The sequence below is a fragment of the Lemur catta genome, chromosome 19 (genome assembly GCF_020740605.2).
Source record: "Lemur catta isolate mLemCat1 chromosome 19, mLemCat1.pri, whole genome shotgun sequence".
Classification (NCBI taxonomy): Eukaryota; Metazoa; Chordata; class Mammalia; order Primates; family Lemuridae; genus Lemur; species Lemur catta.
Window position 1 is genome coordinate 13,510,859 of NC_059146.1, and position 72,089 is coordinate 13,582,947.

Below are 72,089 nucleotides of genomic sequence, written 5' to 3' on the forward strand. Positions count from 1 at the left end.
CTTTGAAAATCAATTGAGGCTATGCCTGTGGACTTACAAGAATCACAGCTAGATAGGGACATCATAACCTGTTTCCTTAATCTGTAGCTCCTCCTTCAACATGATTATTTTAGTACAGAAAATGCACTGGTGTTAGGCTACATGAACATCATAGAGGACAATTTTCAGGAATATTCAGTAGGTCACAAACTGGAAAGCATGCGGAAAAATAAATGAGCTATTCACCTCAATGAAAGGGGACAAGGGATTAGGACTTCCTGGATTATAAAAACAGGAGAATTTCAAGATGAAGTTTCTTCACATACAAAGCATTGATTTTATTGTGCCAGATTCAACTTTGAAACCCTGAGGCGGAAATCTTAGCTATCTTATATCGTATAAAGATCAATTAGTGCCAGCCAGGGATTCTGCATCTGAAGCTGGCGGCTTACTTGAAACAGAACGACCTATAAATATTATCTCTAATCAAATGAGCATTCTATCCTTACGCATGTATTATTGCACTGGCTTTTCAACAACTACTTCAATTCCCTTGAAGAGCAGTATTTATTGTCATGGGAACGGCATTTCCAAACTACTGATGTGATAACATTATAATTGTTCAACTCATGACACATTGCTTTTGATCTGAAGGTAACTACTATGTACATCGATGCTTTGTACATCAATACTTTGTCTGACCAAAAGAATAATCCAGTGGTGGACATAACTTTGGAGATTTAATACTTGTTCCATTGTGTAATAAAAGAATGCCAGCTATAGAAAAGTATCAAGATAAACCAAAGGGTAGGGAAAATTGAGGCAGCCTGAAAAAATAAATAACAGAAAGTTTGACGTCATTTGTCTTTCTATCTAGTAAGACTCATATGTTACAATTATTATTGAATTTTAGGCTTATACTTTGTGAAAGAAGTATATGGGCTTATTAAAAAAAAGAGTTATAATTACCACTAAGTAAATTTTTAGGCATCTTGAAGTGGGAAGAGGTAGCAAACCAATTAAGTTCACACTGAATCTCTATATTATCTAATACAAGTACTGTTGTACCACGCCTTCCAGAAAGAACTGAGAGTCTATAATAATTTAAGTTCATATTTTTATGCAGGTTTCAGAGGATGTAGCGATGAATCACCTCAGCACAATAGGTGTGATGTATTTTGGTTGAGTCCATGTAGACAATTAGCTTCAGAAACTGAAGATAACAGCTATATCAGCCAGTGTTAAATTTACTGTGAAGGAAGTGGATACCTGAGAGATCAGCATGGTATCTATATAAATCGTGTAGAAAAGGAAAAAAAAAGCTTGTAATAGGCCATCTTATTTTTTAAAATTTTTCTTCTCCTATATTATAAACATATTTTTCAGACACAACCAAACATAGTTCTGTCCTTAAGAAAACCATAGCCTAGTATGGTGAATTCCCATGCAAATGAACAAATGGCAATACATGCAAAATGCTGTTAGAATGAGTCAAAATTTTGCTGTGGAAGCAGAAGAAGAAAAAATTTTTGAAAAAGGAAAATAGGAGGAAATTGGCACTAGACGCTGAAGAGTTAATTTTTAGAAGGCTTCATAATATTTAAAGTCTGAGCCTTGCTCCATTGAATTTGAAGATAAGCTAATATGTTCATTCTGCCTGAGAGCTGTGTGCACAAAAGCCAACAGACTCCTCCGCTTCTTTCTTTTGTATTGGGATTAACTCTGAAGCAGTCCCTTATAAGTGAAGCTTTTTCTCTCCCTCATTTGCAATCAAGAAGGAAGAACGAGGAGCCTTTCTTAGATTTAGGCTTTCTCAGCCTGGATTTCATCTTCACATATTGCTTGAACAAGACTGCTAGAAGGCGACTGAAAGGAAAAACCCCTTTGCAAGGTAAATACTTGAATAAACCAGAATGTTTGGAGCCTTTCTTTTTTCAAACAACTACTCTGTGTTATAACTCTTTTGTATAATAGAGCTACTCCGGTAGACTTTATATTCTGACTAAATATAGATTCATTAAGTTAACTTGTGTCAACATGGTCTCTAAAAAATGCAACAAGTAGATAATAATTAACATGAAAATAAGGGTGAATTTGTACGGTGCAGTCCTCACAGAAGTACTCAGTCTAAAATGTATTTGCTAGTTATATTGTTTACACCTTGATACTCTATAGGCTGTAGAAAACAGCCAAAATTCTTCCTATTTTCACTGATTGGTTAAAATGATATTGGCCTTAGCAAATAGAGTACTCCACCCATGTATTATAATTTCTAACAATCCACAATGTATTATAATTTCTAACAATGCACCCAGGTATAAATACCTAGGTATTGTTTTTATCTTATTAATTAAGCTGATATTTTAGTTGATGTCAATAATTAACATAATATAAATTATTTCCAGTATTTAAAGAATTGTCATTTATAGTAATTCAATGGGTTAATGTAAGAGAACAATCATGTACTTTACTTGCAGAGAATAAATATCAAGACAAGATGAAGATCCGAGTTCTGACTATGACCATCTTAAATTTTGTGGTTTACTTCCCGGTAAGTTTTGGATAACAGTATCTTCACAGAACTAAAAATTAGATAGAAGGGAAAACAGGTTTAGATCATCAGCTTACATTTAATGCAAGAAAGAACATTTTACTAAATAAAACATCATTGTGCTTTTAATAATCTATATTCTATTCATAAACTTCCTTCTTCTAAAATTAATGATATATATAATGAAGTAAAAACAACAAGTTATAATGTATAAAAGAATATAAGATTTGAAATGTACGACTTAAAGAGACTTCTCTATACTTTTTTATACTTTAAGAGATTTCTTACTGAAAGTTTGCCTTGGGAAACCTGAATTTATACTCACAGAGGGTACCTAACCCTAACATCAGCTATTCTTTTTTTGTATGGATATTGTGTATTTCTAACTTAATTAATTTAACAACCATTGGGTAAAGAAGAAAGCAGAGACCTTTAGAATGTTGTTTTATTTGATCAGTTTAATGCTGTGTACTGATTTCAGATTTTTAGTAAAATATATGCAAGGGTAACCTTACAAAAATGTTATACTTCTTTCTCTTTAGTATAATGCAAGTCAGAAAATACACAGTCAAACAAATCAACATTTGTCTGCCAACCCATCTCTATCCTCATCAGACAGCCACACAGCAAATCTACTCTCACCTATCTTAAGAATAGAAGAAAATTCTTCATCTACAGAAGATTCAGATAGCTACTCTGGGTCTACTGATAGACTAAGCAGGCTCTCTAGATCTCTTTCAGAGAGAAACCACTCAGAGACCCTTCAAGCTAGCTTATATAATTTTCTCCCATTTGGGCATGATGCACTAAATAACACTACAGCTAACCAGGCTTCAGCTAGTTTTGCTAAAGTCAAGCGTACAGTAGGCAACTCTGCACAGGCAGAGGTTTCAAAGAGCAATGCTTCATCCTCCTCTGATGCTACGCATGATACTTCTGCATCTGCTACTACAATTTCCAGCTTTGTACCAAAATCCCAAATAACACCAAGCAGGATGACTGTTTCTGGGAAAAATAGCATTTCAGCACCTGTACCCATGACCACCTACCAACACAAGTCTGACTCCACTGCTATTCCTAACTTTCAGATAGTCTCCAAAGCAACTCAGCGTCTTAAGCCCTTCTTCCCATCCACTGGCAGATCTAAACCATTCTTTGCCCCTAATCCTACCGCATACATCCAGAATGCTAAGAATGAATTTCCTGCCACAGCAATTAAAAATACCATTGCCATATCAAATGCAAACAACTTCCTTGGAACTGGTACCACTACTCATGAGGAAGAGACAGGACCAGACAGTGTGTTCTCTATTTATACCACAGCCCTTGCAGCAGAAGACAATACAGCAAAATCTGATACCACAGACATTTTAGAAAAAGATTATACAACTATGCTTGATGAATCTGATCTGAAAGACAACAATATAATTATCATTGATACAACTTACCTGGGAAGATATAGCAAAATTGTGAGCAATGAGCCTGATCTTCCAAAGAAAGACATCTCTATTGTAATTGAGGCCGCAGACATAAAGAATGATGGCAAAACTACAGTTAATGCTCAAACACCTAGCATTCTCTCCACAAAAAATAGCAATAACTTTAAATCTACTCCTATTCTGAATACTTATGACAAGGCTGATAACAAATCTACCATGATTGGCATTGATACTGATGACGCTATTTCCAGTATCAATCCCATGCATACTACAAATTATCTTCTTAATGATAGGATGTATGAGAAAAGCAATAGTATTGTTAGTAATTCTACTGAGAGCAAAACAATGATAGATGTAGCTAAAAATATGATGCATGTGGGGAACTTAATTATTTCCAAAACAAATAACAACACTTCTACAAAGCATTATAGTAACCCTAATCCTATAGAGCTAATTGCTAACACTAATAATAATTTTAAAATAACTTGGCCTTCAAAGGAAGGTACAATAATAGAAGGCAGACACACTGTTCAGATGGAAAATATTATGACACCTAACAATATCAATATCGCTGAAGCAACTGGATCTAAAGTAAATAACTCAACAATTAAATATCATTCTAATATTCCCGACAACGTACATCTCAAAATTGGTAGGGACAATTTTAAGTCTGTGAGCACCGATGAAATTGAGAATGTCACTTCTGTCGTTAAAGAAATTGCAAATATGAACCAAGATAACAGAGTTGTAGAAGTCATCTTCATTTATCCAGACACTTCCACAGCAGAAAGTAAAAGAAAACTTTACCCTCTTAATCCTGATACAGCTTATGCCAAAACAGCAGGAAGCAAAATTACCATCCCTCCTGACAACTCTGATACGTTCAATCTCCTATTCAAATATAAAAGAAAGCCCTTTACCACAGACAGCAAAAACCTCATTAACAGTAAAGGTGACCAAAGAACCCCCACCACTATTACTGCAAATGATGTCAGAGCCAAAATGTACTTTGAAAGAACTATTAATGCTATGCTTAAATCAGCCAATTTCCAGAGCAACATCACCCCTGTGGTTCCCATCACTCAGCTGGCAACTGTTGAGCCTGTTTATTTTAGTAAAGACAGTGAAGCTGGCATGACCTCAGCTTCAAAGGTCAGTATTTCCCCTTCAAATAAATCCACTGAATCTGTAGATGAAACCACTAGTCTCTCTGCTCACAACAACAATGCTGATGGTGTTGCAGGTCCTAATCCTGAAATAGACCTTCCTGTGAATAAATGGTACACTTTTCCATCAGTAGCTGAATCATCTAAACTAATGCCAAATGCCCGAAATAATGAAGCTCTAATTTCTATGCTAATTAATGATGACTCCTTGACTGGTGCTTGGATGAAAATAGCAGATCCTGCAGCTCAAAATTCTCATCTCACTAATGATGCCATTATATATAATAAAGTAGCAGGAGATTCTCTGCACATTCCGCTGGAGTCTACTTTTTTTACAGCTGATTTCACCTCTCCCAGTGATAAACACAACACCATTTCCAGTGCAGGTGAGGGGAACACAGATATAACTGAAAGCTCTGAATTAATGATTAATAAGGCCACCATAGCAGAAGATAGGTCCCTTGTATCCCCACCTGCAAAGATAGCTGGTATTCTTACTCCAAGAAAACGATTTAGCAGTTTGATAGGCAAAGAAATGGCTAATGAAGAATCAACTCCCCATATGAAAATAGAGTCTGTAGTAGGGGAACATGCTGTTTTTAAAATAAAAGACAACCTTCCACCTGCATATTATTTCAAGGACATTGAATCAGAAGACATTGGCTTTGAAAGGAATGACTTTAGGGCTGTTGATATCACAAAGTCTCCTTCCCAATTTAGTGTTACACCTACTACTGAAGTAACAATAAGTGAAAGAGAACTTAGTATCCCTGGGGAAGAAAATGTTGATGTTCTATATGATGTCACTAATGCTACAAAGGACAAAATGCGCTTCAAGCTGAAGGCCACCAAAGCAATAGCTCATGGTTCGGGCGAAAGTGCAGCTGTGAGGCAGAATGTGGGAGCAGCAGATGGCACTACACTCCTCCCACCTAGCACTTCTTCCCCCCAAACTGGAAGAATGGATTACCCTACACTTCCTAATGTGTACTATAATGTCATCACTGATAATTCACTTCCTGTCACCAAAGAGAACCCAAATGTTGCCTGGAACATCATCAAACACGAACTATCACTTTCTACAATGGATAATGCAGAACTTCTTGATTACAGAGATGGCTATCAAGCCCCTATTGCCGTCACTTCAAGCAACGCTAACAGACAGGCCAACAAAGGCAAAATGGCTGGGACTGAAGTAATAAATATCCCTCTTGGCATTTCTGTTGTGGCTGATGATATTTCCTACATGGATAAAAACACTAAAGTTGTAACAGACTTGGCTTCGATAGCTGCTACTTCACCAATAAAGAAAAGTGCTCTGACCGTGTCTGAAGATAATACTCTTAACAATAAACCAAATAAACTAGGAGATGGCCTTACTATTTCCAGAGAAGATCCTGATGTGTCTAGAGATGATGGTATTCTATTAATTGCTGATCCCTCTGCCTTTATGAAGTCTGTTGCCCATTTCAATCAGCCTCAATCAACAAATCCTGTGAAAAAGACATCTTTGGCTGATATTATAATACCCAAAACTTATTTTCATAATAAGGCTACCCCAACAGCTTTGACAGTGGCTGTCACCACTGCCTCTCAAGGAGAAGTTGACACTATGTTTTATATCCCAAGAAATGAATTGGAAAACTCTTTCAAGGAAAATATAACACTGAACTATGAAGCAGATCCCCCAAAAGAGGTAAGCATTATGGCAGAGGAAGAAGATACACTTCAAGAAGAAAATGTCAGAGATTATATTTATCTTAGACCTATAGCAGATGACAATGTCCCTAAAGGCAACAACTTGGCAGCTAAACAATATTCTATTAACTCTGATGCATATGACTCCATCAGATTCAGAGGAACAACCAAAGGCAGAGGTGACCAACTTGAATTTGAGAATCCTGTACCATCCTATATGGCTGAAGTTTCAAAACCTCTACTTGGAAAATTTACTCCCAAGGTTCAAAGAAAAGTGATTGTTAGAAACAGTGATATCGGTTCTCACCATGATGCATTCTCTGGTGGTGATATTTTTTATCCAATTATAAAAGAAAATGTCCCCAAAGGATATATCTCTTCCCCTGAAAGAGAATCTACCTTTCCAACGTCAGATTTTCGTATTTCAATGAAAGATAATATAAACCCTGCTCTGGAAGGCACTGTGTTACTGACTAAAGGAACTTTCAGCAATAATTATTCATCCTATACTGATGAGCAAAGTGATCCAGCAACAGGAAAACACAAAATTGCCCCAGGTAACATAACAAATTCTCATATAGACTTTATACCTTTGACTTCCTTTGCTACTATTTCCTCAAAAGACATAAATAAGGAAAACTATTACCATACATCTGAAATAAGCACTACTCTGTCACTGGGATATGAAAATACATTGAGAGATGATTCCTTTATTCTTAGGCCTGGAAGTACTGTGGCAAAGAAAAATCACCTAGATGATATAGATTTGATCATCATTGAACCTGATAAAAGTCGTTCTGAATATACTTCAAATAAGCATGTCTTTGAAGTAGGGAATGAAGAAAATATCCCTATTAAAAAACCTATTCCATCTGCACAAGGACCCAATGGATTTGTATCTCATATACCCTCCTTTAAAGATGAGGCCTCAAGGAGGCTTCTGTATCAAATAATTCACCCTGAGTTAGAAACTGAAGAAAAATACCAAACTATTATTCTCAAAGAAGAAAATTCTGACTCTGATATTGTCTCTTCTTTCAAAGGTTATACCAAAAACTCTAACACTCAGCATCTCAAAACCATGGCTCCTTCCCTAGTTGATGCAGATGAGAATTCTTTTCCTGGGTTTCTACAAAGTGTATCTGCAGGAAAGGGCACTCTAAGCACAGATGATGCTGCCATCATTCTCCCTGAAGTTTCTGATTTGGGAAATAAAAAAACCAAGCATTTCTTTGTACCACACACAGAAACAATTTTTACCATGGGAGAGGACAGGACATTGGGTGCTTTCCCTACTGATCATATTATGATCACTACCCCTATAAAAAGTCAAGATCATTTCTACAGGAAAGGTATTTCATCCAATGTTCCTAACACAGCTTCTCCAGAGTTGGGAGATAGCATCGCATCAGAAAAATCGGGCGTCAATGAAGATAAAATGGACTTAGCTGAACTGACCCCTTCAGAGAATGACATTAACCCTTCAGCTCAGGACATTGCTTCCCAAGCTAAGAATATCTCCTATGTCAGTAAAGTTACCAAGGATGTAATCAAAGCAAATTCAACGGCTTCTCTTAATATGATTAATGCCACCAAAATGCCACCAAATGCCAGAATCATTTCATTTAATGCCCCTGCCTTTGGGTCTAAGGACAGCAATGAAAATAGTGACACTACCATACCTAAGGTAGATGGTGTCCTGTCCATAAAATTAAAATCTCTGCTAATTCCCAATCAAAAAATACATACAATAGAACTTCGTCTTAGTGAAAATGATGATTCTTTATTTAATAATACATCAGTGACAATGTTAGAAGTATCAGAGCCATTGGGTGAACACTCTACTATCATCGACCCAAACTGGGAAATCATCAAGGTACAAAGTGTTCCTCAGCCTCTCTTCATGCTCTCCCCTGTTCCTCTGGAAGATCCTACTACCTTTTTAAAGAAACCCATAAATGTAGCCACTGACACACCTGCCACTGAAAATGAGGACATTAATGCTAAAACTGATTCCATGGCCTTTTCACCTAATATAGCCCTTCAACCTGTAATCCACAAAAATGGAGAGATAAATACAACTTCTAACTATGATGTAAGTCACCATGTAAATCAAGAGGTTAACAACCCATCTGCAAAAGAAATTGCTACCTCTGGAACTGAGCCTAATATATTCCTCAGTAGAGATAAGGCTGTGGTAGAAGACAAACTCTATGTTTCTGAAGCCAATTTTCCAGTGAACGTAAGAGAGATAAACACAGTAAGAGTTGATACTTTCATTCTTAAGCCTGATGCTGCTTCTGCTGAACATAAAGTACCTGGAAATTCCAAAGAAATGTTTTACCCTGATTCCACAGTGAGCACAACAAAAGTGAAAACGTTCAGGGCTCAGGGCTCACTTTATCCTGATAATGATAACTCAGAAAGGTCTATCACAAAGTCTTATGGTAAATTATATAATCTAACCCTGAAATCACCTCTTTCTCTTACTGATTTTATTAAAATCAGTAACTCTGAACTTGATCCAGCACTCATAGGAGAGAGCAACAAAAAAATGACTGGTGACTCTATTATACCTCATGATATAATTGTTCTACCTGACAAAGAAATCATCTCACCAGAAAATGTCATCTTTATTGAAGACATGAGGAACACTATGAATGGAAAAAGATATGCAGCTTCTGTGGAAAAGGACAATCTAATTCAATATGAAGTAATTCCTTTCACAAAGGACTTTTCAGCAGAGTCAGATGTGACTTTTCTGGCAGGGGAAAACAATCCAATTAATATGGATCTAATGAACATTGGGCTTGATGACCATACTCTTGAATATGTGTCAGAGAGAAATACATTCTACGCTGGAGAAGAAGGAAAGAGCCCCGCAACAAAAATACCTGCCTTTGCCCAAAGCAAAATCTACAGAGGATTGGGATCTCATGCTCCCCTATCCACTGCACATGTCACTGAGAATCTATTGAAAGGAAATCCTACAGAGCTCAAAACTAAACTAAAATACCAAACGCTGATCTCCAGAGAAAGAAACCCTGACTCTAACATGGATTATCAATTTCTCAAAGATTATATTGCCAAGTTTTATAGTAAGTCACCCAGAACCATGACTCACTCCCTAACAGATAGAAATAAGAATTTTTCTCCCAAGTTTTCATACAATTTAACTTCAGAAAGTGGGAGCCTAAGTGGAAGCGACAGCATCATCATTCTTCCTGAAGGCAAATGGATGGAGCATATCCATGCTCCAGACCCAGAATCAACAGTAACTGAGGGAGACAGCAGGACACTGCCAGGTGAAATCACTCATCTTACCATGCAGTCAGCTCCGATGACAAACAGAGACCAGCTGTATAGGAAAGGTATCTCATCTACTGCTTTTAATGTTCTGAGGGAAGCCAAGGCCACCATGTCACCCAAGTCAGAGCATAACAAAGACAAATCTTTCAAGGCAGGGTGTTATCATCCACAGGATGTCACTGTTCCTTCTATTGCATTCAATGTCAACCTTGACAATGAACTCCCCTTTGTTGATGAAGATTCTGGGGATAAAAAACACAAGGATTCAAACTCTTATTCACCTAGGAGGACAACTCATACTATGGCTGATGCCACTGCTCTTTCCCCTGAGAACAGTTATGAAGGGAGTGATTACATGCAACCTGACAAAAAGTATGTAAGGTCTGGAGAATTCCCATTTCAACTAGCAACTGAAAGTATCATCCTTAACCCTAAAGCTTTAACCAAGAATTCCATCCTAATGAGAGAGAACCCCTTGACTGACTCTTCCAAGTCAGTATCAATAATATCAGAGGCAGTGACTGAATACCTTGATCTCATTAATGGAACTGATATTTCAAAAAATCAGGTCATTAAAATTCAAACGGACCTTCAGCCCCACTCCTTGTTCTCAATTATCCCTTCCACAAATGCAACAACTTTGACTAGAAATTCCACAAATGATGATTCTGATTCCTCATCTACGACAGAGAGAGAAATTGTTGACATTTCTAAAGTTAAGACAGCAGCTCACCCTCAGGGAACAATCATGAAAATCCTTTCACCCAAACAAATACACCCTCCCCCTTTTGAAATAGGGGAAAGGGGTACACCCTCTGTTGAGGGAGACACAGCTGCTATATTCAGTATAAGTCACATTAGAAATGCAACAGTTCTCTTTCCAACTTTGGAGAAAGCACTTCCCTCAACCTCTGAGCCCAGCACTCTCCCCAAGAGCAGTAACAGTGAGAAGAGGGAAGTCAGTATTTCCAAAGCAGGCTATTTTGTTTTAGGAAATTCAAATACTTTGAAAGATAATTCATTCATTGGTAAATTTAATATATCTGTTGGACCTCAAGCCCTTCCCAGTTTAAAAGGAATTCTTTCAGCTGATTCCACAGTGTCTCTGGAAAAGACTTTAAAGCTTAAGGATAATAACTCTGCCCCTCCAGTTGCAGACACAGTCACAGAAGATTTACTTCATAATGCTCCAGCTGGGTCACATGGCCTAACGTGGAAATCAACGCTTTCGCCTTCTGATTTCACAACATTGTTGAGTTCACCTAAATATTCTGAACTTGATCCACTTGTCAAAATGAATAAAGATGCTACAACCAAGACTAATGACATTCCATTTGAGGAAAGAAATACTCCAACTCACAAAATCACCACTTCACCTAGTATCAATACTTCAACAAAAGGCATGTTGAATACTATTTTTAGTGAAAAATTTGTGCACAGAAACTTTGCAGAGAGAGATATAATCCCTGAACATGAAGTAGTTCCTGTTACAGAAAACATTTTAGATATTACTTTAAAAGGTGAAAATATTATAAATAATGATGATGTAATAAGCGCCGTGCTTGATGATGGTGCTCTCGCATATGTCACAAGTGAAAATGTCCTTGAACCACAGGAGGAAAAATATAACCCAATTATTAAAAAAACTACTCTCACTGATGACCCCCAAATATTTGGATCTCATCCATTCTTCTCCACTGCTGATGCCTCTGAACATCTATCTCAAGGAGCCCCAACTGAGATCACAACTAAAGAAATATGGCAAAATTTGAAATCTACAGAGGAACACAGCAGTTCCGACACTGATGCTATTGTTATCAAAAGCTCTACTAATAATTTAAGTTCTAAGGCTCCCAGGTCCATGATTCACCCCCTAATTCACACAAGTGAGAATTTTCACAAATTTCTAGATAAAACAATTCTGGAAAGGGAAACTCTAAGAGAATATGACATCATCATCACTGTCCCTGAAGACAAAAGGATGGAGCACACCCTTATTCCAGACCCAGAAATAACAGTAGAGAAGAAGATGGCCCTAGATGAAATCACTGATCCCATTGTGATCCTCTCTCCATTAAAAAATAAAAACCAGTCCTACAGGAAAGTCACTTCATCTACTATTTATAACACTGATATCCAAGATAAAGCAGATAATACCTTACCACTTAGAGTAAACAGTATTAAAGGTAAAACTAATATGGCAGAGATGCCACATTCACAGGACATTATTATTCCTTTGGCTGAATTCAATGTCCTTTCTGATAGTGAACTTTCCCTCATCAATGAAGATACTGAAGTTTTAAACAATAGGGCTTCAATCTCTTTCTCACCTATGAACACAGACCATGCTGTGGATGATACTACTTTTCTCCCCACTGAGGGTAGTTATGAAGGAGGTGATTCTATGCTAACTGGAGAAGACAGTATTAGGTCTACAGGATTCCTACAAGTTCCTGAAAAACCCATGCTCATTCCCAATGCATTAGCTGACAATCCTCAAATCTCTAGCCTAGTAATAGTAACAAATACCTCCTTGACTAATTCTTCAATTGCATGGTCAGAGATGTTTGAGACAATGAATAACTATACCAATGTTAGTAATGGTGGTGATGTTCCCATTAAAAATAAGACTCACCTCAAGTCTCACTCTTTGGCATCAACTAAACTTCCAATTGGTTTCACTAATTTTTCAGACAGTTCTACAAAAAATGAATTTGATTCACGGCCCTCTATAAACAGAGAAACTACTGACATTCCCAAAACTGAAACAGATGAAATACATTCTGAACGTCAGAGAATAATCATGAAAGCCTTTTCTCCTACAAAAATCTCCCAACATAAGGTCTATGACAAAAGAAAAATAGCTAATTGTTCTGATCCAGCTGCTAAATTTGATTTAAGTCATATCACAAATGCAATAGTTTTCAGACCAGCTATGAAGAAAATCCTTCCCTCAGTAACTCAGATTAATATTCCCTCCAAGAGTGGCAAAAACGTGGAAGAGGAAGTTCATATTTCTGAAGCACGCAATTTTTTTCCAAAAGATCCAAGTATATTGGAAGATAATTCTTTCACTGTTAAATTTGATGCTATTTTTGCTAAACCTCTATCACCCTCCAATTTAAAAGGAATCTCTTCAGCTGATTCCACATTAACTTTTCTAGAAGCATCTAGGCCTAATGATCAAAGCTCTTCTCCTGAAGACACGACCAGAGAAGAGACCATCACAAATACTTCCCCTGGAACACATGGCCTACCATGGAAATCAACTCTTCTTCCTTCTCATTTCACAACATCCATAAGCTCATCTAAGTATTCTGAACTTTATCCAGTCTTCAAAATGGAAAAAGACACCACAACTAATAATAATATCATACCTGTAGGACAAAATACTCCACCTGACAAATTCATTGTTTCGTCTACTACCATTACTTCAACAAAAGACATGAAAAACACTATTAGTAAGAGATTTGAGGACAAGGTTTTTATAGAGAAAGACATATCCACTGAAGTGGTTCCTTTTACAGAAAACATTTCAGAAGGGGCACATGACACCCCTTTGGCAGGTGAAAATATTCCAAATAATGACAATATAGTAACTACTGTGCCTGTTGACAGTGCCCTTGAATATGATGCAGATAACTATGTCTTTGTATTAGTGGAGGAGAGAAATGGTCCTCTTATAGAAAAGGCCACAGTCACTAATGACTCCAATGTATTTGAGTCCCATGAATCCTATTCCAATGCTCTAGTCTCTGACCATCTTTCTCACGGAGCTCCAGTTGATACCAATACTCACAGAAAACATCAAAGTTTGGCCACCCAGGAGGAAAATCTTAATTCTGACAATGATGCTACTGTTCTCAAAAGTTATACTGCCACCTTTAAAACTAAGGCTCGCAGGCCCATGATTTATTCTCTAACTGATCCAAGTTGGAATTTTTTACCTAAGCTTCTAGATGAAACAATTCTGGAAAATGGTCTTCTAATAGGCGGTAACACCGTCATCATTCTCCCTGAAGACAAAAGAGTGGAGTACCCTCTTGTTCCAGACCCAGAACTAATGTCAACAATGGGAGAGAACAGGATGTTCACAGCTGACTCCATTGATCCTGCTGTGATCACCATTGCTATAGACTATCAAGACAAATTCAACAGGAGTGGTGTCTCATCTGCTTTTTATAACAATGTTGCCCCAGATGTAGGAGAAGCCACAATATCAGCCAGATTTGATTCAAATAAATTTAAAACACACTTGGCAGATGTGCTCCATTCCCAGAACAACATTATTTCTTTGGTTGCATTCAATGTCATTCCTAATGATGATCTTCCCTTCATCAGTAAAGATACTGAAGAGGCAAACAACAGAGCTTCAGATTTTTCTTCATCTATGAATAAGGCATCCAGCACTGTGGCAGATTTCATTGTTCCTTCCACCAAAGGCAGTTATGCAGAAGGTGATTCTTTGTTACCTGGAGAAGATAATGTTAAGTCTAGAGGATTCTCATCTCTTTTAAAAACTGGCATGCTCATTACTAATTTCTTACTTGATGATCCTGATACCTCTGGTCTAGGAAGAGATAATTCATTTTCTGAGTCTTCAATAACTAGACCAGAAGCATTAGAGAGAGCAGCTGAATATGGTGGTGCCATTAAAAGAGGTGATGTTCCAGAGGGGCAGGTTATAATAACTCAAACTGACATTCGTTCATATACCTTGGCCTGGAATATTTCTCCAGTCGGATCCACTTTTTCAGACACTCCCCCGGATGATGAAATTGATTCATTTTTCTCTCTGAATAAAAATATCCCTGAAAAGTATAAAACTGAGACTGACAAAACATATTCCAAATCTCAAAGAGCAATAATGAAAGCCTTTTCCCCAACAGAAGAGTCTCAAAACTATGTCTACAAAATAAGGAAAACAGCTAATCTTTTTGATCAAAAAGATCTAACTGCTAAATTTGAATTAAATCACTTTACAAAAACACCAGTTATCATTCCAGCTATGGGGAAAATCTGTCCTTCAGCAACTGAGCCCAATCCTCTCTCCAACAGTAACCACAATGTGGATGAAGAATTCCATATTTCTGAAGCAGAAAGCTTATTTTCAGGAGATACAAGTACAGTAAAAGATGATTCTTTCACTGGTAAGCTTGATAATTCTTTCAAATTTTAAGCACCTCACACTTTAAAAGGAATCTCTTCAGCTGACTCCACATTAACTCTTTCAGAAGCATCTATGCCTAATGACCAAAGCTCTGCCTCTCATAATAAGGTCGTTAACATAGGCAGGTCCATCACAAACACTCCAACTAGATCATATGGCCTACCATGGAGATCAACTCTTTCCCTCTTCTGATATCACAACATCCACGGGCACTCCCAAATCTTCTGAACTAATTTCTGTTGCCACTATGGAAAAAAATACCACAAAAAAGATTGACATTCCACCTGAGGAAACAATTATTCCATCTGACCAAGTTATCATTTTGCCTATTTTCATTACCTCCCAAAAAAGGGACTATATTTGGGCACAAAGATTTGAGAGAGAGAGAGACAGCTGCTGAGTATAAAAAAATTTATTTTACAGATGATATTTCAGAAAAGATGGATGACATTTCTTCTGCAGGCAAAATCACTCCAGTATATGTGGGCCAAATAATTATGTCTGATGATGGTGGTTCTGAATACAGCTCAGATAAACATGTCTTTGAATTAGAGGATAAAGCAAATAATCCTTTTACAAAAATGAGTACACTCAGATATGCCCCCAAGACACGTGGGTCTCATGCACTATATACCACCGTTGCTGCTTCAGACAGTCTATCTAAAGCAATACCCTCAGAGTTCAAAGCTGAAAAAAATAAACAAGCTATAATTCCTATACAGGAAGACAAAAATTTTGACATTGATACTATTCCTTTCAAAGACCCCACTGCCAATGTCAAAACCAAAGCTCGCAGACTCACAACTGACTTCCTAATTGATGCAAGTGAGCATTTTCCTTCTCGTTTTTCTGACACAACACCTGTGAGAAAAGGCACCATAAATGGTAATGATGACATCATAATTCTCTCTGGAAGCTCTCACTTTGGAAATAAAATAGTTGAGCACCCCATTTTTTCAGACATAAAACCCATAATTGACAGCAAGACATTCACAACTGATACTGCTAATCATGCTATCAAAAACAGTTATAACTTGCTCAGGAAAAACAAACCATCCACCATTTATAAAACATTTACACCCAAAGGAACAGACACTACCCACATTATTTTGCTGAAGATGAAACAGCTATAGCTGTGGTGTCTGGTTCAATATTTAGTAATTTTCCTTTAGCTCAGCTTTCCAGTGATGACATTTTCAACATGGATGAAAACACAGAAGCTGCAATCAACACAGCTCTTAACTTCCTTTTCCCCTTTGAGAAAGGCATCTGATATTATACCAAATGCTCCTGCTACCTCTGCTGAAGATAAAAATAACACTGGCCTTTCATCAGAGAGTGTCATGTCTCTAAGACTTACATCTCTGGGACTATCTGAAACTACTCAAACTACCATCTTAACTAATAATGCTCCTGCTGAAGAAATCATACCCCTTAGACTTGTAAAAGGTGAAAACCTGTATCACCCAACAATGTTAATATCAGTAGCATCCAAACTTGTGCCAACCAATTCAGCTTACTTTAATGAAGGTGTTATCTCAGGAAGGCAAAATACCAAAAGTCAAACTGTCTCAAAGGCTCTATCCCTGGTCTATTTTGTTCTCCAAGCTGATTCCACTAGCTCTTCAGATGATACTGCAGATGTCAAACATAATACATCTATTACTTTTGCTACCTGGGACAAAATTTTTTATATTGATGCATCTGGCAATTAAAATTCAGAACCTAAGAAAACAAGCACCAACTCTTCTACTTTTTTTCCTAATGAATATAGTGATCCAAATTTCTATTATAAAAGAAATATCGAAAGCTTCTTCAGTGAAAAACACAGCTATTGAACTTGAAATGAATCACCTTACAGATATCCAAATGTAATAATAGGAAATGATCCAATTATCCAGATGGAAACGAACTCTATACATGATGCTGATGTAAATAGGGTTTATGACAGTGTCCCTATAGCAGCTTATTCAAGCTTTCCCATACCCAAGGATTCCCTCCCAGATAGATCTGTTTCTCACGAAACAAATTCTATGGCTGGAGACTCAGATTTACTCACAGAAGTTATTGTCATTATCCCTACTGATGAAAAATATTCATCTTACACAGAGACCATGTCTCTAGTGGAAGGAAATTCTCCCCTGAAATCTAAAATAGCCAATCTCAGAGCAGCAAATACTGAATTTCAAGCTTCAGAAAGAGCTAATGTTACTAGTGAATCCACTGTTGAGATAAAAAAAATGATTACCTACATTTCATGAAATGTTTATTGTACCACAAACTAAAAAGGAGGTTGAAGAAAACACTTTCTTTAGGGATATTTCTCAGTCACAGATAAAAACTATTATTCCAAACTATATCCCCAATGAGCCTAAAGCAGATATGAGGGCCACGACTAACCCTGCTATAAATGCCATCTTCCTTGAAAACAAAGAAAGAGCAACCACACAGGCCAACAAACCCTTCAATTACAATTTCCTTAGTCATGCACCCAACCTTCCAATCACTGGAGGGGAAGAGGACAAAAATGTGGATGTTGACATACTCAAATCTCAAAATGTGATTGTGCCTCTTACTTCCCTCACTATTTCTGAAGACAGAGTTATTTTGTGAATGAAGATATTGAAACTGAGACTTCCTCAGTGACTCCATAATGATTATACTCACCTCAATCAGGTTAATAACTCTATTGTCGCCAATAAAAAATTATAAAATCTGAAGATATACATAGGCTGTTTCTAAACAGGAATCCTAGTGTCCAGAGGAGTCACCATTTTTCTAATAGTTGAGTCTTTTAAAATTGCATGTGGCATTTCTTCTGATGAATCTCAAGATATATTCCATACAAAGAAAGTCTCAATGGTGGATATCACTGTAATACCAGCATTTTCAAAGTCTGTTTCTGAGGACTCTTTTCCTAGTGAAGTATCACTGAAAATCGTAAATATGCCAAATGACCATCCTGAGATTTTATTGAAAAATCTCCTACTTATTAGTAATTTCTACTTTTTCACTTAAAAATATGTAATACAATCTAAAACACATGTCAATAGATATAAATTTAATATTAATACTTGTCCTGAGAGAAAAAAAGAAATGTTCCTGTTAGTATAATATACAATGCAACAATGGAAGAAAAATACTATTTAGATAAACCAAAATTTATCTATAGAATTCAACTCTCTGTTCTTAAGTTAGATAGTATCTTTGATGGCAATGATCTATTGGTCAAAGAAGACTATGCTGTATTCCGCAGCAGGTGACTCCAGTTTCATCAAGACCACTAAATTTTCTGCAGTACAACCAGGATTTTAACCATATGTTTTCTGCTCTTTGATTAATGACACACATTGAATCTGAAATGTTCTTTTTAAGGTCAATGGTTTAGAAAACATAAATAATGGTAATAACATTCCCCTTGGAAGAGAGATAATTATGCTACAATCAATAAGATTCCATCTCACAGCTATACTAGCGGAAGCAGAGTTGATGTGACTACAGAAGTAATCTCTGAAATTAAAGACTCTGACAAATTAGTATTAATGAAGATGATGTAATGATTTCATCTGATGTATCTAACTAAAGATTAAATGCTCATAAAAGTGAATATTTTGCTCCTTATTCCAACTCTATTCAACATAACAAATATGAGGTTTTACCAGATACCTTCCAGCAGTTATACAGCTAACCTCCCTATCTTTTATTTCCCTTTTGTACTCAAAGAAATTTCCCCCAAAAGGACAGCAAGTCTTCTGGTTACAGCATGCCTTATCCTGAATTAAGCTTCACAAGCACTAGATGATGGGGAAAAAAATAGAAGTTAAAAAATCTTCCCACTAAATTAGCCAACTCAAAGAATGACTTTACCCTGTGACTTTGTTTACTGCCCCAGGACCTGACAGTATTTCTACTTAAAAACAAAGAACCTGTCCCTATTACTATCTTGCGACTTCCTTCCCTGTCCCTGATGCTGATAGCATTCCCTATATCAATAAAGACACTGGAGCCTTCAACTGTGACATTCCCCTGAAGCAAAAACATTTCTGGAGAAGCTGCCCATATCTTTTAAATGAAAAATGGCCATCTTAAAATCTATTCTGATATTTCTATGTAGAATGGTGATATAGCTACACCAGGCCAATCAACTAACAAAGGAAGCTGAAAACTTCGGAGTTGAGTTCATATTAGTGAAGAATAAGCATTTTCCCTTGAGATGGAAACCAGTACTCTAGCTGATGCTGCTGTCCTTTCCCAGATTTGGTTGTTTCTGAGTCTGAAAATTCCATTTCTTCTAAAACACTGGGAAAAGACTAGTTCTAAAACATTAGCACTGGATTAAAAACCTCCTCTCATGTAATTAAACCTTAAGGTTGATAATTCAATGATGATGTCTGATATATTTAATATCACCATAACAAATACTCCCTCTGAAATTGAGAATATAATTCTTAAAGCTAACACACTTAATTCCACATCTTGATTATTGTTTCTGGGTGAATTTTCACACATAACACTAACTCCCTGCCAGAAATGTCTTTTGGGGTTAAAATAGCAACACTCTCTGCCAGAAAGCATTCCTAAAAAAAAATTGAACCTACAAAACTTGACACTCTCACTGTTACTCAAATTCATTCAAGAAAAAGTAAGAATTACAATGAAGGAAAAAACAGCAAAGACTCTAACAGGCCAGTAACTATTTCTACTAAAAAAGTGAGATTTCCCTTTCCAAAGAAGAGAACTAACCGATGTTCCTGCTACCTAATTACCTTCTGCGATTACACTTACTGCCAAAAATGCCATTAACTTATTTAGACATTTAAATACATGAATCTCAAAGGAAGATGGCTTCACCTTTAAAAAGATACTGTTACTTACTCGGAAGACAGGTGACTTCAAGCTGATACTGATAGTCTTGTGGTTTCCAGAGTTCCCATTCTTGATACTAAACTGGCAAAGTACCTAGTAGACTCTGCTATATGTTTCAAGTGACACGAGCTCCATATCAGAAGGCATGTCCCTTGTAAACAGCAATATGGTAAATATTAAGTTTCCTGCAATTGAAATGTTTGGCTGTGAATTTTGATTTCATAATCAGAATGGACTCCATTGTCTTTTCATCTATTACCAATATTCTTGCAACTGGATGACCAATCACAGCAGAGAAACAAACTCCAAGGAGAGCCAATGCTTTTGGCCCTGTGGTTGATGCAACAATCACCATGATGACCCATGCTGTAGTCACTATGATGAACCCCACTCTCCTGCCTAGGGAAACCACTGAGCCCAGGAGGAAGACCTGTGAGAGTGCATAGTGCCATTTCACCCCATGGCTGAAGATGGTTTGCCTAAAATTTATTCCCATCCACCACCAGAAATCAGTAAGACACCAACTGAAGCAACCATTTTCTTTGGGGCTGACAACACTATTCCTAAATCAGAAACAACTATTACTTCAGAAGGAGACCATGTTACTTCAGTAAATGAGTATATGCTAGAAAGTGATTTTTCAACAACTACAGGCAACAAACTTATACCTACAAAGGAAAAATTCAAATCAGAAGATGAAACTGGCACCCATTTTATTAAGCCAACAACTCATCTGGAGAAAGAAATCACCACTCTGACTGGCACTACAAACTCTATAGTGAATGACTCTATTACTGAAAATCTCATTCCAGGGAAAATTGGCAATATTTCATCACCAGTTGGTGCTACTGTTTCTTTAATAGACTTTTCCACTAACATAGATGAAGAAGAAATCCTCTTGGCTACCATTGACACAGAGGATGAAGAGATCTCCATAACATCTGATGTCACTGGAACACTAAAGGACAGCAAAAAAGGTAAAGCTGATGTTAACAGTTATAATTCCTCCATCAAACCCAATGTTCCTGCTGATGAGGCTGCCCAGGTCACTGACTTTGTCCCTGAGGCTGAAATGTCTCCCTCTACTGATAAAAACTTCACCACTATTCCAGACATAACTGATCTTACAGAAGAGAAAATAACTGAAATTGACCTAATTGTTTCAGAGGATGACCCTGATGCTGTGGCTAAATTAACTGATTCTGATGAGGAAAAGTTCATCACTGTGTTTGAACTGACTACCTCTCCTGAAAAAGACAAAGATAACCCAGAAGATACTCCACTAACGGATGAAGAATCGACCGATGAGGCCAATGTTTGGATGGAGAGAGAGAATGCAATTGAAGCAGAGACCCATTCTGTTTTGCTTACTGCTGTTGAATCCAGATATGACTTTATTGTCCCTGCATCAGTAGCTATAAACCTCGAGAAAGAATCATCTACCATGACAACAGAAGATTTACCTGAAAATAATAGAACAGACTCTGTAACTAAGGTCATCGACTCATTTTCTGGAACTACCTCTACATTAGATACCACAAACTACAAGGAAGATACCTCCACAGATGAAACGGGTATCTTTAAACTACTGAAAGAAGATCCAGATGAGTTCATGATTTGAAAGCAGCAAAAGGGATGCCATGTAGAACTGTGTGATAGCCTAGACAGCTAGTCTTAACATCTAAGAAGCTTTTCCAGCAAGCAAAAATCTTAAAAAATGAAAGAATATGGGCATTTAAGGCGAGTATTAGACTTAGAAAATGCAGATGCTTAGAACTAAAAGTTATGCAGCAGAATATATTTACAAAAACTTTAAAAAACTAGCAGTAAGAGTTCCTCTAGCATCATAAAGTTTGAATTATCCAACAATTGCCTATCTTAATGTAAAATTTTCTATCCCAGCCTTCACGGGTATAAAGAGAGAGCAATGAAGCAGCTCACTTTCTGCTACATTTAATGATGTACATCACTTTAGTTAATTCTCAATACTATATTTTAGTGACAATTGGGGATATGAAGAGAATCAAATTAACATATCTATCTTCTGAAATGCTTCTTGTAAATAATTTTTCATTAGTATCTCACCAGTGATTCTCTTCTATTAAAAATAGTTTCAACTCTCACTTATATAAGAATTAAGACGATTTGGCAATTTTTTTGTACCCACATGTAAGAAATACAAGAATTATGTTGGATGCAAACTAGGGCAAAATGATATGTTACAAATATGTGCCTTTTTCAGAAAAATATTGTGTAAACATAAATCAATTTCATTTTCTTTCTGTCAAAATTTATTTCCTGAATTTTTGTCAATTTTTTCCAGATCTTAAATATCGAATATCGCACTCTTGTTATGCTCTTGGTTAGCAACTGAAGGACTATTATCTTCATTCTTTTCTGACACAGACGTTTTAGATGGGTCTGTTTTACTTTTGCTGATTTTCTTCAATAAATCTGTTTGACAGCAACTGATTTACTGTGTGTACATGTGTTTGATATTCTAGTAAAGAATTCTCAAATTAGGAGAGATATAGGTAAAATGAAAACCCATTGTTTGTTTATAGAACAATGCAGTTCTAGTCACCAGAAATAGAATTATTCTATAGAGATTCATAATTTTATTATATTTAAAAAAGAAATAAAACAAAGTCAAAACACTGAGTTAATAGTAATTTTGTATGGGGGGTTGGTATAGGGATTTACATCATTAGATAGACTATGGACTAGAATAATATAGTAGTGTGTGAAAACTCAGAAACACATTATAACACAAAAATTTAGTATACAGCAAACTGGACTTCAAAACTATGGGATATGGTAGTTAATCTTGCTTGAACAATCAAGTATTCTTGATTGTCTAAATAGTCTAAACCATAGTCTATAATAACCATAGTCTAAAATAAATTCTATATGGATTAAAGGCTTTAATGTAAAAAATTAAACCATACAAAAACTTAGAAGGAAACATATCTGTATATCAATCCAAATGGAGCTGGGAAATCTATCTAAGCATATAAGGCACATAAAATATTGATAGATTTGACACCATGAATAGTTATAAATTCTATACCAAAGAAAATTAACATAAAATTAAGAAGTAAATAACTTGGCCAGGCGTGGTGGCTCATGCCTGTAATCCTAGCCCTCTGGGAGGCCGAGGCGGGTGGATGGCTCAAGGTCGGGAGTTTGAGACCAGCCTGAGCGAGACCCCGTCTCTACTAAAAATAGAAATAAAAAAATTATCTGGACAACTAAAAATATAGAGAGAGAAAATTAGCCAGGCATGGTGGCACATGCCTGTAGTCCCAGCTACTCGGGAGGCTGAGGCAGTAGGATCGCTTAAGCCCAGGAGTTTGAGGTTGCTGTGAGCTAGGCTGATGCCACGGCACTCACTCTAGCCCGGGCAACAAAGTGAGACTCTGTCAAAAAAATAAAATAAAATAAAATAAAAAATAAACTATTAATAATTGCACTATACATAGCAGTGAAAAGATTACTATCCTTACTCTATAAAGAGTTCCTACAAAGAAAGCATTTTTAAATAAGCAGTAGAAATAAACAGATAATTCATGAAACAAAAATTGCCAATAAACATATACAAAATATTCAATAGTCAAAAAAATTAAAGCTATCATATACCATCTTTAGCCATTTGACAATTAATAGATTGTCATAAGTTAACTAATTGTTAACTAACTTTGCAGTCTTTCTCCAAATTTCCCCAACCTCTCTCAAAGGCTGAAAGGCAATTTGGCAATATATGCAACAAGCATTAACAAGCATTAAAAATATTTAAAGTTTTTGGTCTAGCTATTTTAAATATTTTAGCTCTAAGATTTTTCTTACGAATCAGAGAACATGAAAGAACTAACAGTTATTGAGCTATTACTACAGGTCAGACACTGTTGTGCTAACATTTAGAATAACATGTGGTCTTCACGATACTCCTAGAAGAAAGAACATTATCACACCCATCTTACTAATAAACCTGAGTCAGAAAAGCTATTTGACATGCTCCAAGGCTCACAGTTAATAAGTAGCAAAGAAGGCTTCAAACCCAGGAAATCTTCCTCCAGAATCCATGTTCTCTTAATCACTATACTGTATTGGCTTTCAGATTTAAATACAAGGATGTTAGCAAAGACTAACACTCAAGAATGTGATTTTATAACGTCCATAAAGAAGAAACACTGAAAATAATCTAAAATTCTAGAAACATGGAATTGGTTACATTTATATATACACACACACACACACACACACACACACACACACACATATATGAAGCAATAGTATGCATCTTTTAAAATGGTTCTGAGACAATGCATTTTCTATTCTGGCTAAATAAGTTTGAGTTGAGTTTTCTGTTGTTTAAAACCAAAGCATCTTGATAACTAAGAACCCAAGCTATTTCAAGACCTTGTATCTTTCTTCTGCATGCTCCTCTCCCCAGAATCCCTGCAGTCTCATGTGGTAAACACTTAAACATCTTTCATATCCACCTCAAGTGCTATCTTTTCTAACCAGCCCTAAGTATGATGACCTATTGTATATTCCACTACATACATTCCTCAATCACACCCACCTGTGATACTACATTGTATTTACTTGGTAAAATATACTTCTGTGTCACAAGATAATCCTATTTATAGCAAAGCTCCCTTTGTCCCAGTGTAACATAAACCCCACTGCACCCCTTGCCAGCAGTTACCTCTGCCCTGCAACATAATACTCTTCCTCCATGCCATAAGGAATTCATGACCACAATTAGAAAGAGAGAGAGAGAAGCCAATTTTAAGAGGAAAAGACTCCTGCCCATAAAGAAAGAACATTCTCCTAAAGAGATTCATTCCCTAGGCACCTGTTCAAGTTGCCTAACTCTACATACTCCAGTTTCTCTTCAGATTGTATAAATCTTCAGTGAATTTTTCACATTTTTCATTCATGTCCTAAAATATTTTTTTGTCTTCTGTTTGTTAGTTTTCAACTTTCTCTTCAATCCTATTCATATTATTTGCCATCCATATTCTGAATTCCAGTTCTGATATTTCGACAATTTCTTTTTGGTTAGGGTCCATTGTGGATCTATTGTGATCCTTTGGAATGTTGAGCTGGCTTGTTTTTTCATGTTGCCACAATTCTTTTGCTGGTGTCTTCTCATCTGAAACCTCTTCTCTCAGCTCAAGGCTGACAGGCTTGTGGCATACCTGTTCTCCTTTGCTGGGAACTCTCCTACTTAGTGAGAGAGGAGAGGTCCTTAGGTAGCACTTTGGTGTCCTACTCCAAAGGACTGGCCCAACAAGGGGGAAAAGCACTGAGAGCCCATAATGCAGCTGTTCCCTTACATCTCCCTGTTCCTTTGTGGTTGTCATAGTCTAAGCCACTGCTCGGTGATATTCATTCAGATTGGTGGGTTTGCCCCTAGGCCACTGTTAGAAGCTCAGGCAGGTGGCTAAATGAGCTCCTCTCCATGGAAGTGTGTGGCAGGCCTTGGCGGATGCCTCAGTAAGTTGTAGGACCGAAGTCACCTGGATATGTCATGGGACTGCATCTAGTGGTGGGGTGGGTCACAGGACCTTGGCAGCACCTGGATACATGCTGGGACATTGGTGAGCACCTAGGCATGTCACAGGACTGCAGCTGGCATTGGGATGGTTCACAGAACCTTGCTGGGTACCTAAGCATGTCACAGGACCTTCCCCAGTACCTGCGAATGTTGCAGGACCTTGGCAGGTGCCCAGGCAGGTTGCAGAACTTTTTTGAGCACCCACATGTGTCAGGGGAACCTTGGCCAACATCAGGATGGGTCACAAGACATAGTTGGGCACTTCAGGTCATGTGACATTGGTGGGTGCTTAGACAAGTTAGAGGGCCTTGGCTGGCACCTAGGCAGGTTGCAGGACCACAGCCAGTGGTGGGGCAGTTTGTCAGGCTGCAGTGGCTGGGCCTGTGGCTGGTGAGTCCAGGGAGATGCACGGCACCCCACCACGGAGTTGAAATGACTGGGGCTCTCCCTCTGCATAGGTCTCACTGTGTCAGCCGTTCCAGTGCTACTCAGATGGCAGCAGTGGCACTATCAAGATGGCAGTGACAGAGGCTGAAGGGTGGTGGGCGTCTGCTCATCTTGAATCCCTGGGAGGTGGCCAGTGGGGGGATTAGGGATGGTGCATGGTAACCAGTCTTAGTACACATGATAGCACCCGCCCCCACCCCTCAATCTCTCCCTGCCCTGGCCTGAGTAATGGGGAAGTGGCTGAAGTGGAGCTGACCCTTCTGCAAACCAGGCATTCTGGGGCAGAGAGTGGAAAATAGCATCTGTTGCAATGACCTGGGACCAGAATATGACAGGACGCCACTGAGCCTACTCTCTGGTGCCATGCTTCTGCACAGTCTCCAAGCAGATCCCTGGATCAGTTCAGAGGCCTGCTGTGGGCCGGGGAGAGGCCCTTTGCAGCTCTGGTTGCAGCATCTGCAGATCCGGAGATCTCCCTCTGACCCTTCCCCATGTGGGGATGTTTACCCAAAGTACCTTCCAGTCTTGCCAAGTGGGTCACCTTGCCTCTCTTTCCCTAGCTTTGTCTGTCTCCAATAACTTCTCTGATGATTCACAATGCTCTCTCCGAAATGGTCTATCGATGGGTGACCTTTTACCTGCAACCTATGATCCCTTCCTTTACAGTGGCAAGTGCGGGCTGCTTCTAGTCCACCATCTTACCACCCTCCCCAGAATTATTAATTTTAAAAAGGTAATAATTAATAAAAGTGCATCCCAGAGGAAGCAGAAGGAATTAGATGTTCAAGAGGGAGATTGCTTTTTTACAAGAAATAAATGGACTCTCTCAAGTGGAGGCTTCTGATTCTTCAACAACCCTCAGTCTCAGAGGAGGGGAGGTAAATTATCATCCTCTTGTCTGCTGCTTCCCAACTGCAGAAGAGGGTACTAGTGCTTCTAATCATTTACTTCCACCTCCCTTACAAAAAGAGGATTTTACATTTTCACCCCTTACCATACAGTTTGCAGGGCCTCCCTCTAGGCAGAGCATACCTCCCCACCTTCCTCTCAGGCATGGAAATGTGACTTGCTATAGCCACTGAAATGTGAGCTCCAGTCACAGCAAACAAAGTGAAAACAGGAATTCCATCTGTTTGCCCTCTTTCTGTTTTCTTTTATGCTAGAAGAACTGCATATCCTAACTAGAGACTGTTTTGTCAACTTGAGTTCTTCTTGAAGGAGAGGACACAATGGAGCTGCAGAAACATAACGCCTACAGCTGTCAACTTGTGACATGAGAGAAATATATGTTTCTTTTGTATTAGCCACAAAGGTTTTTGTTCTTATTGCTACGACTCAAAGCCAACTAATACAGAAGCCATTAATCTTCAAATCACCTCCGAAAAAACAATTCGTGCTTAAATGGAGTCTGTGCCATTTAGGAATTTACCCTTGATTGAGTTCCGGATCTGGTCCTCAGATGTTTCTGCCCTCCACCCTCAGGAAATCATAGTTACATACACGCTGTGAGGAAAACCTTCCGGCCTTCACACTTAGCCTTTAATAGCCTTTTGGTATCTTTTTAACAAAGCAACAGTTGCTCCTAATAACAGCTTCCAGTTAAAATGAGACAGGTACTTTTCTTGTCTATCTTCATCCTTTAGTGTGGATTCTATTGGAGCAGTGATTTTCAAGAATACTTCATGAAACATCTGCATCAAAATTATCTATGGTGTCTACTAACAATGTAGTTTCCTGGGCTCTACCCTAAACCTAATAAATCAGAACTTCAGTCAGTGGAGCCCTGAATTTTTAGTTACCACCAACTTCCAGGTGGTTATTACACACATCAAGGCTCATAACAAACACGAGACAGCTTGAAGAGGCCCAGTGGGAGATTAATGACACGGAAACTGAAGCATCAAAACTTCTTTGCTGAGATTCTTCTAAGGGCCCCTCAAAGCCTACAGCAACAAGTTCAAAAGATCATATGTTCTTATAAAATTTGAAAAGGTAGGGTATTGGAACTACCATTGGTTAACACTGCTTCCTCTTACTATCCCCCACCTCACCTTGAACACACCTCCCATCACATCAGGTGAACTTTGGATGGATCTGACCATTTTATATTCATAACTTCCACTATAAGGTGGCCTTGGAGTGGCTGCAGGCATTTTGTAATCATAAATTTATATTCTTTTTCTTAGAGTCAGCCCCCAAAATTATATAAGATTCTGGTCCCTCAGATTGGATCTGCTTGTCATGGGGACCACAGGGAGCTATTCAGTTTAACTTTATCATTTTACAAAGAAAATAAAGCTCCAAGGGGTTAATGAACATTCCCAGGCCCACACTATTTAAAGCTGACAAAGTCAATTTTGGAACTGAAGTCTTTTCATTTCCATTTCAGGGAACAATACATTGTTTCCCCCCAAATATGAAGCCGTTATTTAAAGCACTTATACTAACCTTTAGGTTATGATATGTGTATCCTCCATTATTTTTGAAGCCCATTTTTAAGTAAAAAAAAATTCCTATGAGTAGATGATAAATAATTCTTTAGGAATAAACTTATTAAACACACCTGACATTATCTTAGTACTAATTCTGCTCTTCTCTGAGGTTCTTTTTTCATTTAGAAAACTAAGATGTTAATATTTTCCCATATCTTAGAGTTATTTTTATATTAACTGAGAAAATTGCTATAATTTATTAAATAATGATATATTTTATAAATAATTTATAAATAATAAATTGTTATAGTAATGGTTTAAAAATTTTTAAGTGTTGATGTAGTTAACATAGACACTTTGTACATAGAAGGTTATTTTTAAGAAAATGAAACTGTGACAAATGAAATATATCTTAGAAATTAAGATGAATCCAGGAATACTCCTCAAGAGAGATCATTAAAAAGGAACTGAATTTTTTGGGTTACAAGGTTGGGGTTATCAATCTAGCAACACTCTGATTAAAGGGCTATCGTGTATACTTGTTTACACGCACAGACTGGGGACATTCAGGTTATACTACCAAGACAACTTTCACTTTTACTATAGAATGATACACTTCTTGCTTGAAAATAAATAGCAACTTTTCTCATGGCTCTTAGTGGAAAGGAAAGATACTTTTCTTAACCAATTACCATGATTATATTTGGTGGACATTGAGAATTTTTTTATCTGAATTAATTTTCCCTTTAACTTTGGCAACTTAGAAGCCCCCAGAAAATTTGTTGCCAACTTCCAAAAAGTTTACTGACTTGTGGTATGAGGTGTACAAATCAGAGCTGTAGGTTTTTTTTGCATCTGCAAGCCCCATTACTAATTACATCTCATCATGGCAGACGTCTTCAACCCAATAGATTAAATTTTTTCTCAGGGGCCAATGGCATCATTGATTAATCCCACGTAACAAATATTTCTAAGAGATTTTTTAAAGCAATCTGTAAATTCTAATGCATGATAAATATTTAAGTTGTTATTAACCCAGAAACCAAATCACATATTTCTGAATAATCTAAAGGAAGCATATACTTTCCACGGGTCCAAAGAAACAGTTATTACGGCTACATTTCAGCAAAGATAGGTGTAATGCAACAGGGCACCGAAATTCAAATATGTGGCTGCATGACTGAGTTTAATGCTGCCAATCTACCAGGAAAATATTTTCCATCGGTCACTAACAATAATGTGACTTTAATGTCACCTTGAGTTTCCTGTGACCAGAGACATTAGCTCTTTTAGGAATGTATTCTAGTAAGTATTTAGTCAGGATCTTAGAAAGTCATGAGTTAATAAATATTGAGTGACTGTTTCTGTTTTTTAACAGATGGGAGCTTCTGTTTGCTTGTTTCTCTAATACTTTGTTGGTCACAACCCACTCAGAGATTGTCTTTCAGTTTTGCCAATGTTAATCTTAAGTCCTTCAGAGCCAATGATCCATTACAATGTAGATCACACTTTGATTAAAGCACCTGGCTGATGAATACATTGGCATCAAAACAAAGAAGAGACACTCATCTTTTGAAACTCTGTTGAAATTGGCAGAGAAGGAAGTGGAACTTTCTATGTTAACTTGGAAATAGAATCATCTTCACTGATATCTGGCCATGCAAATGGTTCAGAGATAGATTAAGCGCTAATATTAGCCAAACAGTAATAGAATTTATTATACCTGATCATGCCATTAGAATTTTTTTAAAGAGCAGTGAAATTCCACCAAGCAATTGAAATTAAGTATAGAAATTTGAAACTAAGATCAACTCTGGAATTGTGGCTTCTTTATTCCTATATCAGCTATGACTTTCAAAAATATGTTTAAAACACTGAACATTTAAATATACTGTGATTTCAGCAATTTGCACTATGTGTTACACCCAGCAGATATTAAATAAATATTGAATAAGTGAAGGAAGTAAAAAAGGAAGGAAGGGAAGGAGGTTGGGAGGGAGAAAATAAACTCCATGACATAAAAATTATAAATATCCACATTTTTCAAATGCAAATATTGAGGCACAATGTAATTGACTCACATAACCCAGCTAACAAGTATTGTTATTGAACTTTGAGGTACAATGACCTAACTGTAAATTCACTTGATTCATCTCCACGATGTGCTGTAACATAATGGTAGTTCTAAGTTAATGGCAATTATTTAGATTTGTGAAGCAACATGAAATACTGGTTGAGGACTCAGGCCTTGAAGTGGGTAGACTTAGGGTCAAGTCCTACTCAGGTAATTAATATCTATGTGTAAAACAGAGATGATAATAGAAGTCATTTCATCCTGCCATGTGTAAGATGCTAAAGTTCAATAAGTAACACCTACTTCTATTACATAATAACTTGTAACAACTAGAAATTATAGGATCATCTAGCATAGGAATAATTCTCAAAACAGATTCATCAAAAACACAAGGCTGTGACTTTCCAATAGACATCTATTTCATTATCTCTGTATAATCTTACATTAATCAAGAACTTTGCATATCTTCCTATTTTTGTTTAATTAAATACCAATAATGGCACGGACTACATGATTTTTAAAACACAGTTGCTCCCATTTAGTCCTTCACTGGCAAAAGGGAACTTCCTCAACAATGTTCATATAAAGGTCTTTTAAATAATCACAATAGCTTGAGATAATCACAGACTCAAAGAAATAAAATATAGTTAAGATTGAGAAACCACATGAACTTTTGACTATTCTCTCTCTCCCACCACTAGTTTTTCCTTCCTGCTCTTTCCAGAACTTAGATTAAAATCTTCATCCATTCATTTTTCTCATCCTTCAAAAAGAATTTGAGTCAATATTATATAGCTGTAATACACAGAATTAGATACATAGAAATTTTCAAGTACGAAACAGTAATACAATTTCATTATTTCAACTGAAAAAAATATAGAAACATGAAACCCACAACATACAGCACAGTCATCCAAACAGCCAAGCTGCATATTGTAGCTACTCTGTGCATGACTGGCCATGGTGCCATGTGTACATGCTTGTGTGTGTGTACTCACATTATTTAGCAACGACTATTTAATCACTTCTATTTTTAACTCTCATTTTTGTTCCTAAATTGCTCTCTAAATCATGTTAGAATTCAACTTAAAATTATGTTATATTTTCCATATAATGTCGTTTTTGATATAAAATAGAAAATATGGTGAGAGTAATACAAAAAAAAGATGATCAATTAAAATTACTCAGAATAGAACACCTGTGTTTTTTTCTTTGAAATAAAGAGGAAATGGGCCACCAGAGGACCCAAATTACATTCCTGAGGTGATAGCATGTTATGCTTTGTATATGTTTCCTCAAAACACACCAAATACTGAATGGGTCAAAGCTCCTCAGAAATGGAAAAAAAAGCAGAAAAAGACTGCCAAGTTGGCAACAATAACTTACCTATCTTTGTTTGAAGAGCATCAACTCAGTTATCATATGTCTGACTAGCTTTTCTCTTATTGCCAATAGAAACCCACTGCAGCATATATAAGAGCTGAGATTTCTTGTCCTTTCTCACCTTTATTTGCCATCTTTCAACTGGCAAGAGTCATTGTGACCAGCAGATTAATCAGCCTGAAGAAGAATCCTCACACCAAGGTAGGTGCTTGGAAATATGAACTGAAGAACTTTTACTTAGAATATTAAATTTTTCTCAGACTTTCAAAGATAACATTTTCATGGGCTTTTTATAGAATGAATTACACATTCATTTTTACCAAAAAAATAAGTGCTTTACATGAAATTATAAGTCATTTAACATATTAAATTTTGAAAAATTCTACATGTCAAAGTATTTATGTTGGGCATTTGGGACAATCAGTCCATCCAAGTACACGATGGACTTTCCCTCCAATGTACCTTAAGAGTCTTTAAACTTCATAATGAGAGAATACTCTCAGATGTACTCTAAAAGAGGGAATTAGCCTATATTTTCATTATTAGTTTTTCTTTTGTTTTTCAAGCTTCTTATAAGAATGGATTATAGGAAAAGTAATGTCTAAAGGAATGGCCATATCCACATATAATTGAATATCCAGTAACATTTTCTCCCTAGGATTCTTTCAAGACTTGCATTGTTCAGCCAACACACTACTTATGGGCAAAGGTGACAGTCAGGAAACCCATCTGCACAATGGTGCATGGAGTTGCTTTTCCAAAACTCAGGCAATCATGTACTTGAAATATATTGTACATTTTGAGCCAATTGAGAGTAAAATACCTGGACACTTCTGTTTTCTTTGCCCTGCTCTTTGATCTACCATATTTGGATTTTTGGAAGCACTTTGAGACTACTCATTATGGACTAAAGTAACTTAATACAATGTTGTTAAAATGGACATATATTATGTGACTTTTTTCCCTTAAATTATATCCAATGATACTTATCATTTCCTTATTTTTGAGGTGTTCCAAGAATTTAAACTTATAACATGTGTTCTTTTTTTTTGAGACAGAGTCTCACTTTGTTGCCCAGGCTAGAGTGAGTGCCGTGGCATCAGCCTAGCTCACAGCAACCTCAAACTTCTGGGCTTAAGCGATCCTACTGCCTCAGCCTCCCGAGTAGCTGGGACTACAGGCATGCGCCACCATGCCTGGCTAATTTTTTCCATATATATTTCTAGTTGTCCATATTATTTCTTTCTATTTTTAGTAGAGACGGGGTCTCGCTCAGGCTGGTCTCGAACTCCTGACCTTGAGCGATCCACCCACCTCAGCCTCCCAGAGGGCTAGGATTACAGGCGTGAGCCACTGTGCCTGGCCTGTAACATGTGTTCTGATGAAAATGTTAGTATCTCAAACACAAGTCTATAAAAATCTATAAATAATGTAACCACTATAGAAAATACCAAAATGTCCAAATGTAAATAAATGTCCCTTTCAAAGTAGTTACTTATAAAGGCAAAAACCTTACTTATAAAAGCTTCTACTGCTCAGAACACTTTATGAACTCTTGGGCATTATTCTAGTGTCATTTCACAAGTCAAAAAATGAAAACTAGTCCCATCATATTATAGTCAAATTGTATAACTCTACCAATATTTCCCAAAATTAATACTGAGTCCAAAATAATGTTAGGCAAATTCCTTAAAAATGATACAATAGTATACCTGCACTACATTATACCCCATTATATTCTATGTGTTGTGAAATGTCCTAAGGAATACTTTTTGATTTAAAGAAACCAATGCTGATCAGCCATTGTGCTTACTTTCAGGGACACCCATAAGGACGAAACCACTGTCTTTAATCTTGGGCCTTTGTGCTCTTGTAGCACGTTTCACAGTAAGTACATTAATAAATTATTATAACACATCTTCATATTTTTCTCTTTAACTATTATTTCAGATTTCATCTTACATTAATTATGTTACCCTTTTTTATACATTAATACCTACCAATCATTGATGAAACACTGTTCTACTGCTTTAAATTTAAATTTAAAATCTAATTTAAGTTAAATAGCCAACATGGCTGACAGCCACCATATTGGACAGCTCATGTATATAGCATCAGATTGCATTATACAGATAAGTATAAATGTGGGTCCCATACTCTAGTAATTACTCAAGTTAAGTAAAACTCTATAAAATGACATAGTTAGAACAGTTATTATTAAAATGTGGTTCTTGTATCATTCACACCAGAATCACCTGACTCATTTGTTAAAAATTTAGTTTTTTTCCTCAAACATTCAAAGATAACGTTTTCATGGGTTTTCTATAGAATGAATTATACATCCATTTTTACAAAAAAAAGTACTTTACATGAAATTATAAGTCATTTAACATGTTAAATTTTGAAAAATTCTACATGTCAGAGTAAAGTATTTATGTTGGGCATTTGGGATAATCAGTCCATCCAAGTACACAACTGACATGTTCTCACTTATAACTGGAGCTAAATGATAGGTATATACGGTCATTAAGTGGTGTAAGGGACATTGGAAACTAAGAAGAGGGGCTGGGTAAGACGAGAGTGAGGGAATAAAAATAATCCACAGGGTACAATGTACACTATTTTCTGGTGACCGTTACCCAAAAAGTCCTGACTTCAGCATTATACAATTCCTCCATGAAACAGAAAACATTTGTACCCCCTAAATCTATTGATGAAAAAATAGATTTATATATATAAAAAATTATAGACCTCATCCAAGACTAAATAAGAGTATCTAGTAATGGGTCATGGGAAGATGTATTTTGCCAAGGATTCAGGAGACTCTTTGCTTGCTAAATTTTGAGAAATACTAATTATATCAGCACCTATCATGTATAAAGGACTGGGTTAAGCAACACTGAAGATACTAAATATCATAGAAAATTATCAGGGATTTAAAAAAACACATATTTTTTAAATAGTGGAATGATACTCAATTTCAAAGTATAGATAGATTTATTCCAGTGTTTCAAAGAGTAGATTAATTTTGGTGTAACTTCTGCCAAAGAACTATAACATCTAGTATATCAAATGGAAAAACATGAAAACATTTTTTTCAGAAGACTAGGATTTCCACAAAGCAGACAACAAGAAGTTATATCATTCTGAAACATGAAATGCAAAATAATGTCTCTTCCATCTACTTCCAGAAACTTGAATAAAAGTCAATCATTCAAAGGTGACTGAGGAAGTCTGACAGTGGCCATATTACTGAGTACATTGTAGGTGGACAAAATTTTTGATAAGCCAATAAAACATATTAATGTATCGAAAGGTCATATTATGTCCTAATGATTTACTTGACCTTAAAGCTGATTTTCAATATTTCCATGTCCTCAGGATATAAGAGAAAAACAGTTCGTTACTTTAAAGTATTGGGCTTTGATTATCTAAACAATAATTTTTTTTTTCAAATTGAATTTGAAAAGGAGAGATTCCAATAATATAAGAGGCTTAACATAAGCAGTTTAAATAGAATAAGGCTTTCCTCAACTTAACTACATGAGATTCATGATTAGTAATAATTACTATTGGAAAGGTGATGGATAGCATGTCCTATATATATATGATATATATTATATATACAAATATGTATAAAGAACAAATGGATGAGGTAAGTAGTAATATTCAGCCTGTCATCTTTTCAGTGTTTTCACTGTTATAGGTAATTTTCATAATGTTTTGCATATATGATCTCATTTAAACCTCAAAGCAAATCTGACTACTATTAATCCCATTACAACATAAATAAATATAGCTTCAAAGTTTCCATGTCTTAGCTGGACTGTTCCTAAACCAAGGAATGCAGATTAGCTCCAACTGTAGCCCTCTGAGAGGGTAGTGTTTCTTTCTAACATAGTGCTGTCATCATTTTTGCTGAGTTCATTACCTTTGGCCAGTTGTGGAAAGGGAACTAATCACTATGATTGAGTTAAGAAATTAAGAAAACAACAGATATGTACCATGAAGATTTTTTCATTATATAATACATAGATCAATAAAATATTTAGACACTCTTAGGGTGCCTTTAGCAGGCAAGAGTACTTTCAGCTAATTTTTTAATTGTCTCAACAATAAAAATGTTGTGAAATATTTTCCTACATTAAGTATTTGTTTTCTTGATGATTGAAAATCAAGTCCTAAACTTGCATACACCCTGAGTAGGCTTTGGATTGGCAGCTGTGGGTAAAATGCCCTCCAAATCCAATGAACTGTCACTAGCTAGGGAGGCCAAGCATAAGGCCTGGTCCCACAGAAGTGGCTTGGCATTGTTTCTTTGTTTCATTGGTGACATCAATTAAAGATTTTTCCTGTCATGTTGGGGACAGAAGCCAGGTTGGGGAGTGACTAGGAAGTGAGCAGGAAAGCTGGCAAATCTACAGTCCCTTTTCACAGAACTTCAATATGAAGGAAAGAGGTGAGAAAAATGTGATAAGAACGAGAATACAGGTGGCTGAAAGTTAACATTTCTTAAGCAAGGAAGTAATATAAAAGGATGTATTTTTTCTTTTCAAAAGATCTCTGTAACCTCTCTGCATTTTGCAGGGGAGGGGCAAGTATAGAATGAAGATAGTAAAATTAAGGGGTCACTACAGTAATTCAGGTAAAAACAAATGACTTAGTGTAGAGTAAAAGCAGGAAAGATAATGAATGGTTGGATTTAGAATTTGGGAAGTAGGGAGCAAAGCTGATAGAACTGGGCAGGAAAGGTGAGTTGAACGTAAGAGATAACTGTTTTCTGAAAAAAAAAACCCAATCACTTAAGTGGCAGATATTGCAATTACAGGAAGTAAAAGGAAAAAGTGACAGAGACAAGTCCCTGAGGAAACACTTGTAAAGGAGAAGGAAATACCTAGATATCAATGACTTTATGGTTGTGTAGCCAATAAATCAGGGAAGTTCATTTCTAATTGCCTGCAATATCTTGATGAAGTGGGAGGAAAACCAGGTTGATGGAGCTGGATGAGGGCTCAGGACAAGGTAGAAAACTTCGATAAAATCGGCACCAACTTGGAAAATGGCAGGCCTCTAGGGAAGGAGGTAGAGCTAATCTAAGACACTCAAAAGGATTTCAGGCAGCACTTGAATGACCTACATTTGGGATGGGACAGTGCTTGTGACATCCTCTGCCACTGTCAAGAAACTGAAGTTAGAAATGGAGGAGACAGGCTGGTTTAGGCCAATAACTCAAGTTTGAAGTTAGTAAGCGCAATGGACCAATCAAACAAATAGGTAAAGAAGTGAGGACCACACAAGTAAATGTAGTTGTGTGTCCTATATAAACTGTCTGCTCCAAGCAGCCTGCACTTTTTATCATCATTAGAGTAGCATTTGGTCTTTCTTACACCAGAGCATTTACATATTTTCCCTCTGTTTGGCATGGCCCTCTGCTCAGGGTCTCACAAGGCTAAAAAGATGTTGCCAGGGCTATATTTTTTTTTCTGCAGTTCAGGTTTTCTTTTAAGCTTCTATTATAGTTGTTGGCAGAATTCAGTCCTTTGGTGGTAGGACTAAGGTCCCTACTTTTTTGCTGGCTATGACCCAGGGGCCACGCTCAGCTCCTACAGCCCATTTACCATGTATTTCCATGTGGTCCTCTCCACAACATGGCTCCTTGATTAGAAACCAATAGAAGAGCATTTGCTGCAGCATCAAATCTCTCTGATGTCTTCTGTCTCTGACACTGTAGCACCTGTTTGAAAGGGCTCACCTGATGAGGTCAGGCCAGCATATGCCAGCAGGGAGCAGAAATCTCAGGACCATCTTAGTATTCTGCCTACCCTTATCATTGACTTTGAAATGTATGATTTAAAATTCTTTACTTCTTTTTTCCCACAGCCTGGTGAGAGTCAGTTTGGCCCTAGGGGACCATACCCACCTGGACAACAGCCTCCTCCTCCACCGCCTTATCCTTTTGACCCAGGACTTGTTGCACCTCGTCCGTATGGTCCAGGGAGAATTCCACCACCTCCTCCACCTCCTTATGGCCCAGGGATAGCTCCTCCCCCTCCTCCTTTCCCTTAGGCCTATCCACCTGGACCTCCGGCTTCCCCTGTATACCCTCCAGTTGACCCTGCCTCCCCTACTTCTGTATCCCAAATACAAACAACTACAACAGGTGCCATGTCCACCACAACTGACACCACTACCACTGTAACTACAGCCTACTCCCCAAAATACAAATTCCAACACTGCTGCTCAGAGTCTTTTGGATAAATTCTTTTCCATTTTTGGATGAGAATGAGATATTCCAAAATCTCTGAGCTTTGGGAAGAAATAATCTTAGAAAGAAATTGTGACACAACCCCCACAAACATGTTGACAGTGAGATGAAAATAAAGAATTGAGCAACAATATGAAGTCTCCACTGTGGTTATCAGAGCCCCAGTTTGCCTCCAGTTAAGTCACCACATGAATATTAGTGCTGCCAGAAGTCTGGCCTTGTCCCACGAGGCCAAAGAGGTAATTAGGGGAAAATGCAATGGGCCACCTGACCTTGCAGCTTAGGCTATGAAGCTGTAAGGGTAGGCAACAGGATTCCCCCTTGAGTACTGCAGTCCATCATACAATTGCAAAGCCCAGTATCTAAACATGCTAATAGATACTAAAACTAAAAAATCTTAGCCCACACCACAGCATTCCTCCTAAAAATTCCTGAGTACCATCTGATCATTAACACAAGCTGCCAGGTTCAAAAGCAGAAATACTTTTCCATATAATCTAAATATCTAACCAAGATATGGGGCACAAGTCTTGGAATTTGATATGAAAAATTTTCAAAGCTAATAAAGAGACAGGAGATGGTTTCAGATAACAATAATTACGAGACTGAAGACTGAGATTTCCATGTATCTATTGCTTCTAATTATAAGTTGAAGTTTTAATCAAAACCATTCTATTTAGGAAATGGCCTCATTATATCAGGAGAGCTACATTCTTCCATTTTTGACTGTTGAAGGATAGAACTTCTTTCTTCCAAGACACTTAACTTACCACACTGCCATCAAACCAAATACTTATGAAACAAAATACCTCAAAGATACCTATAACAAGCACCAATTTTTATATGTGCTTAATGGTCTCTTTTATTCCATAGATGACTTTTTGAGAACCTATCATGATACAAGGACCATTCTAGTAGCTGAACAAAAACCAGTAATGATGATGATCAAAGTCAATATCCTCATGGACCTTATATGCTAGTGAGACATTAAAAAAAGTAGACACACATAAATGAAATTTAAGAAATGAGTACTCTGAAAAACAATAAAGAGGTATAGGGAGACACCAAGTAGTGGTGATTGGCTGCTTTCTATGGGATAATAAGGGAGAAGCTCACTGATGAAGTGACATGTGAGGAAAGACCTGAAGAATATTAAGAAGCGAGGTATTAAGCGATCTAGAGAAAGAGTATTCAAGGTAGAAGGGACCAACCATGCAACGATCTGAAGCAGCAATGGGTTTTGCGTGCAAGAGGAGCTGAAGAATGCTAATGTGGCTTACCCTCAGTGAGAAAGAAGACAGTTGAGGAGAGGTGATATCAAGGAGGCAGAGACGGAGCACCTCATAAAGGGCTTAGATTCTGAACTATACTCTAGACACTATGGGAAATCACTTCAACTTTAAATGAGGAAGTAACTTTACCCCTGAATGACATTTTCAAAACATCATGACTTAGGCTGCTCTATGGATACTAACCTATTAGAAGAGCAAGACCAGATGCTATTTTAGGAGTCCTGGTGATAGAAGTGGCAGCTTAGTCAAGAATGGAATCAATGTAGACGTGAATGAGTAGTCGGCTATAGGATACAGCCTAAAAAAACATCCAAATGTATTTGATAAAGTGTTAAATCTTGGGTTCAAAGGAAAATAAATAATCTAGAAATTACTCTGATAATGATGTCCTAAGCAATTGTGTGAATAATGGTTTCCTTTAGTGAGATAGGGAGACTGGAGAAAGATCAGGGTGTAAGGGTTTGGAATATCGTAATTTCTGCATTGGACATGTTGAGATAGAGATATTTTTAACTTTTGTATTATTTTTGTATTGCTGTCATTTCGTATTACCACAAACTATGCAGCTTAAAACAAGAAAAACTTATTCTCTCTCAATTCTATAGATAGAAGTCCAGGTAATAATATCCCTCAGCTAGTTCCTCTTCTTAAAGTTGCACAAGGCTAAAATCAAGGTACCATAGGGCTCTGTTCCTATTTGGGGGGCTCTAAGGGGAAATCTGTTCTGAGGCTCATGTATCTCTCCTGTGCATCTCTTCTTCCTGATTCCTCTTCTGCCACATCTCTCTCACTGAAGCCAGAAATAGCTGTTTGTTTTTCAGGTAAATTTCCATCCCCTGGTTATTTAAGAACAAACGGAATAAGGTAAACTGAGAGTTTAATGTCTTGCTTTGAGAATTGGAGACAATCCAATTGCTGGTAATGACAATATCTAAGGGATTACCATGAGTGTGGTTGGCATTGAAGAAAATAGTGTTGGCTTTTGAAATCCCAATGTTGGGAGTAAGGAGGTCAAGGAATTGAGAGGCCATGACATGGCATAAATCATTTCCAGGGGTATTAATGTCACCAAAGGTAATGAATTAAGGGGCAGTGGAGAAGACAGTACTCAAGTGATAAAGTCTTTCATAAATGGTGATTAGTGACTGGGTGGCAAGAAATTATTTCAGTAAAGAAGAGTAGTGAGCGAGTATGGGTTTTTGGAACCCATACTGGGGTGATGGAAAAGAGATATGGCCCAGAAACAGCAATGAAGGCAACATCATCTACCTGAATCCCAATCCCTGTGGAACAGAGTATGGAGAAAATACAACCACCTCTACTGAGTACTCTAGTAGAAGCAGTGTTCTGGGGATACAGACAAGTTTTGCAATATATTACTGCAAACACTCAGAGAAGAAACAGATACACAGATTAGCGCTGATAAATTTTCCCAAGTTTAAGAGAGCAAAGTTGATGTTTGTGAAATAGGAGAAGAAGGAGGGATTGGGGCCAACTAGATGATGACACAACCATCTGGGGATGAGAGTCTGGGTATAGGTGGATGATCTGAGAGACCGCAAACTTTGGAGGAGTAAGATAAACAAATATAAGATATGCTGAGATTAGTCCTGAGGCCCTTAGGGAAAAGTGGATAATCTGTTCTAATTATATCTTCTTGCTCAGGATTGTTCTCCCAGGGTGAAAGGGTCTTAACAAAAACACCCAGACCAAACTCCACTTCAATGTTTTCTTAATTTGTTCAATATGACTTACTAACCATCATGTACCAAGAACTGTGATAATTACTTGGAATTAATAAGAGATCAAAACTAAGCTGTTAGCCCTCCTGGGGCTTAGAGAATGTCAAGGAAAAGAGGGTTTTTTTTTTGTTTTGTTCTGTTTTGTTTAGTTTGTCAATACTGTGAGCAACCCTTATCCCCTCAATTTCACCTTGATATTATTTGGTTGGTAAATGCTTAAATTAGGTACATACTTGCTTTAACAGTTTTGGTGTCTACAGTGAAAGAAATATGTGCTTATCATTACATCTTTAAACAAAGCTACTCCTCAAAGGTGTCTTGAAATTCATGAACAATCCATTTAATTATAAATATATTATCACCAGAAAAGAATACAAGGAATACCACTCTGTGCACAGCCAAAAAAAATTATTTTTCAATGATACATAATTCTGAGTTTTTGCCTTTCCCTTGGAAAGTATCACAAGTTCCATCCACGTAGGTCATGAAAATACCACACCAGTGACTGCTGAGTCCCTTTAAAATCAGAAAAGTACATGCCTGAAGCACATTCAACCACTGCCTAGCATGAGAGAAAGACATGAAACAAGGAATAACTAAAAGAGTTAATAGAGAGCAGGATTCCTGGAAGTGAGCTGGAAAAACAAAAGTAGGGTTGCAACAGGTTTAATATTTGAAATTGAGAATTTGGTGTCCATGCAGAACAACTACCTGGAATTTATTTCTCTCTCAACTGCTCTTTGTCTCCAGGTACTACACTTATGTTTGGATCTTTTTTTTTTTTTTACTTTTTCTTAATTTCCTTCACACACACATCTGTAACCACCACCTCATCATTTGCAGGCATTTTAACCACCATCTCATTGTAAGGACATATACTGTCCCAAACCTTACCCCTACAACACAGCTCCCCCATCATAAGTCACCTCATGTTTAAGTTTTGGGTAACAGTGCACCTGCACCAACAACTCTCTGCTGCCCCCGCACCCCAAATCCCCATGACTTGACAACTGAAACTCAACTTTTGTGACTACTAGTCACATGACCTTTCTTTTAAATTCACAAGTAGCGCTGTGGAATAAAGTCACTGTTAAAAGATAGTAATTCTCCATCACATATGTTAATTATACCATGATTTTAATATTAATATTTTAACCTAACATTAGAAATTCCTCTTAGCCACTTTTTTTCTTAAGGAATTAGTTAAGAAAAAAAAGATTTATTACTGAAGTATCATGTGATTGCACAATTATGAAGAAAAGATATATTTATAATAGTATTCAAATAACTACAATTAGAGAGGCAATATTTTTGCATTTTGTTTGAATGAGAAAATCTAGAAATAATGATTATGTCAAAAGAAAATTAAAAGTTTAGCAAAAACATTAAATGTTTAAGAATTATTTTTAGATAATAGATATGATACCGATGGCAAAATTAACATAAGTATTTCACATGTCTAACTATATATATATTTTTAAGTTATGTTAACAGTTACATTTTTCTGTCCAGGGTTTTAAGTATGTAAGGTCAAAATCAGAGTCGGAAGATCATTTTAATGGAAATATTTCTTGGTTTCTTTTATGAGCTTACATTATGAAATCAATAAAAACACCATAAATTTTTGACAACAGAAAATCCACACATAATTTACACCATCATATCAAATCCATTTTAATTTTTACTTATATTTCCCAGGCCTCTATGTGAATAATTTACATAAAATATAATATTTAAACATTCCACTTATTGTTACAATATAAGCATCTTTCAAATTTCTACAAAGTCTTCACTATTACTTGCAACCATATTTTGAATTATAAGTAAGACTAAAATGAACATTTTTGGTTGTTTCTCTATTGGTTAATTTATTGAGGATAATTTGCAAGACTGAGTTTTTTAAGAAGAAAAAAATGAGAACTACAAGGAGAAAATGAATGACAAATGTGTGGAAATAAGAGTCTCACTAGTGCTCAAATTATAAAAAATAATGGGGTAAGAGGTAAGTAACAAAAGAGGTTTCATATTAAAAAGACCAAAATGGGTACAATGATGGCTTAAAAAGGTAATGCTATCAAGTACACAATTTTTTATCAGAAAAGATGAATTAAGAATTATATGCAGTTGAAAACAGAAAATTGAATTATTAATTTTAGAAAGGCAATAATTAATAAAAGTGCATCCCAGAGGGAGCAGAAGGAATTAGACTTTCAAAGAAGACTGCTTCTTTACAAGAAACAAATGGACCCTCTCAAGCAAAGGCTTCTGATTCTTCCACAACCCTCAGTCTTTTGGAAATTAAGATGAATCCAGGAATACTCCTCAAGAGAGATCTTTAATGAGGAACTGAATTTGTTGGGTTACAAGGTTGGGGTTATCAATCCAGCAACACTCTGATTAAAGGGCTATTGTGTATACTTGTTTACATGCACAGACTGGGGACATTCAGGTTATACTACCAAGACAACTTTCACTTTTACTATAGAATGATACACCTCCTGTTTGAAAATAAATGGCAAATTTTCTCATGGCTCCAGTGGAAAGGAGAGCTACTTTTCTTTAAAAATTACCATGATTATATTTCATGGACATTGTGAATTTTTTTATTTGATTTCATTTTTCTTTTAACTTTGGCAACTTGGAAGTCCAGGGAACATTTGTTGCCAACTTCCAAAAAGTGTATAGACCTTTGTGGTGTGGGTCCCCTGCAGCATCCATGTTGTCCAAATCAGAGCTCTAGCTCTTTTTCAGTCTACAAACCTTATTATTAATTACATTTCATCATGGCATCATTGATTAATCCCACACAACAAATTTTCTATAGGAATTTTTAAAAACAATCTGTAAATTCTAAAGCATGAAAAACATTACCTTGTCATTAGCCTAGAAACTAAATGACCAATTTCTGAATAATATACAGGAAGCACACATGTTCCACAGATCCAAAGAAACAATTATTACTGCCATATTTCAGCAGAAATAAGTATAATAGAATTTGGCAGTAATTTTCAAATATGTGGCTGCATGACTGAGTTTAATTCTGCTAATCTAATCATATCAAGAAAACGGTTTGCATTTCTCACATAAATCTCTGCACTAACAATGATGCGATTCTACTGTCACCTTGAATTTCCTGTGACCAGAGACATTAGCTCCTTTCGGTATTATTGTAGTAAGTATTTAGTGAGGTTATTTTAAAGTCATGAGTTAATTAAAGATTAACTTGAGTGACTGTTTCCTTTTCTGAACAGACAGGTGCTTCCGTTTGCTTGTATTCGTCTACTCTCTTGTTAGTCACAACCCACTCGGAGATCGTCTTTCAGTTTGGCCAATGTTAATCTTAAGTCCTTCAGAGCCAATGATCCATTACAATGTAGATCACACTTTGATTAAAGCACCTGGCTCGTGAATACGTTGGCACCAAAACAAGAAAGAAGAGACATTCATCTTTTGAAACTCTATTGAAATTATTAGCAGAGAAGGAAGTGGAACTTTCTATTAATATGTTAACTTAGAAAGAGAATCATCTTCACTGATGTCTGGACATGCAAATGGTTCAGCAATAGACTAAGGGCTAAGATTAGCAACCAGTAATAGAATTTATTATACTTGATTATGTCATCAGAAATTTTTAAAGGTCTGTGAAATTCTAACAGCGGAAATGAAATTAAGTACTGTAATTTTAAAACTAAGATAAACTCTGGAAGTGTCTCTTCTCTATTCCTATACCACCTACGACTTCCAAAAGATTTTTAAAACACTAAGCATTTAGATATGCTGTAACTTCAGCAATCTGCACTATGTGTTAACACCCAGTACATATTCAAAAATGTCAAATGAGCAAAAGAAATAAAGGAGGAAGAAAGGGAAGGCAGTTGGGAGGGGGAAACTAAACTCCATGACACAGAAATTATAAATATCCACATTTTTCAAATGAAAAAATTGAAGCATAATAAAGTTGACCCATACCATCCAAATAACAAGTGTTGGTATTGGATTTGAAATAGAATGATGTCACCATAAATTCACTTGATTCATCTCCACAATGTACTGTAACATAATATTTGTTCTAAATTTATGGCACTTATATATTAATAGATTTGGGAGGCAGCAAAGAATACTGGTTAAGGACTCAGGCTTGAAATAGACAAACTTAGGGTCAAGTCCCACTCAGCTAATTAGTATCTATGTACAAAAAAGGGTGATAATAGAACTCATTTCATCCTGCCACATGGAATATGCTAAAAGGTTTAATAAACAATACCTATTATTATATCATAACTTATAAAACTAGAGATTATAGGACCATCTAGCATAGGAAAAATTCTCAAAGCTGAGATTTTCAAAAATAAAAGCTGTGACTTTCCAATAGGCATTCACTTCAAAGTAAAAGTCTCTCTATGTAATTTTCCCATAATCAAGAATTTTGCACTTCTTATTTTTGTTTAATTAAGTCTCTCAAATTAATAATGGCAAGTTAATAATGTGGATGATGTTTTAAAACACAGCTGATCTCAGGTAGTCCTTCATTGGTAAAAGAGAACTTCCTCAAAAATATTCATATATGGGTCTTTTAAATAATCCAAATACCTTAAGATAATCACAGACTCAAAGAAATAAAATATAGTTAAGATTTGAGAAACCACATGAACCTTCTGACTATTTGACCTCTCCCACCACCAGTTTTTCCTTCCTTCTGTTTCCAGAATTTAGATCAAAATCTTAATCCAAGCAACATCTGTTTAATAGTCACTTCTGTTTTTAATTCTCATTTTTGTTCCTAAATTCTCTCCACATCATATTAGAATTCAATTTTAAAATGTTTTATTTCCTATACAATGTAGTTTGATATAAAATAGAAAATATGGTGAGAGTAATACATAATAAAAAATATGACCCATTAAAATTACTTGGAATAGGACAGCTTTTGCTTTTTTAAAAAAATAAAGAGGAAATGGTATACCACAGACCCCAGATTATATTTCTGCGGTGATAGCATATTATGAGGTACGTGATTCCTTAAGAAATAATAAATATTGAATGAGTCAAAGCTCCTCAGAAACAAAAAAAAAAAAAAAAAAATGCAGAAAAAGATTGCCAAATTGGCAATGACAGATTTCCTATCTTTGTTTGAAGTGCACCAACCAAGAAGTTATTTTACCTCCAACTAGCCTTTATCTTACTGCCAATAGAAATCCATTGCAATATATATAAGAGATTTCTTGTCCTTTCTCACCTTTATTTGCCATCTTTCAACTGGCAAGAGTCATTGTGACCAGCAGATTAATCAGCCCTAAGAAGGATCCTCATACAAAGGTAGGTACTTAGAAATATGAACTGAAGAATTTTTACTTTGGATATTAAATTTTTCTCAGACTTTGAAGATCATATTTTCATGAACTTTTTACAGAACACTCATTTTTACCAAAAAACATAAATACCTTACATGATATCATAAGACATTAATTGTATTAAATTTTGAAAACTTCTACATGTTAGAATAAAGCATTCATCTTAGGCATTTGGGACAATCAGTCCATCCAAGTACACAATTAACTGTCCCTCTGATGTAGCCTAAAGTTCTTTAACCTTCATAATGAGAGAATACTCTCAGATGTACTCTAAAAGAGGGAATTAGCCTATATTTTTATTATTAGTTTTTATTTTGTTATTCAAACTTCTTAAAAGAATAGATTATAGCAAAAGTAAAGATTAAAGGAATGCCCATATCCACATATAATTGAATATCCAGTGAAATCTTGTCCCTAGGATTCTTTCAAGACTTGCATTGTTCAGCCAACACATTCAACCTATGGGCAAAGCTGACTGTTAGGAAACCAATCTGCACAATGGTGCATGGAGTTGCTGCCTCAGAACTCAGACTATCATGTACTTGAAATATATTGTACATTTTGAGCCAATTTAGAGTAAAATACCTGGACACTTCTGTTTTCTTTGCCCTGCTCTTTGATCTACCATATTTGGATTTTTGGAAGCACTGGAGACCACTCATTATGGACTAAGGTAACTTAGTAAAATGTTGTTAAAACCAGGATATATATCATGTGACTCTTTTCCCTTAGATTATATTCAACAGTTATTCCTATCCCTTCCTTAGTTTTTGAGGTGTTCCAAGAATTTGAATGTATAACATATGATCTAGTTAAAAACATTAATACCTCAACACAAGTGTACAGAAATCAGTAATGTAACTGCTATAAAAGATACCAAAATGTTTAAATGTAAGTAAGTGTTCATTTCAAAGTAGTTACTTATAATGGCAAAAACCTTACTTATAAAATTTCTATTGCTCAGAACATTTTATGAACAACTCTTTGGTAATATCTCCAGTGTCAGTTTACAAGTCAAAAACAAAAAATAGTTCCATCATTTTATAGTCACATTTTATATCCCTACCAATATTGCCCCACATTAATACTGAGTCCAAAAGAATATTAGGCAAATCCCTTAAAAATGATACAATGGTATACCTGCACTACATAATACCACATTATATCCCATGTGTTGTGACATGTCCCAAATAATACTTTTTAGTCAAAAAAAAGCAATGCTGATCAGCCATTGTGCTTACTTTCAGGGGCAATCATAGGATAAAACCACTGTCTTTAATCTTGGGCCTTTGTACTCTTGTAGCATGTTTCTCAGTAAGTATCATTAATTATTATCACACATCTTCATATTTTTCTCATTAACTATTACTTCAGATTTCTTCTTACATTAATGACATTACTTTTGCTTATATATTAGCATTTATCAATCACTGATGAAACACTGTTCTAGGGCTTTAAATTTAAATTTAAAATCTAATTTAACCACACATGACTAATGGCTACCATATTGGATAGCTCAGATGTATCAGACCAGATTGCATTCTACAGATGTGTATAAACGTGGGTTTCACACTCTAGCAATTACACAAATAAATAAAACTCTATAAATGAGGTAGTTAAAATAGCTAAGTTATTCTTAACATGTGGTTTGTGGATCATTCACCCCAGAATCACCTGACTCACTCATTAAATTATAGTATTATAGACCTTTTCCAAGACTGAATGTGAATGCCTGACAACAGAACCTGGTAAGATACATGTTGCCAAGGATCCAGGAGAATCTTTGCTTGCTAAATTCTGAGAAAATACTAAACATTTATATTAACACCTATCATGTATAAGTCACAAGGTTAAATACCATTGAAGACACATACAAAGTTATAAGGCATTTTTAAAAACCATATACTAAAGTAGTGGAATGATACTCTATATCAAAGTAAGGATAGAGTGATTTCAGTGTTAGAAAGAAGAGATTAATTCCAGCATAATTTCTACCAAAGCACTATAAAATCTCTCACATCAAATGGAAAAATATGAAAATTTTTTCAGAAGACTAGGATTTCTATAAAGCAGGCAGCATAAAATTGCATCATTCTGACATATGAAATGTAAAATAAAGCCTCTTTCATCTACTTTTAGAAACTTGAATAAAAGAAGGTCAATCAAAGGTGACTGAGGTAGTCTGATCTTAGCCATATTACTGAGTGCATTACAGATGAACGAAATTTTTGGTAAACCAGTAAAACATATTGACATATTTGAAAGGTCATATTATGTCCTAATGACTTGATCTTAAAGCTGATTTTCAATATTTTCATGTCCTCAGGATACAAGAGAAAAACATTTCATTATTTTAAAGTATTGGACTTATCTAAACAATAATTATTTTTTTCTCAAAATAAATTTGAAAAAGAGAGCTTTCCAATAACACAAGCAGTTTAACATAAGCAGTTTAAATAGAAATAAGCCTTTCCCCAACTTACCTATTTATGAGATTCAGTGAGATTGAGATGATTAATAATTACTGAATGTTATAAATGTGAAGGGTAGCATGACATTTGTGTGCGTGTGAGTATATATACATATATTTATTTATTTATTTATTTATTTATTTATTTATTTATTTGGGGGTGAGGTATGTATTGACATTAAGACTATCATCTTTTCAGTGTTTTCTCTGTTATAAGTAATTTTCCAAATGCTATACATATATTATCTCATTTAAACCTCAAAGCAAGTCTGACTACTATAATCCCATTATAATATAAATAAATTTAGATTCCAGGTATTCCTGCCTTAGCTGGATTAGTCCTAAACCCAGGAATGCAGGAGATTAGCTCCAATTATAGCTCTTTGAGAGGGTAATATTGCTTTCTAATGTAGCGTTGTCATCATTTTTACTGAGTTCCTGGGTTACATTTGGCCTGTTGTGGAAAGGGAGTTAATCACTGTGATTGGGTTAACAGACTAGGAAAAGAGTAGTATTTACTATGAAGGTTTTTTCATTACATAATATTTAGCTCAATATAATACTGAGACACTCTTAGAATGTCTTTAGCAGGCAAGGGTACTACTTTCTACTAATTTCTTAACTGGCGCAATAATAAAAATATTGTGAAATATTTTCCTACACTAAGTATTTCTCTTCCTGACAATTAAAAAGCAAGTCCTGAACTTGCATACATCCTGAGTAGGCTTTGGACTGACATACCTTGGGTCAAATGCCCTCCACAATCCAATGAACTGTCACTAGCTAGAGAGAACAAGCACGAGGCCTGGTCCCAAGAAGTGTATCATTGTTTGTTTCATTGGTGACACCAATCACAGAGTTTTCCTGTCATGTTGGGGACAGAAGCCAGGTTGGGGAGTGACTGGGAAATGAGAAGTAACACTGGCAACTCTATAACACCATTTTATAGAGCTTTCACTAGGAAGAAGAACGTGATAAAAACAACAGTATGGGTGGTTAAAAGCGAACCTTTCTTAAGCAGAGGAATAATATAAGTTAATCTATTCTTCAAAAGATCTCTTTAACCTTCCTGCATTTTAGCTGAGTGGGGCAAATATGAGATCAAGAGGTCAAATCAAGGGGGTCACTACAATAATTCAGTAAAAACAAATGACTTAGAGTAGAGCAGAAGCAGGAGAGATGATGAGTGGTTGGATTTAGAATTTGGAAGGCAGGGGGCAAAGCTGATAGGATTAGGGTGGAAAAGTGAGTTAACAGAAGTGAGTTTTTTTCAGGAGAAAACAAGTCAGTTAAGTGGCAGATACTGCTGTTACAGAAAGTAAAAGGAAAAAGTGACAGAGCCAAGTCCCTGAGGAAACACTTGTAAAGGAGAAGGAAACATCTAGATATCAATGACTGTATGGTTGTGTGGCCAATAAATCAGGGAAGTTCATTTCTAATTGCCTGCAATATCTTGATGAAGTGGGAGGAAAGCCATGTTGGTGGAGCTGGATGAGGGCTCAAGACAAGGTAGAGAACTTTGATAAAATTGGCATCAACTTGGAAAATGGCAGGCCTCTGGGGAAGGAGGTAGAGCTAATCTAAGACACTCGAAAGGATTTCAGGCAGCGCTTGAAGGACCCTACGTTTGGGATGGGACAGTGCTTGTGACATCCTCTGCCACTGTCAAGAACCTGGAATTAGGAGTCGAGAAGACGGATGGTTTAGGGTAATACTCAGATTTGGAATTAGCAAGGGCAATGGGCCAGACAAATAGGTAAAGGGACCGAAGATGACAAAAAGGGAATGTACTTGTGTATCCAGATAAACTGTCTGCTCCAAGCAACCTGGACTTTTTATCATCAGAAGAGCAGGATTTGTTCTTCCTTATCCCAGAGAATCTACATATTTTCTCTGTATTTGGCAAGCTCCTCCTAGTTTTATATGTTTTTTTTCTTTTCTGTAAGCCTTAGTTTGTCTATAACCTTGTTTTATACTCCTTAAGCCTCATTTCAAATGTTACCTTCTCAGTAAGACAGTCCTTAATCTTTCCTCTATGCAAAACGAGTCACTCTATGTCCCTAATGAATTTGTTCCTTGCACTACTTACCAGCTATTGTTTTTTCCAAATATTGTATTCTTCGAAACTCATACCTGACTGAGCCAAGTACTACCTTAAGCACTTTACAGCTAACATTTCACAGCAAATCTGACAACAACTTCAAAAGGCAGATGCCTTTATGAATGTCATTTTCCAGATGAGGAAAAAGAGTCTCAAAAAGGATTACACATTCAGACAACCTCTAAGTGGCAAAGGCAGAACTCAAAACTTGGCCAGAAACCCCAGAGACTATCATTCCACTTCCCTTTGGATGACGTTTGTACTGCTTTGTATTGTCAATTCTGGGCCTGTAGAGTCATAAGATATGTTTCCACCCCTCTCAGCTCCTACATTAGCATATTGCACAAAGTAGGTGTTAGATGTGTTTCACAATTTGTTAGTATTCAACGCTTGGAAGAACCTTGAACTATTAAATGAGATAAAAGAGACATTTTCCTCTCTAAGTTCCTGTAAGGACACTTACTTCCATTTGGAATTGAATTCAATGACAGACAAAGGATATAATCTTTGCCCATGATAATATTTTTCCATTCAGTAGCCCAGTTTTCATTAAGGGCCCAGGTATTCATGGGGCAAGAGAGAAACTTTTCATTTTCTTTGATACAGACTTTCAGACTTTCTAACTTAGATACAAGTAATGTTCAATTGCCATATAACAAATTACCACAAATTAGTACCATAAAAGAAACCCATTTATTATCTCAGTTTCTGTTGCAATAACTGTTAGCTTGGCTTAGTTAGCTTCTCTGCTCAGGGTCTCACAAGCCTGAAAAAGTGTTTCCAGACGGGGAATTTTGGAAGAGTAAGATAAACAAATATAAGACGTGCCAAGGTTAGTATTGATGGTCTCTCAGGGAAAACTGAATAATCTGTTCTAATTATATCTTTTTGCTCAGGATTGTTCTCTCTGGGTGAAAGTCTTAACAAAAGTACCCAGAGCTAAGAAGCCTCCACTTCAGTGTTTTCTTAAATTTGTTCATATTACTCACTAACTGTCCTGTGCCAAGAACTGGGATAATTATCTGGATAAATAAGCTCTTTGCCCTTCTGAGGCTTAGAGAATGTCAAAAAGAAGAGTTTTTTTGTCAACACTGTGAACAACATTTATCCACCTCAATTTCACCTTCGTATTATTTGTTTGGTAAATGCTTAAATTACCCACATACTTGCTTTAACAGTTTTAACGATTACAGAGAAGGAAATATGTGCTTACAATTACAACATCTTTAAACAAACCCACCTCTCAAAGTTGTCTTGAAATTCATGAAAAATGCATTTAATTAAAAATATAATATCACCAGAGAAGGAAAATGCGAGGAATACCAATCTGTATCTAGCTGGAGGGAAAAAAAACATATTTTTCAATAATGTGTAATTCTGAGTTTCTGCATTCCCGGGAAAAGCATCACAAGTTCCATGTAGGTCATGTAAACACCTCCCCAGTGAGAGCTTAGTCCTTTAAAATCAGACAAGTCCCCTTAAAATCCCTGAAGCACTTTCAAGCACTGACTAGCATGAGAGAAGGACAGGAAACAAGAAATAACTAAAAGAGTTAATACATAGGTTTATTGAAAGCAGAGAATTATTAAAGTAAGGTGGAAAAATAAAAATAGGGTTGCAGAGGGTTTCATATTTGAAATTCTGAATTTGGTGGCCATGCAGAACAATTGTCTGGAATTTGTTTCTCTCTCAACTACTCTTTGTCTCCAAGTACTACACTTATATTTGGATCTTTTTTTTTTTTCCTTAACTTCCTTCACACACACACACACATCTGTAACTACCACATTATCACTTGCTGCCACTGTAACCACCACAGGTAGCATTTCCCTCATCTCGCAGATGTATTGCTCAAAGCCCTAACCCTGCAAGACAGCTCCCTTACCAAAAATGAGATCCTCTTTAAGTGTTTGGCTAACACCAACATCTCTGTGCTGCCTGCCCCAAGTCCCTTTACAATAGCCAAACAATCTCGTCAAGTCCATTTAATCCTTCACTCAGTAAGTATGCATCAAGTACTCACTAAGTATCAGAATTTTACAGTATACTGTGTGTTTAACGTTAAATAGAAACAATCTCTACCGTCAAGTTGTTCATTAGTTCTTTCAGGTCTGGCAATATGTCTTCAAGTTTACTTAGTTTTGCTCAAATGAGGAGCCATCTTCAACAAAAAATAAATTAATTCACATTCTCTCCCCCACATGGCCCACAAGAAACTGCAATTAAATCTTGAGCTGCACTGGATTTGCAAGGCACTCCCTTAATTACATTTGCCTACTTAGCATCCTCAGTTCCCACTACTAACTTTCCTCCCAGTCTTTTTCCTGATTACCATTGGCCACAGTTTTCACTCAACAACAGAGTTCTCCCCTCAGCATGAGCCTTATTTCTCTCATGCTTCTCTCCCATTGTCCCCGGGACGCTGTCTATCTACCCAACACTGTATCAGCCCCTTCCGCCACATCAACAGAGTCCCTGTTCCATCATGAGCAAGTTTCTCTCTATCTTGGGGTTTTCCCTTGAATCGTAAACTAACTAACCCTGATTTCTTTCCTGATGACAGTACACAGCTTTCCCTTTAGAAACTACTCTTGGCCGGGCGCAGTGGCTCACGCCTGTAATCCTAGCACTCTGGGAGGCCGAGGCGGGTGGATTGCTCGAGGTCAGGAGTTCGAGACCAGCCTGAGCAAGAGCGAGACCCCCGTCTCTACTAAAAATAGAAAGAAATTATCTGGCCAACTAAAATATATATATAGAAAAAATTAGCTGGGCATGGTGGCACATGCCTGTAGTCCCAGCTACTCGGAAGGCTGAAGCAGTAGGATCGCTTAAGCCCAGGAGTTTGAGGTTGCTGTGAGCTAGGCTGACGCCACAGCACTCACTCTAGCCTGGGCAACAAAGTGAGACTCTGTCTCAAAAAAAAAAAAACTACTCTTTACTTCAGTCATTATAAATCATGTCTCCAGATAACTTTGCTTGCTGCCCTCAGTGACACTCAGATCCTTCTATTACTATCCTCATTTAAGAATTCATCCTCTTTTGACGGTCACTTATTGCCTCCATTTCCTCACCTAAGTCACAAACTAACCTTGAGAACATCCTCCCACCTTCCTCTGCAGAGTGTTAAATCCTGCTTCATTGTCTTCTTCCTGCCTGCTCCAATCACATCCCCCACCACATTAGCCCCTATGTGTTCACCCTTCCCTCAAGTCTTAGTTTTAGAGTTTCTAATCCATCATCTTTCATAATCTCCAACATGGCTTAAGCCAATCACAAGACTGTACCCTTAGATATAAACATCCCAGAAAATTTTTGCATGTCGAATCAGGGCTTCTAAAACCCTCTTCTCTAAGTTTTCTATCTTTCCACACTGCCCTCCCCTGTCCTCTCCCTCTATTAAATATCCTCTCTGACCTCACTGGGATCTTGCAGTCTTCCCATCTCCCTGTCTATAATTATCATTTACAGTTTGCTTGCTTCCACTTTCTACCTGGATCCTAATGTTGAAAAAATTATGTATAAATGATACTCAATAAATATTTTTGAGTTAGTAATAATAAATGAATAAATTGACTACAATATTTGATAAAAATTACTACCAACTATTGTAAACTTATTATATGCTTGAAACTGACCATGCAAAATACAGATAAAAAAATATGGATAGATATAAATAGATTAGATACAGATAAGTCAACTGTTCTACAATGCATGTATTGTATTGTACTTTTCTTTTTTAGATGAGGCTCAGAGAGCTAAAATAACTTGGCTAAGAACAAGAATCTCAGTAGTGGCAGAACCAGGATTTCAACTGAAGCAAATCCATGTCTGATACCCATATTCTTCACACAGTACCCACAGCATATAACATTTCCATATTGATTTTTATGTTACAAGCCACTCCCAGTATCTGCTTTCTCTCTCACACCTAGATCGATGAACACTGCTGAAGAAAATCACAAATCTATGCTGTCTGTATAGGCTACATGTTCTTGCCATTTACTGCAATAAGCCCATCTCCCTCTCCTCTATATTGTGAATAGCCCAATAGCACAAATATAGATCAGTCTTTTTTACAAATATGCAAATTAGAAGCTTAGGTATTTTTCAAATGAAAATAAAATTACACCTTGAGCCAAGATGAAATGACAATATACACAAGACACTGTGAATACCTATTCCTCTTATCCTATCACCACATGTCAGCTAAGTACACAGGACCTTTTGAGTCTAATTCAGAAGGATAAAAAATGATCTCACCTAGGTTTCTGTTAGGTAGGTACTCCTTATTTCCTCTACTGACAGTACTGCTTTCTAATGCTTACTTCATAATGGCAGCCTTCTCCTGTGATGTCATTCATCACTGCCAATTACAAACAGCATGGCTGCAGCAACGCCATGACAGATGGGGCTTCAGAACACCTCCCATGTGCCCAAGGATCTCAAGGTGTAGCTGAGGAATCATATCACCAGATAGTGGGCTTAAGAAATCAACAAATATCCAGAAAATTCTCCATGAACATGGAGAAAATGAGCCTTTATGGAAATATTTATTCTGAAGGGACATTTTGAAGGAATCTCAAATTTCATGGGAAATTCCTAAAATGAGGAAAGCAGTTTGTCATAGGAATTCAGATCATAGCAGGGACCCTAGGGTTTAAGAGGAAAATCTATTTCAGCCATAAAACCCTCTTATGTATTCCTTCATGATATTTCTCCCTTCCTGCTGTTGTTACAAGGATCCTCAAAGCAACCTTTAAAATCACACGTTGAAGATAACAGCCACCATCATCTGTGTACTCTAAATGACTGCTATAAACAAGTCTCCCCAAACTTAACCCTGACAACCTATAATGTCAATAGAATGTCACACGAGGAATAAATTGAGTTCTTTTTTTCTGAGCTCTTATATTTTAGGAATATTAGTTCCTGCAGCCTTATCTACTCTAACAAAGAAATTAGCATCCTGCTCTTAAGTAGGGTACTACATTGTATGTATGTGAGAGAGAGACTAACCAATAGTGTAGCAATCAACTGGTGGGTGGATATGAGAATATAATTAATAGGATAAAAGGAATGAGAACATATTATGCAGGGACAAAATTTAGGAAAAACTGTGACCTTCGATAACTTGGAAGACTGATCATCCATGTGCCTACTGAACCTGTAACTCTAGGGAAGTGGTTGGAAAAAGCCATAGTTTTCTTTCCCTCCTTCCTTGGCAACATTTATACAGAATTCCAGATAATTTATTCCTTAAATATGTTTTTCTTACATCTTGTGGTTTTCTATGATACATTATAAGAGTCCGAAAAGCATATATATATATTATTTTTAGAATGCTCATTGGTATTTAGTAGATAAAATCATAACTAAAGAAATAATTAATAATTATTTTATTTTCTGGACACTAAAGGCAATTACAAAGGGGTCTTACCTCTTAGCCCCTATAAGGGAATTTGTTCTCCACCCAGGATAGGAAATTGTGTTGATAAAATATAACTGGAGGAGACTAGATAGTATAGGATTAGATGGAATAGAATGGAATAAGATGAATGGAATGCAATGGAACAGACAGCATTATACTTTCTAACCCCTTGTTCTGATAAATACATTTATGTGTGTGCATACTGGGCCACACTCTTCAATATATTTCTTCTTGTTATTCACAATGATAATTTTTTTTAAATACTTATTTGGGATATTACAAAGAATGTTACTAAGAGAGGAAGGACAAGCAAAGAAAGCTTATAGATTGTGAGAAAGTCAAAGGGTCAATGGACTAGTGTTCCTGATGAGAATAGTTGAACACGTAAGCTTGAAGGAGAGGCAGTAGTGGTCCCAGAATAGTATGTTTGAATGAGACACTTAGAAATGGAATATATTAGGGTAATAGCAACCCAATGTGGGACTGTGGCAGTGAATAGCTAAAATAGAGAAGAGAAAATCCACTGGAAATGAGAAAATCAAAGATGAGAAAATACTCAGAAGGGATGGGACACCCTTGAATATTTAGGTCACCCAGGATGATGTTAGCTGAGTAACAGTATCACTGACAAATGAAATCGAAGGGTGACTCTATGAGCAGAATTCATGGTGCAGGTGCTAAGTAAATTTGGAACTTGATGAAGAATATTTTGTCTGGTGAGTTTGAACATCATCCTGAACCCAGCAGGACCACTGCTGCTAATAGAGTAGAGTGAGTGTTGTAGTCACTTCATCAGTTATAATACTGTCTGGAGACAACAACAATGCCAGTTATTTTTAATAGAGAGAATTTAATATCAAGTACCATTAACTAGGGAGAATTGTTAACTAGGTAAATAAAAAGGCAAAATCAGAACAATAAGGTATCATGGAGGTAGCAACTGCAAAAGACACTAACATTCCTAGGGCTAAGGGAAGAAAGATAAGATTGGGAATTATTAAAATTTAGAAGCTTGAAGGAGAGGGTCCCATGACATAAAAAGCAAATCTATGAAAAAGCAGAACTTCTTGGCTGGTGCTGGTCTCTCTGAGTATAGAGGAAGTGTCCTTGTGGTCCAAGACCTAGGCCAGGAGAAAACAATGCTGGAAAGATAGTCCTGGCATTTATGAGAGGATTTAATGAGGCTGTTTTTGCAAGTGTTATAAAAACCACAAACTGAGTTTAACACTGACCAGATTTTTTTCTCCTAATGGACTGACTCACACCCTCATTCCAGAAGTACCTAAATTCTCAGTGGTCATACAATCCCTTTGTTGTTGTAGTTTCCCCTTAATTTTTACTACTGGACATGAATACATTAAGTGGTACCCTGGAGAATCCCCTGAATTCCAGACATAGTCATCTCTGTTCCCACTTCTGAGCAGCAACCCAATTTCCCTCTTGATAATCAGGATCAATCACCCTAACTAGCAGAGTCAACCTTTTGTCTTTGTTTAGTAACATGAAGAGAACAAAATATCCAGATAGGTATAGTCCTTCTTTATGAACCAGGACCTCTAAACCAGCATAGCTCAAACTTACAGAGACAAGAAGAAAAAATTCTGTGAGTGGGCTAACGTTGTAATAGTGAGAAGAACCTTGATCCCTACTCCCATGAATTCTGGCCCTGGGAGAACTAGGAACATATGTTGGTCACTGATTCAAAGTATACACTGTATCCTATGAAATAGAACCTCATTCTTGCAGGGTGTATACTCTCAACTGGCATCACAAAATCTTCAACAGGCCATTCCACTGTTCTATTAGACTATCTGCTTCCATGTGATAGGATATGTAGTAAGAAGAGTGAACTCTATGCACATGAGCTCATCAACACATTCTTTTAATGTGAAATAAGTTTCTTGATCAGAAAAATGTCACGACAGAACACTGTTAGTGAATGTGGAATTCTGTAAGTCCATGGATTGTGGCTATAGTAGAAGTATCATGGATAGGAAGACAGATCCACATCCAAGGTATGTGTCTATTTCAGCACAGACAAGTTTCTTTGCCCTCCATGGAGTACGATTTTATCAACTTTATTCTCCAAAAGGCTATTTGCAGAAGAGGGAATGGATTTTTTTTTTTTTTGAGACAGAGTCTCGCTTTGTTGCCCAGGCTAGAGTGAGTGCCATGGCGTCAGCCTAGCTCACAGCAACCTCAAACTCCTGGGCTTAAGTGATCCTTCTGCCTCAGCCTCCTGAGTAGCTGGGACTACAGGCATGCGCCACCATGATGCCCGGCTCATTTTTTGTATATATATTTTTAGTTGGCCAGATAATTTCTTTCTATTTTTAGTAGAGACGGGGTCTCACTCTTGCTCAGGCTGGTCTTGAACTCCTGACCTCTAGCGATCCACCCACCTCGGCCTCCCAGAGTGCTAGGATTACAGGCGTGAGCCACCGCGCCCAGCCTGATTTGTTTTAGAACTCTAGGTCTCACTGTAATTCTCCTAAAGTTACTTGGTGTAGGATCCATGCAGCATCCCCATTTGCCACAAGCACTTTGATTATCACTGCATCTGCTGAATCACATTCAGCCAGATAAAGAGCAGCCGGCACTGCAACCTGGACTTCTTGTAGAGCCTCCCTTTCATTGATCCCCCCTCACAACTGACAGCTTTATGTGTTACTCAGTAAATTGAGATCAGGAGTAGTTCCCTTAAATTTTGGCTATGTTGTCTCCAAAATAAAAAAAAAAAAACAGGATAGGCATGATGTCAGAAAACATGGAATGATATTTTTAAAGTGCTGAAAGAAAGTAACTATTAATAGATACCTAGGATTTATATACACAATGAAAATACCCCTCAAAAATGAAGCAAAATAAAAATATTTTCAGACCAAAAAAATAGAGAATTTGTTGCAAGTTGACCCACAATTTTAAAAAATACTAAAAGGACATATTCAAGCAGAAGGAATGTGATCTCAGATGGAAACACGAAATACAGAAAAAAATGGAAATAATAAAATAAAATGAAAGGATAAGTATGCAGGTAAATCTAGATAAATAATACCTATTTTTAAAAATATTAATAATGTCTTATATAGTTTAATATATATGTAGAACTAGAATTCATTAGAATAATAGCATAAAAATGGAAAATGGGTAAACTGAGTTAAATTGTAAAGGTCTGGCATTGTCTGGTAAGTAATAAAAGTACTAATTTAAGATAGATTTTAATAAATCAATGATGCATGTTTTTATCCCTAGGATAATCACTAAAATAATAATAAAAGAGGGAAAAACTGAAAACCTTTTCTCTAAGATCTGGAGCAAGACAAGAATGCCCACTTTCACCACTGTTATTCAGTATAGTACTGGAAGTCCTAACTAAAGCAACCAGACAAGAGAAAGAAATAAAGGGCATCCAAATTGGAAAGGAAGAAGTAAAATTAATTGTTTGCAAATGATATGCTCTTTTACTTAGAGAAACCTGAAGAATCCACCAAAAAGTATTAGAACTGATAAATTCAGTAAAGTTGCACAACACAAAATCAATATACAAATATCAGTGGTATGTCTAAATGCCAACAACAGGTAATCTGAAAAAGAAACCAGGAAAGTAATTCCATTTACAATTGGTACAAATAAAATAAAATACCTAGGAATAAACTTTAATAAAGAAGTGAAACAATTTTACAATGGAAACTATAAAACATGAATGAAAGAAATTGAAGAGGACATTAAAAAATGGAAAGATATTCCATGTGTATGGATTGGAAGAATTAATATTGTTAAAATGACCATAATGGCCAAAGCAATCTACAGATTCAGTGCAATCTCTAACAAAATACCAATGATGTTCTTCACAGAAATAGAAAAAATAATTTTTAAATTTATTAAGGTTTCATTTATATGGAACTACAAAAGACCCAGAATAGCCAAAGCCATCCTTAGTAAAAAGAACAAAACTGGAGGAATGACATTATCTGATTTCAAATTATACTACAGAGCTATAGTAACCAAAACAGCATGGTACTGCCATAAAAACAGACACACAGACCTACAGAACAGAATAGACCCAGATATAAATCCACACATCTATGGTGAACTCATTTTTGACAAAGGTGCCAAGAAGATACCTGGGGGAAAAGACAGCCTCTTCAACAAATTGTGCTGGGAAAACTGGATACCCATATACAGAAGAATGAAACTAGACCCCTATCTCTTACCATATACAAAAATCAAATAAAAATGGCTTAAAAACTTAAACCTAAGACCTAAAACTATGAAACCACTAAAAGAAAACATTAAGGAAATGCTTCAGGACATTGGTCTGGGCAAGAACTTCTTGAGTAATACCCCCAAAGTACAAGCAACCAAAGCAAAATTGGACAAACGGGATCACATCAAGCTAAAAAGCTTCCGCACAGCAAAGGAAACAGTCAACAAAGTGAAGAGAACCCAAAGAATGGGAGAAAATATTTGAAAACTACCTATCTGACAAGGGATTAATAACTAGACTATATAAGAAGCTCAAACAACTCAATAGGAAGAAAAATCAAGTAATCAAGCAATTAAAAAATGTGCAAAAATGTATACCATGGAGTATTACTCAGCTATAAGAAATAACAGTGATATAGAATCTCTTTTGTTCTCCTGGAGAGTGTTGGAACCCATTCTATTAAGTGAAGTATCCCAAGAATGGAAAAATAAGCACCACATGTACTCACCAGCAAATTGGTTGCCCTGATCATCACCTAAGTGCACATTTGGGAATAACACCAATTGGGTGTCGGACAGATGTGGGTGGTGGGGGGAGGGGATGGGTGTATACATACATAATGAGTGCGATGCGCACTGTCTGGGGAATAGACACGCTTGAAGCTCTGACTCGGGGGGATGGGGGGGCATGGGCAATATACATAACCCGAACTTTTGTACCCCCATAATAAGCTGAAATTTAAAAAAAATTAAAAAATGAGCAAAAGATCTGAATACATATTTCCCAAAAGAAGGTACACAAATGGCCACCAATTGTATGAAAAAATGCTTAACATCAGTCATCAGAAAAATGTAAATAAAAACTACTATGAGATATCATCTCATCCCAGTTAAAATGGCATTTATCCAAAAGACAGGCAAGAACAAATTCTGGCAAGGATATGGAAAAAGAGAAATACTCTTACACTGTTGATGGGAATGTAAATTAGCACAGCTACTGTGGAGAACAATATGGGGGTTCCTGAAAAAACTAAAAATAGAACTACCGTATGATCCATAATCCCACTGCTAGGTATACATCCAAAAGAAAAGAAATATAGTGAAGGGGATACCTGCACTCCCATGTCCATTGTGGCATTATTCACAATAGCCAGGATTTAGAATCAAACTAAGTGTCCATCGATGGATGAATGGAATGTACATGATGGAATATTATTCAGTCATAAAAAAGAATGAAATCCTGTCATTTGCAACAACATGGATCGAACTAGAGAACATTATGTTAAATGAAACAGGCCACAAATTTCACATGTTCTCACTCGTATGTGGGAGCTAAAAATTAAAACAATTGATCTCATGGAGTTAGAGGTAGAATGATGATTACCAGAGACTGGGAAGGGTAGTGTGGAGAGGGGCATAAACCAGGGATGGTTAATGGATGCAAAAATATAGTTAGATAGTATGAACAAGATCTAGTATTTGATAGCACAACAGGGTTACTATAGTCAACAGTAAGTTATTGCATATTTTTAAATAACTGGAAGAGTAGAATTAGAATGTTCCTAAAACAAAAATGATAAATGCTTGAGGTGATGGATGCCCCAATTACCCTGATTTGATTATTACACATGGTATGCCTGTGTCATATCACATGTACCCCATAAATATACACAACTATTATGTACCCATAATAATTTAAAATTTAAAAAAGAATGTATTGTTAACAAACTAATAGAAGAGAAATGAAATAAGAACAAGTCACCTGATTAATCCTAAAAAAAGAAGAAAATAAGAAAAAAGGTAACGTAACAGATGGGACACACAAAAAACAAACAGACGATAAATCTAAACATAAAGACCTCAGTACCTTATATTTAATGTAAGCATATTGGATTCTCTAATATAAGATAAAGATTGGCAGACACTTTTTAAATTATATATTGTCTGTAAGAGGTTCTCCTTAAACATAAAGACACAGAATGATTGCAAGAAGAGAATGGAAAGAAGCATACCATGCAAGCACTATCCAAAAGGAAGCAAATGTAGCTATACTATTAAGTAGACAAAATAGATTTAAAGACAGGTATTACTAGAGATAAGGCACATTTCATAACTCAAAAGGGTCAATTGAACAATAAGCTAACAATTTTCAATTTGTTTTAAAACATATCCTCTAATATATAATGCAAGATTAAAGGGAGAAAAGGAGCACTAAAACAGGGGAGAAAACATAAATCACAGCCTTTAATACTGCTAGATACATATTTATTAGAAAAAAATTTATCTGCTAAGTAATTTTATTCACTTCCAATGGTGAGACTATACCAGCACTTGAATTTCCTGTAACAAAAGGCAATTGTTGCTTTAAGTATTGCTCTAGGAAATATTGCATCAATGTCTTTTAATATCAGGTTTTAATTAAAATTTCTCTTGAGTAGCAGTTTTTGTTTTTCAAAGAAATATGCTTCTACCTGCTTTAGACACTCATCCTTTGTTGGCTGTAACCCATGCATAAATTATTTCACTTTTGACAATGTTCCTCCCTAAGTCCTCCATAGCCAATGATTGATTACAACTATAAATCACACTTTGTGTTTAAAACACTTGGCTGAAAATATACTGGGCATCAAAACAATTTATAGCACCAAGTAAAAAAGTTGTTTATATGTTCACAAAATGAGCATGTTACTAGAGAAGGTAATAATTCAGGAAGTATCCAGTATTAACTTAAAGATTGTCTGAGTCATATAAGGTATAGCAACAGAACTGTGTAAAACAGAATCAGCAAACTAACAAATTGTACCTAAGTTCTAATTGTAAACTTGTCATTAGCAAAGATCCAACAAGGCAAACAAAACTTAGTAGTTAAAGATCAATTTCAACTTAATTCCCCCATCATCACCAAAAGATTTTAAGTCACCTTTTAAATTTAAATATGTTTTACCCCTTTACCAGAGATTCATCATACTAGAATATTTTAAAAATTGAACGAGGAAGGAAGGAATTCCCATTGAAAGACTTAACATTTAGTAATAACGTGGGTCAGACTTTCTACGTCCTATTTTATTTAATCCTCAGAACAATTTTATGAAGTAGAATTACTATTAATACTGTATTATTTTGTAAATGACAATGTTGAGGCATAATTTGATTAAGTGCTGACCACACAAAACACAGCCTATATGGAAGAGAGTTGAGATGTAACTCAGGCTACCAGACTTAAATCCTACACACCATCACTAAACTACCCTATAATAGAAGACTCTTACACTTTATTGACAGAAACTCACAGAAAACATATTTTATATAATAACCCAGGACACCCACAGGTATAACCATAAAAAATACATGTAATACAATCTGATATTTTCTATTCTGCTCTATCCATCCTTTTAAATTGTTTGCTACTCCCTAAATTGATATTCACATATTACTAAAGGGCTACATCCAAGTTTCTGTAAGTGATATTAATATTTTTAAAAGTATACTAATCAGTTAAGTGGTTGGAAATCAATTGGATTTGGGAGACAAAATAGCATAATGGGAAAAGAATTCAAGCTCTTAAATATGACTAATTTAGGGTCAATTTCTATCTTAGCTATTTGTGTTAACTTCAGCAAGTTACTTGACTCCTCTATGATTTATTATTTAATCAGTAATCTGGCAATAATATAAATTACAAAGAGTTGTGAGGATTAGGTGAGCTAATCTACATGCAGTGATTAGCATATAATCAGGACATAGCAAGGACTCAACAAATTCTACCTATTAGGAAATAAAGTATAACATCTTCTCGTATAGGATAATTTTCTCTCAACTGAATAGATTTTAACCCATATAGCTAAATCTCTCAGTACCTGAATTTATCTTAAACATAAAATTGTCTCATTTACTATGTCCTTTTGTGTAAATTAAAGATAGATTCTATAATTTGTCCATACCTCCCATCTTTGCTAGGCTAGTGTACATTGTATCCATTCATCTTGCTCAGTAACAGTGATAATACCACATACTTACAGAACCCAATATATTTTGGAGTATTTAATTATTCTTTAGTTCAGATATTCATTAGCTTGATGAAAATTTATTAAGTAATTTCCACACATTTAATATTTTAAGTAGCTCAAATGTGTACAGATAGTAACTTTAAATAAAATTACATATCTAGGAACAAAATATCAAATTAAGATTAAGAAACTATAGGAACTCTATTTCCTAATTCTTTTTCTCTCTCACTAGATCCTTTCCTGTAATTTCCAAAGTTGAGACAAAGCATTTACTTCAACTACTTCCCTTTTCCATTCTTCAAATTCCTTCTTCCCAAATAAACCAATTCTTACTGTATGCATGTCAGTTCTTGTACTTTTATATAGAAACACAGAAATCCCAGAATCCACACCATTTTACAGTGGTGGTTCTCAAACAACTTTTCCCACTGTAATAACTTGAGGAGTCTTTAAATTCTTTTGCTGTTCTTCCTACCCCATAACTTCAGATAAACTGGTCTTCAGTAAGGACTAAGAATCAGGAATTTTTTAAGCTTCCCAGGTAATTGCGTAATTGCAATGTGCAGCCAAGTTTGAAAGCCACTAAACTCCAGCCTTCCGTGTGCTTCCCCAACGCCTGCTAGACAGTGATTGGATCACAGTTCTACACAGGAAGCTGCCAAACTGGCAACCACAACTATTACTTCTTTGTTTCAATAAATAATATCAATACAGACATTTACCTTCTCTTAACCTTTCTCTTACCTCCAGTGGAAATCCAGAGAGAGGTATTTAAGAAGGGAGATTTTTCTGTGAAAGTTATTTTTCTTCATGAATGTTTAAATTGTGGCCACCTAAACTTTGTATTTGGCAAGAATAAGATTAAGCAACAGTTTGATTGTTCCAAAGAAGAATCTTCTACCAAGGTAGGTATTTAGAAATACAAATGTAAGGATTTTTACTTTGGAATTCTAACTTTTGCTCATAGTCTCAAAAATATCATTCTTAGGATTTTTAATAGAAATAGTCATGCTACCTAAAACTTTCAGATGTATTTTAAGAAAGAAAAAATTGTCAGTAGTAAAGCTTCCCAAATCTTTAAGATTTCTGAAAAAGTATGTCAGAAAGAGCACTTGTGTTAATTAGTTGCACAGTTTACATCCAATTTCACAAACTATTGATTTTTCTACTGATATATTTTAATAATCTCTAAAGTCAATCATGAATAGAAGAGTCTTAAAAATGTATGTAAAGATAGATTTGCATTTCTGTTGTTCTTTTTTGAGTCAGGTTTTTAATGCAGTGTTAAGCTGTTTTTAAGAGAGCATGTTAGGAAAAGTGAGATTAAGGGTAGCTGCAAGCACATACCATTGTGGAATTTGTGGACCTCTCTTCCTATGCCATCTTCAAGGCTAGTGCAGATGACAGACAGCACACCGACCCCAAGACAACCTGTCAGCCTGACGGTGCTTGAACTTTTGCCTTCTCAAAACATAGGATGCCACGTACTTACAATATGCAGTTTAAAATTATAAACAAATTAAGGGCAAAACCTCTTTTTGCTAATCACACAGACAATGATTGGCTTTAGGGAATCACTTGGAAAAAAACATATCAAGGCAGTAATATTTCAGTAGGATGATGTTAAAGGAAAGACACACATTGCAAAATTCTTTTTCTTTCAGATAAATCTACTAACAATATAATAATCATATTAAGAAGTTATCTTTTATAATAGTCCTATCACATTGACAATATCCAGGTCATAAATCTATAGAAATCTATAAGTTTTGACTAATTTTAAGCAAACATACCAAAAGTATACCCAAAAAAGTTATCGTCCTCCAAAATGGTCACCACTAAAAGCAATGAGGAGTTTCCAAAAATGCTTTTACTTTTAAAATGTACCTTCAAAAATTATCTAGACTTATCTCTTATAAAATATGTACCATTATTCTGGTATCAAAGAACACAAACATGACAAAATTGCTGTGCATATATGCTATTTTTTCCCCAAAAATGTCAAGTACGTCTTTAAAAGGATTTGGTTCTCTTTCTTCATCGTATTACATAACAAGTATTAGAATTCTTTCAAAATTTTGATTTTTAAATTCAGAAAATACTGTTGACTAACCATGGACAATCAATGGCTTGCTTTCAGGAGCAACATTAAAGAATGAAAAAATTAACTTTCATCTTAGGCCTGTTGGCCCTTATTTCACATTTCATGGTAAGTTCCCTTCATCCTAAATGTTCTTATTGTATTTCTTCTTAATCATAATTTCAAAGAAAGTTTTGACACCAATGATAATGTCCTTTTTTATATAAAATCAGTGTCAAGCTGTTGATCCTTATGGACTTGTTATTTTCCTTTTTCTTTCTCATTGATATATGACTAACCATCTGGTCCATGGTCAGTGGGCAGGAAGGGATAGTGATCTGGCATGAGGACACAGGGCAGGTAAAATCTGGGAAAGCTAGTTCTAATCTAGAAACATCTCTTGCTTTCTATTTTTTTTTTTTATTCACGAAGATGCCGGCACTGACAAAGATCCTGGAGATACAAAGCTGAGGAAGATACAGTTTATTCTTCCAACAGCAATAAAACAGCAAATGGTCTAAAAGAGGAGAAAAATACCAAAAAAAAAAAAAGAAAGAAAGAAAGAAAGAAATTACTATCACAGTGAGGAGAAAGTGATGACGTTTGTTTTTGGCTAGAGTGAAAGTTTCACAAAAGTAAAATTTTAGTTGATTGCATATTGTAGGAAGATATTTGCCATACAATTATTTTAATTTTCAAATTAAATTATTGGGGGGAAAATGAAGCTACTCAAACATTTTGAAGGAAGAGCATGAGCTTACCAGGTGAATGGAAATTAGGGAGGGAGTGAAGAATTCTTGCTACAGGAAATGTTTGTACAAAGGAATGGAGATGGGAAAGAGCTCCTTATGTTGAAAGAACTGGTAACAGTTAGACATGGCCAAAGTGAGAAAGCACAGGGAGTAGAAAAAGATGAGGTTGAATCACCGGTGTTATAGGTTTTTTTGTCTGGTTGCAGAGAACAGGTTCCATTCACGATATTTCAAGAAAAAGGAAGTTAGTACAAGAATAAACATAAGTTAGAACTAGCACAGCAAACCCAGGCAGTCCTAAAAATCAGTCTCTGTTTCTCACAGCATCCCTTCTGCTCCCTGCACTGTTCCCGCTCTGAGATGCTCTCTTTGCTCACGGTCTCATCACTTAGTTTGCATGTGGCCTTTTTAATGCCCCAGCCTCTGTCTGGCTCTTTTCATCTTCACAATATTCACATTTTAGTTCCCACTTCTAACTGGGAGGTCTCCATATTTCCTATTTCAGGTTACAAAGAAAAAGAATTTTATAAACCTGGCTTATTTTTCTTCATCTAGCCACATAGCCCAGGATCCTGGATAGCAAGTAGTTTGTAAGTCTTTGGGTCAACTGTCTAGAAATAACCCAAATAAATGCAGCCAGAGAGAAATAGGTCATGTGACAAAAACATGGCTATAGCCTCCTCTGAAATGACTGAAAATTCTAATTTTTGAGTCATTTCTGATCTTTGTAAAAATGATTCAGTTGTGTGTTGGGAACAGAAACCAGGATAAACAGGAAAACAGGAAGTGGAAACAGAAAATCTAGTCTAGACTTCCACAATATTTGGCTGTGAATGGAAAGAGATAAGCTAGTGATGATATCTACAGTGGTACCCTAGCTCGAGAATGGAATTCTTTAATGTGTGAGATGTAAATCAATATTATAAGCTGAACGAATAGAACCAGGATTATAAAGAGGTTTAAGTTACAAGAGGGAAAAATGAGAGTTAAGATACGAAAGACCCCAAGGAGGGAGAAGATGTAGATATATAATACAGGTGAAGAGGTTGGTCTTAAGCATGAAGAGAGAATAGCTAGATATCAGTGCATTTTATGGGTGTGCAGTAAAAAAAGTGAAGAAGTTCTCATGTGTGATAGCTTCGATTATGTGAAACAGAAGGCAAGGTCATCTTCTGTTGCATGCATGAGGGAGTAGGAAGGGTAGAAGTGAGATGATGTTGAGAAGATGGTTTAGCAGTGCTCAGGCACCAGATGAAGATAAATACTATGAATCTCTCTCAGTGTTGCTAACACTTGGGGACTGTGACATTCTCCAGCAATGTTCATCACCTTGGAAGAAGATATAGGGAAGGTAGTTTGTACAGAGTTGATCCAAAGTTTCATATTTCAAGGGCAATATGGCACAGACACAAAAGCAAGGAGTTAAATGGTGCAACAGACCGACCAGGGTCTCAGCCCTTCTCAAAACTTCCATTTCAGCTAAATTGATCTTCTGACTGTCCCGAAAATAAGACTTTACTTTTCTGACTCTGTTCATTTGTTTATGATATTGTTTTAATTTGGTTTCTTTCTGCTCATTTCAACTCTATTATTTTAATTTCATTTCAAATGCTGTCTTCTCTATAAGGTAATTATTAACCCTCTTTTATCAAAACCAAAATTTCCTTCTCAATTTCTAGAATTTTTGTATGCATCAATTATATTTTGAACTTCTACCATTTACAGACCACCATTCCTATTTATCATAGAGTACAAAAATAGCTCAAATTTATATTGAACCCTTACTATACCTTACCATGTCTAAGGTAAGGTATATGTACTTACCTAAATAAAATACTTTACATAGATTACATATAATCCTACCTACCACTATATAAGGTGAGAACTATTGCTAGAACCATTGGGGAAATGAGGAAACAGAGCAGAGATTACTGTATACAACTCGCCCAGGTAGCATACAACAGGGCAAGGACTGACCCTAGCAATCGGACTTCAGTACCTTCAATCTTAACATACTATACTACCTTCCCATGGGCTTTTTATTGTAATACCTTGTTTTGTAGTTTGGTGGGGGGGAGATGAGTTTTATCTTCTACTAGATTTCAGACTCATGTAAGGAAGGGTCTTAAATCTGTTCCCCTTAGCCTCTAGGAAGAGATGTTGCATCTAATAGTTTAATAGTTATGCAATTCATAAATTGTTCTGATCCTGAAATTTCACTGAGTTCTTGGAATGGAGTAAGAATTTTCCCAGATAGTCCCAACTGGGGCATTTACCTCCATTTGACACTATTTCCAAAGATGGTCTATTTTATACGCAAGGTGATTTGGCCCCCTCTAAAATCTGTAGGTCAGATAGCAAAATTATCATTTTTTTCCTTATTTAATACTATCCTAACTTTTCTTTGAGTGCCCAGGCTTCCAGAAGGGAAGGGAAATTTTCTAGTACTTCTTTTTTCTCACTTATTTTCTCAGTGAAATATATTTCTTTTAAAAGTATACAGTATATCCTTTTTTTTTTTTTTTTTTTTTTTTGAGACAGAGTGTCACTTTGTTGCCCTGGCTAGAGTGAGTGCCCTAGCGTCAGCCTAGCTCACAGCAACCTCAAACTCCTGGGCTTAAGCAATCCTCCTGCCTCAGCCTCCCAAGTAGCTGGGACTACAGGCATGCGCCACCATGCCCAGCTAATTTTTTCTATATATATTTTAGTTGGCCAGCTAATTTGTTTCTATTTTTAGTAGAGACAAGGTCTCGCTCTTGCTCAGGCTGGTCTCGAACTCCTGACCTCGACTCGGCCTCCGAGAGTGCTAGGATTACAGGCGTGAGCCACTGCACCCGGCCAAAAGTATACAGTATATCTTAATGTTTAAACTTGAAATCATCAAATTTAGAAACCATAGTGTTTGTTTTTTTATCTCCACAGCCCAGTGAAAGTCAAAGAGACCCCAGACAACTATATCCACCTGATCAGTTGCCACCTCCTCAACCCTACAGGCCAAGAAGGGGTCCGCCATGTTTCCCTCCTCTCTATGGCTTGATACAGAATCCACCTCCTCCTCCTTTTCGCTTTGGCCCAGGGCGAGTTCCACTTCAGTCCTTTCCACTGGGACCTCCACCCTTTCCAGGTTATCCAAATCCACCTTTCCAATTAGGACCTTACCATCCAAGACCTATTAGGGGGCCAATATTCCCATGTCCCCGATTTCCTGTGTATCCTACTATTTACCTTACTTCCTCTAACCCTGAACCCCAAATAAAAACAACCACCACTGCTACAATAATCACCTCTAAACCCACCACCACTGCTGCAGCATACACCGACACTTCCATGGAGCCCACCACGACTGCTGCCTCCTCAACAAAGCCCACCACCCCCACATCAGCAGCAATGACCCCCACAGCACCTACTGAAGATGCTACTCAAATTATTACCCACCCTCCCGGCACCCTGTTGCTCAGTGCCACTCTCCCAGTGACAACCCCCTATCCAACTACAGCAAGCAGCACGACCTCTCAGAGTCTTTGGCAAAAATTCCTTTCCATTTTTGGTTGAAGATGCTAGAAATGATATTTTCCAAACTACTCTGAGCTCTTAGAAGAAATAAACTTCAGTGATTTTTATGAAACCATCCCTGAATCTAACCAGTGCACCTAACAAATAAAATGTTTGATCAACAAAATGCACCTGTTGCTGTCATAAAGACTATATTACTCTAGCCTATATTTTATCACCTACCAACAACTGATAAGTCAGGTTCCCAGAAGGAAACAGAGACCCTTTATGGAAAAGAAAAAAATGAATAAAGGATCTACTTAAAGAGAGTGGACAGGATTTAAAAAGACCAATAACGAGTATTGAGGCATTCGAGGTCTCCCCGTGGAGCTAGTAGTGGATCTAATTTTACAGAGCAAAGGGAGAAAATAATGATCCCAGAGCCTGAATAAGAGTTGGGACATGGAGGATAGGACTCCCAATAGGATGTGCTGTTGTGCAGAAATATAACTACTGCCAGATAATGCAGCACGCAGCGGGGACAGAGCAGGGTAGGACCCCTATCTCCCTCCTCCATGTACTGGATCAGCAGAACCTGATCAAAATCTCCCAGGCAAGGGAACCCCCAATGTTATAGTCTGTATGGCCATCCTTCGGGATAGAGGACATGGCAGAGAAGGGTGGACTGCTAATGAGAAAGCATTAAGTCATTAATCATTCAAAGGCTGACCCCACCAGTAACCTGACTGAGCATCTTGAGGCCAATTAAGCAGCAAAGGAAAAATATGCAAGTTCCTAACTTCCCGCACAGAAAGGGGCAGAG

General features: G+C 36.4%; 3 protein-coding genes across 3 annotated transcripts; all 3 read left to right on the forward strand.

The window, feature by feature from the left end:
• Positions 1-20,549: 20,549 nt before the first annotated feature.
• On the forward strand, positions 20,550-21,902 carry CABS1 (calcium binding protein, spermatid associated 1). Its single transcript, XM_045531643.1, has one exon. It carries the CDS (start codon positions 20,639-20,641, stop codon positions 21,797-21,799), a length of 1,161 nt encoding a protein of 386 aa, XP_045387599.1. The 5' UTR covers positions 20,550-20,638; the 3' UTR covers positions 21,800-21,902.
• Positions 21,903-26,554: 4,652 nt separating this feature from the next.
• On the forward strand, positions 26,555-38,146 carry LOC123624161 (submaxillary gland androgen-regulated protein 3A-like). Its single transcript, XM_045531792.1, has 3 exons — positions 26,555-26,723; positions 33,864-33,967; positions 37,961-38,146. Exons 1-3 carry the CDS (start codon positions 26,555-26,557, stop codon positions 38,144-38,146), a joined length of 459 nt encoding a protein of 152 aa, XP_045387748.1.
• Positions 38,147-67,097: 28,951 nt separating this feature from the next.
• On the forward strand, positions 67,098-71,326 carry OPRPN (opiorphin prepropeptide). The gene is made up of 2 exons (XM_045531794.1): positions 67,098-67,151; positions 70,697-71,326. Exons 1-2 carry the CDS (start codon positions 67,098-67,100, stop codon positions 71,324-71,326), a joined length of 684 nt encoding a protein of 227 aa, XP_045387750.1.
• The last annotated feature ends 763 nt before the right edge of the window (positions 71,327-72,089 follow it).

Coding starts and splice junctions, on each gene's coding strand:
- LOC123624161 (XM_045531792.1), top strand. CDS start 26,555: ATGCTTCTGCACAGTCTCCAAGCAGATCCCTGGATCAGTTCAGAGGCC. Junction 26,724..33,863: donor GTACCTTCCAGTCTTGCCAA/GTGGGTCACCTT, acceptor TTTGATTTAAAG/AAACCAATGCTGATCAGCCA. Junction 33,968..37,960: donor CTCTTGTAGCACGTTTCACA/GTAAGTACATTA, acceptor TTTTTCCCACAG/CCTGGTGAGAGTCAGTTTGG.
- CABS1 (XM_045531643.1), top strand. CDS start 20,639: ATGGCTGAAGATGGTTTGCCTAAAATTTATTCCCATCCACCACCAGAA.
- OPRPN (XM_045531794.1), top strand. CDS start 67,098: ATGAAAAAATTAACTTTCATCTTAGGCCTGTTGGCCCTTATTTCACAT. Junction 67,152..70,696: donor CCCTTATTTCACATTTCATG/GTAAGTTCCCTT, acceptor TTATCTCCACAG/CCCAGTGAAAGTCAAAGAGA.